The following is a 70,426-nucleotide window of genomic DNA, read 5'->3' as shown; positions in this document are numbered from 1 at the left end:
CGGCCGGCGGTTGCGGTGACGAGCAGAGGCGTCGGGTGTGCTACGAAGGAGATACACACACGCGCAGTCATGAAGATTTTTTCTTTTTTTGTTGCATTGACTGTGCTTTGCGGGAAGCCAAGAAAGATACCAGCTGGCAAATCAAAGGGACGTTACCGGTTGAATCGGGTGGCCCGGGTGTGACCGGCAAATTTCGGCCGGCGCATCGGCGCCTAGCGTTGCCGAAGGCCAACGCTAGGCGCAGACTTTCAACCGGTCGGGCCCATCGTCCCTACAGCGGCGGAGACAAGCAAGCCCCTGGCAGGCGTGAGGGCCGCTTCCTTCTCGTACTGTCTCGAAAACTGTAGCCTGGGGCGGCCTGGGTCCTCGCCTATTCCTGGCACCGCCACTGTGTCCCTGTAACTTCAGTCGAACCTCATCCTTCATCCTCGTGTACAAACAGGGCTGGCCCTGGGTCATGGCGAAGAGTGCGACCGCATGTAAGCCTCAACCTCGATGGACATCGGCGAGGACCGGCGCGGGGAACCAGCCACACCACCCCGATGCTTGAGGCTTTGAAGGCAGTGCCGAGGACAAGCACCGCTGCAGGCTGCAGCATATTCCAGCGACCGGTGAGAAGGCGGTCATGGCCGTCAGGGCCGTGGCGAGGCGAGGGTCCAGATCATGGAGTTTCTGATTCTGAGTTTTTATTCTGCAACGTAAGGCATTCTTGTGATTTTTCCAGCAAATACTTTGATGCTTGTCTATGTATTTCTGTTATGTGAAGTGATGATTAACTTTCTCTCTTTCTATACGACTCTTGCCGGCTGCGAGGCAGGAGATATGTTGATTGCTTGAACAAGGACTCAAAGAAATCAGGTGTTTTCCTTTTTTTTCATGTATTTTGCAGAAACCCCTTACACTTTCTGTGAATAAACCTGCAGTACACACTTAAGTCACAGCTGAGCCGTTATTTTACCTTTTTTGAAAACCCTCTGACATTTTAGGCAATTCAACCGCGGGCCATATTAAATCAAACAAATGATTTTCTAAATAATCCATGTTTTTAAACCGTAACTCCAATTTTAACATGTTATACATAAAATTTGATTAAAAATATGTAGAATCTAAATATTATGTTATTTTTACCTGTTAAATATTTTTCAAATATTATTTTGAAAGCAAACTTATAATCTATAGCGCACGGTCCTTTTTTTCCGTACCGGCGGCTATCCGGATTGCAAATAAACACTCACTAAAACCACATGGAGACAAAAGAAAACATCGAGAATCACACATGCACACCTCTGAAAACCCTCACAGGGGAAAAACAACGGATTTTTCATCGCGCGCGTGAGAGAGAGAGAGAGGGCGAGAGACGCCTTAGGATTAACCACATTCAAACACATTTTGATTGTGTGAACACTGAGGCCACCGTCGGCGAGGGTGAGCAGGAGGATAAGCGGCAACATAAATGTGATGCCTCGCTAAAATAAAGGATGTGGACCTATTATGGTCTTGAGTGATGGTTATTAAGTTAAGAACATGTATTTTTTTTTCTTCCGTTGCAACGCACGGGCTCTTTTGTTAGTGTTGCCTAAAAGGCATTTATCTGGTTGTGAGGAAGAAAATAATAATTGTATATCGGTTGTTTGAACCTGAAAAAGTATCACTGCTGAGAGAACAAAAACCTATCATATAGGGAAACGTTTAGAGTCGGGCCCATTTTACCGGGCTTGCACAAGGGTCTCTAGAATATTAGGGCCGGCCCTGCGTACAACTTACATAGCAGAAATCTAACGGAAACATGGCCGTCGCGCTTGCCCTCCGCCATCACACCCTCGCCCTAGGCTGCTTGCACTTGCCAGCCATCCGGCGGCACCCCGTGCTCGCCCCCAGCCGCCCACGCTCATCGTCTCTCGTCGTCATTGTGGGAGACGCCTCGCTGGTCACAAACGCCTTGCCATCATCGTCGCAGCAATTTCCATCGTCGGTCATAGCAAATGCCGATGACACAGTTGCAACAAAAAATGTCGTCGATTGTAGCTCGCAGTGCCTGCTGGGTTGCAGCATTTGGCGAAAATCGATCTCACTGGTTCACAGGAACCCACCACCAACATCTCTTTTCGCACTCATGCCGTGCTTGAAGCACCGTGGTAGTTCATGAATGGATGCAGCTCCCCTAAATGCCCTTCTTCTACCAGAAAACAGTGCACGTACCGAGCCATTGTTCCCGACCGCCCGATGCCATCCACGCCATCATTTCCTACCTGAGCTAGCTCCACCTCCGCTGGATCCAGCCAGCAGCTGTACTGGCGTGCTGAGGTCGCGATCAGGACCTCGTTTCAGCGCCATCGCCACCTCACACACAAACGTATGGGACATCTAGTGATTGGGGTCCGACGCCTCCTTGTGCACGCCACCATTATCCTTGAGCTCTTCGGCCAGCCGAGTGCTGCGGGAGGGTGAGGACCTCCGCCTGCATCACCATGCTCATCATGTTGTCCATTGGCGTAGCGAGATGGATGAAAATAGCCATGGAGAAGCTGGCTGAACGCGTGTCCCAGCACCAAGGCAATTAACAGTGATACGCAGTTTCGGTTCTTGGGTCACAACTCGAAGCCTCATCATTTTTTTCCTTCATAGTGGATCTTGGTTCCGTCTTTCTTTGATACACATAGAGTTCCTCTTTCTTGAGTCCATCGTGGATCTTTTATTGCTTTTTTCCTTCAATGCTTGGAAATGAAAAAGTGGATATTTCATGCTCTCTTTTTTTGTTCATGAGACGGTCAAGATCTGGTTCGTGAAATTTGCAAGGTTATTTTTCTTATTTGTTCATGAAACTCCGAAGAAATAATTTCATGATTCTTTGTTCATGCATGATCTGGTTTATTTATTAGATCAGCTTTGTTTGCTCACAATAGTAACTACGATGAAATGGCTCCAAATAAAAAATCAGAGTGGAAAATTCTGATAATAATTCGTTGCCTAGCCGAGTGAAACTATTTTGAAGAATATGTAGAAAGAACACAAACATATGAAACTTGTTAAAAATGATTATAACTAATGGAACATATCTAGGAAACTGACAAAACATCCCTTAAATTTATCTCAACTAGAACTGAAACTACTGCCAAAATTCTTAATTTCCTGCTCATCTTGTATTCATAGAGTTTCGTCATAGATGTTATTAGAAAACAAATCCAAAAGGGCCTGGCTTTCTGAGAAAACCACAAGTACAAGCCAACTGGGGTTGCCAGGCCGTTGTAGATGTTTCACATGAATTTTTATACATGCATGTGTCTGGAAGGTTTGCAAACAAGTTTCAATCATTTTACTGGACATGGTTCAAAGATCATATACCTGCGCATGAACATTAAGACATCAAATATTAAAATTCATTCAACAATTTCTTTCTATTATCTTTATGAAAAAATTAAAAAATCCGATCCTTTTTTTCTCTGAAAATATTGAACTTGGTGGATAAAACTACAACCGCGAGCAAAAATAAAACCAGTGGTTCATGTCTAATGAACTAGGGATTGTTGTTCGTAACAATAGACAATAATTAGATAAAGAAATTTGGGTAATGTTCTGCAATAAGGGGAATGATCGGAGACCGAATAGGTTAGGGCTCAAATATGTTTTTGCAAAACACCACCTGATTCACAATGTGGAGTGAATGGTTTGTTGTTCTCCCCATCTCCCTCTCTCTGGTCTCCGGTCTCTATCAGTTGCATTTGGTGGCATTAATTCTCGCGATAACCTCTAGAACTGCACTGCCTGACCGCCCAATAGCCACTTTCAGACCACAAAATCATGGAATCAGAACACAACTTTCAATCATAGTTATGTTCACATGGAAGAAATTAAGCAACATACGTGTGGAATAAGAGTACCGGTCAGAAGCAGGATGGGAAACACGCGTAGAAGAGCATCAAGCAGAGTTGATCACGCGTGAGGAACAAGAGCTAGTAGTCATGTCTTGGAAGCAACCTTGACTTTTTGTACCTATTACTACTAGGACCCCAGGTTGCGTGGCCGGCCTGAGAAGAGCGGCGAGTTCAGTCATCGATCAGATGTCGTGGATGGGAAATCACTGGCCGTGACTTATCGCTCAACCACATTATTATTCCAAGAAAAGGAAAGCAATGAAGACTACAGACTTATCGCTCAACTACATTACTGTACAAATTATTCCAATACAATTAAATCGAGGAAGGCAATGGATTACTAATCAACCACATTACTGTATTAATTATTCCCTGAAAACCAAATCGATGAGGCCTACAGATCAACGCTCGACCACTGTACTGTATTAATTATACTCAGAAAATTAAATTGAGGAAGCCTGTGCTGCTATTCTGTAATATAAGTGATTTGGACACAGTATTAATTTCCTGATCTGTTGTTTGGAGCTGGTGACGCCAGCCTCCTAAATGTTGTAAGATCTTTTTGGTGGTGTTCGAGCGATGCGAAAACCAGGTGGCAGCTCCTATTTTTCTAAAAAAAATTGTTGAGGAAGATAGCTAAAATTCAATTGGGTGCCTGGCTCATCTACACCCGGTGAACTGTAAAATAAAATGAAAAGCATAAAGTTTTTAAAAAATCCAATATCTTTTTGTGATGCAGGATGCTCAAAGGAGTGATGTTCCTGCAAAGTTTCAGGGTTTTTGGAATTTCGAGGAGCTCGTGGCAAAAACGACAAAATCAAATGTGAACAATGTTGTTTTCAGAAGTTTCTCCGACACCCGAAGTTTATCTTTCTTGCCACGAGCTCCACGACTGTCAAACTTCACCAAATTTTGCACGAACATCACACACTTGGGCATAATGCTACCTGCAAGAGATAACACGTCCTGAAAACTAACCGGCACATAGGTGTTAGTTAGATTTCATGAACTATTACCCAATAGTAAAATTATATATGAAAATAAACTAGTTATGGTATAGCATTTTGTCTAACTAGCAAAACCCCGTGCTGTGCCATGCGTCTGATGGGGAATAAACTGTACCCACCAGAGGTGCTGGCACATCCCCACTTGGCGTGCGGGTCCAGTAAATAATTCTCCACGGGTTGTCCCGTTGTTAACACAACAGCAGCAGGAAAGCGAGGCAAAACACGCGTGTCCAAGATGGACTGTCGTTGCTTAGTACTCACTCCGTCCCAAAATAAGTGTTTCTAATTTAGAACAATTTTACTACAGGGGGAGTATAATACAATACTGCACATGACGTCAATGAAATATTCTCCTGGAACCACTGAATAGTGTGTTGCTCCAATAGGACGTGTACTGAAAAATCTGAGCGAACAGAATGCAAAAAACCAGCTGGGTAATTAAGCCATCTAGCCTAGTCAGCACTGAAATGTGGGGCCGACTTGTCAGATTGGGGACAAATAAACATGGGTGAAAAGTGGCAGCAGTTTGCTTAACTGCGTAAAATTGTGAAAATTGTGCTAAATGAGATATTTTCTATCACAAATATGAAATACTGGGGTAAAATGGAATTTAGTCTAATTTATGCTCTCTCTATTTCAAAATACTTTACCTATCAGGTTTCGTTAGGACAAGCCTGAAGGCTTGTCTTAACGGAAGGCTTGACCAACATGCACTAATAGATGGCAGTAAATTTTTCTTTCGATAAAGGACATTTTCATTCAGTCGATGTATTAAGGTGATACAACCATAGTGAGTGAATGGCTGGCCTCTGCATAACACGATGCACATAGCCAACATGTCGAAAAAAATATAAAATATTGTTGAACACCACCATCCATGATGGGAGAAAATCTCAATGTATATATGCTCCAGCTGGATAGACACCGTCATAAGAAGGTCCATGTCATCCGGTCTCTGTAGGATAGACCGAGTAACCTGTATAGGATATGAAACACATTATTTTAAACCACATGTTTGCTGAAAAGCGACAGATCATGTGGATAGGCAACGTTGTATAGTTTGAAGAAAATCATCGCAAGTATGCCATGAGATATTATCTAGCAGAGGGGATATATCCAACATGGGCCGTATATGTGAAGCCAATGTCTAACTACCAAGATAACAAGAGTCACTTGTGAAGGCTCAAGGAGTTGCTAAGAAGGATGTGGAGTGGACATTTGGGGCGTTGAAGCCCGATTTTCTAATGTTTGTGACCCGGCTAGATCATGGAAAGAGAAGACACTCTGGAGGATCATGACAACATGTGTGATCATGCACAATGTGATCATTGAGCACGAGCGTGGTCAAGTGGTGGGCTATGAGTACAAGGGTTTCGGAAGATGGAGGATGGTTCGTAGGAATGAATACCAAACCAGAAGATTTATTAAAGTTCACCAAGATATTGAAGACTGAGCTTCCCATGAGCAACTCAGAGATGATCTTGTGGGGGAGTTGTGGGTGTTCCATGGCCGACACGTGCAATAGTTTTTTCATGTTTGTTTGATGACACCATGTATGCTTTGTGCTGACATTGCATTTTGATTTATGTTTGAATTTGGATTTGAGTTAAACTTTGAAAATCAAAAATCATGTTTGTAAATGTGTGGTGGATGATAAAAAAATGTTTGATTCATTAGGCGGTGAATTGGTGAGATTTTTAGTGTGTATTTGCACAATTAAAATAGATATAGAAGCTAGGTGATAAAATATTGGTAAGCAATTTTAGGTAATCTCTTGGAGAAGAGCGAAAAAAATATTCCCTGAATCTTCTCTCTCCTGTACCTAAAAGCCATTTTAGGTGGCCAAATTTAGGCTAGCTATTGGATATTCTCTTAAGCCAGTGCGTCAGTGTGTCTAATCAGAATATTTTGTTAAGGCAAGTGAGTAAAAGAAGGGAAATTACGCTGCTCTATGCACTCTTAATTGTACGCCTACCTAAAAGAAGGACCAAATTACCTAAAGATGTACAACATCTGTTATATAACATAAGTATACAATTAAAATGCATCGTAGGTACTTAAACTATAGTAGAGTGCCAAATAGCTCCTAAACTATGAAAATAATCAATCTAGATCCAGAAAGTACATTAAACGAGTCACAACAAGACCTACCAAAACTTTTACATTGTGGTAAGGATCCAGGGGTAGCTGTACAGGGATCCTTGCTAAGGAAGTTGCCTCCACCTTGTAACTTAGCTATGTAATTGTTTTTCTCCCTCCCTCCCCCCCCCCCCCCCCCCCCCCCCCACCACCACTCTGTGCATATGTAACAAAAACTTGTACATTGTGGTAATATATAAGCAGTAGGAGCCTTTCCTACTGTCCTAACCTTCAAAGAAAACAAGACCTACCAAGGCCAATTAGGACCTGATTATTACACATGACCGTTGACTCCATATCACCTCGTATAATTGCCATTTCATATATCTATAGACCACAAATATTTTGTAAATAGTACCCACGAGAAACTAAAGCCCAACCAATTTCACCCATCTTCGTTGCATGGTAGGAGCGTTTTTCCATAATTTTTTATGTCTTTGGCGGGAGTTGTTGGCACCAAATTACATGGCATGCCATGTGTTATGGTTTGGGCCTCATTGGCCTTGTTAAGACTTGTGTTGATTCACTTAATGTACTTCTAGAATCTGGATTGATCATTTTCATAGTTTCAGGACATACTTGGCACTTGGTCAATAGTTCAAGACCTATTATACACTTCTCTCAACATATATACTTGTGCAGGTGCAAAAGGTTGTGCAAAGATAGCCTACTTATGCAGTACTATAATCACAACTACTTTACAGATATGATCATTTCCCACTTGCTTTACCAGCCATTACTACGAATAGAACTGTAGCGATTACAATGCATAAATGAGCGCAGAAGGAAGCAAGCTTGGCAGCGGAAGAAACATGTGCAGATGAAACACAACCGGCGAGACCACTCCTTATGTTAATCTGAGTCAGGAGCCTCCATGAGAGACCAAACCCAATAGCCATGGAAGATAATAGTAGAAAAAATCTGGTCAACTTGCTGGGTGAAGCATTGCTTATGGCTGTTACTGACACGGCCAAGAATCCAGTGAAGGTGGCCTTTGTCAGTTCCAGCGACGCCGGCCTTGATTCTTGTTCATCTTGTGTGTTTCCCTTCAATGCAACCAGGACCGGAAGTTGACCGAAGCTTACAGCCGGAGGTAGCAAGACCCACAAGGCAAACTCAAGCGGTGTGAGCTTAAGCATGACGACCAACAATAGTACAAAGATACCAACCGCCATGATGCAGTCTAGGACGAGAGTCAGACACACAATTTGTTGCTCTCCCTCACTTCTTTCTTCTTGGCTACCATGCCTATGTACCGCAAAACATGGAGGTGGGGTCATCTCGAGGAACATTAAGCACACTCCAAAAGTGCAGACGATGAAACTGATGTAGCCCACTAATTCCTCGCCCTTGCGACCCGTCTGACCGTGACCATTGAGGGCCAGACCTTCGAACCCCAGAAAAAGAATTCCAGTGACACTGGTCAAGAACTCATGTGATTCATCCAGTACGCTGTGCATGTCCGTTGTGTATTCCCGACCAACGTCATTCCGTGTGTCGTGCACGTAGTAGCAGACGGTCCGAACCAAGACCAAGATTCCACAGATGACTCCAACAGTGACAAAAATGGATTTGGAGACAATGAACTGTGCAATCAAGCAGGCGAGGACGACGAGGCAACAAGACGAAAGGGTTGCCAGACTCGTGGTTACGGGGATAGGACTTACGCCCAGGCCGAGGAATCGCTCAAAGAAGCAGCACGCGAGCAAGGGGCAGATGCCAGTTATCAAAGTAAAGCCTGCCATGGTGATCAACGGTATAGGGACACCATGTCCGTACACGTCGCCATTGAGGTCAACTAAGTTGAGTGCCAGTGCGAGAAGCACCGGGCATATCATAACCACCACTCCTTCTGCCAAGCCACGGGAACGGTTTAGCAGTTCAGCCTAAATCAAAATTAAAATCATAACATGATGTCATGGCCGAGTAATAAGAAAAAGTAAAAATGTGCTTAGAGTGACAAAATCTATTGAAAATCAGAAAAATGGCAAAAAAAAAACTTTGATTATCAATCAAATAATGAAATACATTAAAAAGCATAAAAATATTGTGTAAGAAAAATGAAAAGTTAAAGAATATATTTATACTTCCACAAATTTTGAAAAAAAGAGAGGCAAAATCTAAATTCCAATATCATTTTTGTCTAAATGAGGAGGTTGCACCCTGCCTGTTCAAGGTAGACGTACTAAGACATGGATATATGGGGGATCTACTTATTTAGTTTTGGTATTGGCATCTTATTATATAGTAAGAGATGGTATAATAAGTGTACAAAGTGCCTTGGCTGCTGGGTTGCATGTTTCTGTATTAGTGTTCCTGATTTTGGTCGCTACTACTTTCAGTTCTCAGTGAAACAGATTAAACAGAAAATTCTACTATTTGTGTTCAAGGGATAGAGAGGCATGCGTACGTACCATCTCGAAACCGTGTCCGAACGGAAGGTGTCCGATGAGCTTGGTGAGAAGTTCCTACAAACAGATCACGTTCGTTTCATTAATTTCCTCGAACTAGGAAATTAAGGAATTGGTAGAAAAGAGAGAAACCAGAAGAGGTTGCAAATACCTGAGCTTACCCCTGCTCTTCTCTAAGGGTGGAACCGTGGAACTGCTGAGCTAGCATGCGCTTGCCAGTTGCAGGTTTGGAACCCTTAAACTAGCTAGATGGATAGCAAATCACGCGGAAAGGATACTGCAACGAGGGACCAGCGACGGAGCCGACGACTTGACCGAGTCAATAATTGGCACCAGTAGCAGTATTGTAGGTCCAGAACAGTCTCAAATCACGCGGAATCTTTATTTGACAATTAATGTTCATAAAATAGTACAGAAACATCTGTGATAACTAAAACTTTATTTCACTATCGGTACCCAAGTAGGAATAATGTACAGGTTCTAATTGCACTAAGTGGAGAAGACCAGGTTCCTCATTTTGTTTTGAATTCAGAGATTTGGACGTGTGGAGATTGATTGTTCTGCCTTAGATAAAAAGCGGCCAAGGCGTGTGGAAGGAAAAGGAACTTTTGGCCAGCAGTGCGAACTAAGCATAGCTCAGATGGTTAGTTCCTTGTGGTGGAACCAGCCCACCCGGACTCATGTCCTAAACTTGGCAGGGTGCTCGCATTGGGAGGGGAATTTGGAGTTGTAAGATTAGGGTTTGCAACTCTATTTGTAGTCATCTTCGCAATATTATTGGTATGGTTTCCTTTGGTTTTATCTCTCTGATGCTTGTTTATAACCCTCTCATGCATGAGTAATTCCCCATAGGCGTGGGAAATGTAGGGATTGATGACATTAATATGCGCCTATTCTATATGTTGTCATTCATGATTATCAAGTTATGATTGTTCAGTAAGTTGTTTATCTATGGTGCATGTAATGCGCGCTGTTCAATTTTAGGGCCCAGACAACATGATCCAAAGACCTACAGATGTAACACATATTGTTTAGTGAATCTGTGACCTCCAGGTGACAGGTGATGATATCTATGAGGAGCGAAGACAATATGAGATAACAGTGATCCACCGAACCTAATGCATTGTTCCGGTCTTATGACCGTAATTGCCGAAACTACCATGTAATGGCAATTTTGAAGCTCTAGGCAAAATGAATCTAAAGGTGATCCACTCAGGGGCGGAGCCAGCCCAGCGGACAACCCCATGCCGCCTTTGTACACATTTCAAAACGGTTTTGTTGCAAGGAATGGGGATTTGTTGCAATGCACGCCTTTATTATTATTATTATTATCATCATCATCATCATTATTATTATTATTATTATTATTATTATTATTATTATTATTATTATTATTATTATTATTTCGCTATATGGGGGTTTAAAATGTGCCCATCTTTTATGCACCATGAAGAAAAATGTTGTGATAATGTTGAATATGTACAGAACAATGTTGTGTCAGGGATTATACATTGCAAGGATTAGACGGTCGAGATCACACACTTAAATGAGATTGGGCGGGTGGGGAGGCAACTGGTTGGTTGAAAGACGCCTAGCTTTGGGCATTGAATAAAAGACGAGCAACCATGAATCATAAAGCACAAAATATCAAATATACATTCTATATATATTTCCTTGGGGAATAGTGCGGACATCGTGTAACCGTGCAAACTGTATTGAGCATGTCCGCGTGCGACCTGGACTCCCTTGCATGCACAAGCTAAAGAAAAGTTTCATAGACTATACTTACCGCTCGCCTCGGTCCTTCTTCCTCAACCACTGGCATCTAGCTCTCCTCTGGCTGTAGCGCCGCTCATTGCGGCGTCCCACCTCTAGTAAGGAAGCTAACTATCTACGCTCCCCGAAACTTTCAGGGCACGAATCTTCCGGAGCATGCAGAAATATGTGGTAACGGTTCGATTGGGGGCTAGCTAAAAATAGTCCCTTCTTCCTGTGAAGGAGACGACTCCATCGTCCCTTCATTGATTGTAACTCAACTTTTTTGGAGATCTTCCTCCCCTTTCACTCAAACTTGTTGATTTTGGGGGACTGAAACACAAGTGCCCGATCTATACTCCCACCAAAGCAGAAGTTGATTCCCCCTTGTTTCTTTGATGGATCTTGTTACTCTTGGAGGATGGAGACTCCTAGGTGGTAGGAGTCCTCAGTGAGAAACCGATTTGTGATTTTTTTTTCTGTCGTTTGTGAAGGTTTGGAGGCCGCCTCAAGGTATACCACCAGTGGTTGGGAATCAACTTCTTGGTGATATCTCAATGCGAAGAGGATGAGCTTTCATGGTGTTGGTGTGCCTTCATGGTAACACCACCCCTCCAACAGTGACTAGTTTCCCTCCAAAGAAGTGAACACCGGGATACATCATCGTCTCGGGTGCTTTTTGGTTATCTCTAGCCCTAACTCATTACTTGTGGTTTACTTTGGTCACTTAACTTTGCTAGCACCATACAGATTATTTATCTCATTACAATTGTTTAAACACACCTTTATATTGCCCAAACTTGCTAATAATCAACAAATTAAAATTTGTAGTTCTCCATTTTCAACCCCCCTCCCAATCTCGACCCTTTCAACCAGCACTTGTCGCGGTGCCGGACCACTAGACCTTGCAGCAGGCTACCGCGACCATCAACAAACTAGCCTCGTGCATGAATGTAGATGCGCGTGCGCAATGGCTGCTACTAAGCTCGCTTATATTCTTTCCACATATACAATACTCGTAAATGATCAATGATCCATGCATGGTGGCATCTATGTATGGTGTTGTGTGTAATTTTTACTCGTGTTTTTCCCCTAAAGCAAACATAATTATAGTAATAACTCGAGCTATCGGAAATGCATGGTGATGATTTTTTTATGGAATCCATGGTAGTGAGTTGAGTAAACGATGGGCACCTTTTTAGGAAAGACAACTGAGCAAATGAATCTGATTTCCTTCTGCGATACACAAACAAATTGCCACCACCTCAAGAAAATTACTGATCAAACCAACATTTTCCATTTATGCCATACACACGTGCATTGCAATAATTATAATAAGCGGTTGCTCTTTTGATAAACGATGATATATTTATATCAAGATTATTTTTATAGCAAGTACACAGCCTCTGCAAAAACACAATATGTACAACCAAAATTATTGAAAATAAAAAAAAATACATGACATCAAAATGCCATGCTACTTGTTGCCATAAACGTGAGGTCTGAGAAAAAAATTAACCCTATAATATTTACAAAGAATATTGGTTTGCAGCCCAGTGGCAGGGTCAGTTGACTTGAGATGTGGTAAGTAACGGGTTAGTAGAAAATCTATTATAGACTAGCATTACTAAAAAATCACGTGGAGAATACTTTTAATGAGCGTGGTCCTAATCGAATCGATTGAGTTAAACCTAAGATATATTGTTGTGATTTGTATCAATCAGGATCCCTAGATAAGACATTATTTGTAGAGATTGATTGGTTGTACCTTAGCGATCAAGTTTTATAAATACAAGGCAAATCCCTATGGGGTATCGCACAGCAAACATTGTATTTGAGTTAGTAACAGAGGCAAGATACCGCGGTCGCGGCAATGACAGAACCAACCTCAAGCCCAATGTTTGATCCCGATTCATTCAGACATAGTGCCGCAACCACTTTAATCATGTGTACCAGTTCATGTCCATAGTGTACAAACCAGTGGTGCGGCGTCGACGGAACGCTCAAGTATGATGATCCTCGGGCTGGAGCACATGATTAAAGCGGTTGCGGCATTGTAGCGCGTCATGCCTGAATTTGGAGCAAACTTGGCACTTGAGGTTGTTTCTGCCATTGCCACGTATGCGCCCACCATTGCCACGACCAGCAGTGTCGACGGTCAGGATTTGAGCTACATAAAAATAAAATGCGCCTTATATGATGTTAGACCAGATCACAGCTAAATTCAGAAAAGAAAGGCAGATAGGTTCGTAACTAGTTTGTGGTGCCATGTGTACAGGATTCGGTAGAGGTTCACTTGACACTTCAGAGTTCAAGGATGGAGGTGACATGCTTTGTTTCTGCTTCAATAACCATGATGGAGTAGCCCATTTCAAAACTTGGAGTAGCAAGCTCAAGCCCGGTTTCTGAACTTCCGTGGAACATCATTTTCTGGACTTGCTTACCATGTTATGTAGCTAGCACTGTGCGAGAGTAGCTGTGTGTTCTTCTTCCTGAATGTTTCGATGATGATCTCAACTTTGCAGGTCAGAAGTCGATGGGAGGTCGACACGGCGTCCATTCCCCTGCCGTATCTGCACCCAGCAGGGACCCTCACCAGGCCTCCACTTTGCCGGGCCACCGTATCCTGCCGGGCAAAGGGTAGCCCGGCCATGGCGTACTGCACGCGACCAGTTCTGTGACACTTGAGACGGACGAAAGCGAAACAGCAGCAGCAGCGGCAGCAAAGATACTGCTGCTCCTTCCTCACTCGTACCCTGCTCCCTTCTCGTGATGCTCGTCTTGCTGCTCACCAGAGCGAACCGCCACCGACGATGACAAACAGGGCAGTTTATGATCTTTTCTGAACCAGCAACAAACAGCACAGCACAACTTTTGTTTGAAACAGAGTTCCTGAACTTCCTAATTAACATGTTGTAATCCTTCTGTGTAAATGTTTGAGAGGAAAATCAACCTTGCGTCGCAGGAGAGAAGAGAGAAGCCTATGGGCGACGCTACAGGTTGTGTGGGTGTGTAACTTAATATAACAAAAAGAGATTTGGGTTTGTGACCTCCAAATTGCAGCAGATTTGGGTTATAAGAAGAATTTCCACCTCTCCTTTGGTTCTTCTTCTTGATGATACAGCTCCTTCTACCTGTGTACAATCCATGGAGTGTCAGTTAACTTCTGTTGTGAAATGATGAAAGTTTTGCACTTACATGTGTTGCAGGAATGATGATTGCTCCTGCAGCAAAACGTTTCATATCCGTTCGCAGGATATGAAACCCACAAATCCATGCAAATTTTGTGCAATTACACCCATAAAAGAATACACTTTGGTAAACAAATACTACAGCACCGCACAATGCACTGCCATTCAAATATTCAACTGAATGGGATCAATGTTGTACAGTAACAGTAACAACAGCGCCAATGGGATTATTTTACAGAAAGCAGTTCTCTCCAGGTTCACATTTACAATTTGCATCATCATTTTCGATGTCTCCTCTTCGTATTAAGAAAAAGAGTATCTTCTTCACATTGCACACAAATATTGACTCGCTGAGCGCACCTGAGCTGCCTAGAGGATAAAATTTGGTCCAAAACTACGATGTATAGGTATTTCACTCCGATAATGTACTTAACTCTGATAATACTGAAGAATCTGCAGCAGGAGCATACTCGTCCCCGCAGAAGAAGGGCTCAGGAGGCATCTCCAGGCCATCGATGCCAGCTTCGAGCATGTCTAGCACCTCGCTCATGGCCGGTCGATCGTCTGGCTTCATCTGGATGCACCAAAGCTATAGACGTCAGACTTGGACGATATGTGGGTCCACGTTCCTCCGTCCTCCGGCCATCTCTAGCAACAACATCCCGAAGCTATAGACGTCAGACTTGGACGATATGGCACCAAAGCTACGGGACACCATCTCAGGAGCTATGTAACCAACTGTTCCCCGGGCAGCACTCACTGGCAAAAAGCTGTTGTCCCTGGGGTACAGTTTCGCCAGCCCAAAGTCAGCAATTTTTGGGGTGAAATCACTGTCTAACAGGATGTTGTGCGGCTTGATGTCGAAGTGTAATATCTGCATATCGCACCCTCGGTGCAGGTAGTCGATCCCTCTGGCAATGCCCAGAGCAATCTGATTGAGCTTGTCCCAGGAGAAACTCTTCTCAGGCGAGAAGATGTACTTCTCAAGAGATCCATGGGGCATGTACTCATAGACAAGAGCCCTCCTCATTTCCTCCGAGCAGAAACCCACCAGACGCACTACGTTGACATGGTGAATGCTTCCGATGCTGGACACCTCACTGATGAATTCTTCTCCATTGGACATGGAACTGACCAACATTTTGATGCAACATGGACGTCACCGGGAAGCAAACCTTTGTACACGGACCCATAGCCTCCTTGGCCCAGCTTGTCTTTGAAGTGGCTAGTGATCGCAGTGATGTCTGTGTAAGCGAACCTTGTTGGGCCAAGGGCTAGTTGCATCTGGAGGAACTTCTCAACTGCGTCAATTACTACCTTTGTTTTCCAGTACTTGTAGCCAAGGAAGATCAATACAGACAACGGTGCAAAGACTAACCTGGATAGTACTGCAAACACTGCATAAACAAGATTACAGACATGAGTTACATGTATAAAGTTATGGAGCTGTAATAATAAGGATTGGATGATTCTGTCATACCGATAATGAGCTTCATGATACTTATAGCAGATACTATGACTAACACAGCCCAATATAATTTAGTGTATTTAGACAAGGAGTTGTTTTCTACACATCCCAAGAAACGCACGTCGATGGCAAAAATCACAGAAATCTTATTTTGGATGCTTGAACTAGACATCTGTTCGTGGAAGTCGCTGCATAAACAGTTTTTTGGTAAGACAAACCCATTTGAGGTGAAAAATGCAACCAGAGAGGATAGAGACTCACCTCCTTGAATTTTCCAGGCATGTCTTGAGGATCCAAGAATATGTCCATTCTGGAGCTGGGAAAGGAAATCTAAGAGCAAACCCATCCCTCATAAATTTTACAATATCTTCATAATCATAACTTGCATAATAATCATTTGGCCCCGGACGCCAGCTTCCCAAAGGAGTCATGGCCAAGTATCCACATGAAGGCTCAACATTCTGAACCTGATAAGATTGCATGGTACTCAACACATAAACAAAAGAATTGTTCGTACTCCGGGCAAGCGACAGGCTTATAAATAAGATTATCTTTCATCATCCGCGAACAACTGACAAAGGCAGCCCATTTAACCGTACGCATATATAACAGGAACATGTAATCTGATCTCAATCCATAGATATAAGGATGTTGATTCCTCTCAGGAATAGGGCAGCTGCTATTATCCAAACTGGCATCAACAACCCAGAAAACAGAGTCGGGGTAGGAGATGTTGGTGATGAAGTACCTTCCTGTATTGACTTGAATTATAGCCTGGTCATCGCTACAAACAAGCTCGTATTCTTGAACACCACAACCAGGTGGATCCCCTCGTAATCGAAAAGGATGGTGGATGTCTTGGAGATGCCCACAGGAGAAAGAGGGGCAAACTGCTTGCCCCAGAGTATCTTCCGCTCCAGTCTTTGTTAGAAAAACTGAAACTGTGGAGGAGATTGCTAATGCTTGGAGTATAACAGAACGTGGAAATGCAACGGAGTTCGTCATGAGAGCTTTACAGATGCAGGATCAGGCATAGAAGCTGGTACTAGAGTTAAGAAGAAGGCTAATATGGTCTCAGAATGATGATATACGGATTTTCTGGTGCATATGGATTGATGGAGACACAAGAGGAAGAATAGTCAAGCCTTGACCAGTGTACAGGAAGATAGTCTTTGACTTGTCAAAGGCAACATCCAGGAAGATATTTCTTTTCTTTATGATTTCAACATTACAAAAGAAGCACAGTTTTTGTAGGCATAGCTTCATCTCATTTCCTCCTCATCTTCATTTTTCACACAAATGTTTGAAGCTTTGGTTGTAGCTCTGTTGTTCTCTGTTCTTAACTATGGAATCAACAGAGCCACAGCAAGTGGTGATGAAGATTTCTTCCATAACTGCGCACCATCCAGGTGCAGCGAAGAAGGCACAATAGAGATCCGATTTCCATTCCGCCCAGCAACCAGGGCAAATTTGACAAATCTGACCTATAGACGAAATCAAATCACGGAATGAACTGCCCGTGAAACTATTTCACACACCTGACCCTTTTGTGTAGCGCCCGCCACGACGGCGCCACACTACACTGTGCAACGCCTCACAGATAGGCGCTACACGGCCAGCGTCATACCCGAAAATTACTAAAACAGTGTGCAGCGCCTGAGAGCTAGGCGCCACGGGTCAGCTGCGTGAAATAGTTTGACGGACAGTTCATTCTGTGATTTGATTTCGTCTATAGGTCAGATTTGTCAAATTTGCCAGCAACCAGCTCCCCATCCTGTGGAGCACCTGGCTTGGAGCTAGCATGCTCAATGGAAGCAGATACCATCCTACTTCACCCAATCCTTGGACTATGCAAGGTCACTGCAATTGACTACAGATTTGGTGGCCTGAATGTCATCCCGCTTGAAGAATCATGGACTAGGTGCCCGCTTCAGAAGATCTCTGCCACCAATCTATCAACTAGTGTCTACATACCTGACAGTTACGGGGGTGAAACTGCAATCCTGGTACGCTATTCAAGAGAGTTGATACCAACAGAGAAGGCCGGTACGACACCAGGTATGGGGGACAGTATTGTTGGCCCAATCTCTTGCCTGAGCAACACAAGCCAGTTCATATATTTGATGGACGGTAGTGAACCAATGTATATTCTTCCCTTAGACTGCAAAGTGGTTTCAAATGGTATTTCAACGCCGTGGGATTATGATGTCAATGATGTGTTATTCACTGAAAGAGCCAGAAGGGTCATTGCATTTGGTGAGACAACCTTGACTTGGTCAGTTCCTAACATAACTGACATTTGTCTAGACTGCGAGCGAAACGGGCATTCCTGCGGATTCAGCTCACAACGCAGGCAAGCATTCTGCAAGCGCCAAGGTATTGTTTCTAGTAATTCTTAAGCATCGAAGGATTTGTTCTGAATAAATTGCATGCCTTAAATATTTTTGACAAGAGTACCTAAATGATCGAAATAAAGACCACTTCTTTTTATCCAACCTTTGCTATATATGCAAATATGTCTCTGTTTACCAGCATATCTGAGTCCAGTAAATATTTCACACTCGCATGGTTCTGATACTCCCCCATACAGATAGCATATACAACATTAAAAGTAACCCAATTTTATAGTTAAATTCTTACTAGAAAAGTATCACTTTGTTCAGGCATGAGTATTATTTTGCACAAAAAATCTAAATCGCTTATTTCCTACATGCAGGTTCACGTGTGCAAGTCATTGCAGGTATTATGCATACATTTTGTTGTATATTACTCTTATTCTTGCATCTTACCCATATATAAGAGGAAAGACATGAAAGCAAGATTGTTTTAGTCCAAGTATAACTCACTGTTTGCCTGCATTCTTGTTTTTCAGCAACATCATCGGTAGCCACATTTGTGGTTCTCTTGTTGACGGCAGCCACAGCACTCTATCGGTCCCTAAAATCAAAGGTCGATGAAGAGGTGCGTTTGAAAATCGAAATGTTTCTCCAGGCATATGGCACATCAAAACCAACAAGGTACACATTCTCTGAAGTTAAAAAAGTAACAAGGCGATTCAAAGATAGACTGGGTCAGGGTGGATTTGGAAGCGTATACAAAGGTCAGCTGGCAAATGGAGTACCTGTGGCAGTAAAGATGCTGGAGAACTCAAAGAGTGACGGGGAAGAGTTCATGAATGAAGTTGCAACCATTGGTAGAATCCACCATACTAATGTGGTCCGTCTCTTGGGATTCTGCTCAGATGGAACAAGGCGTGCTCTTATCTATGAATTCATGCCTAACGGATCACTCGAGAAGTATATATTTGCACATGAATCAGATATTTGTCAAGAGCTATTAGCACCTAACAAGATGCTGGAGATAGCATCAGGCATTGCACGGGGAATAGAATACCTGCATCAAGGGTGCAATCAGCGGATCCTCCATTTTGACATCAAGCCTCACAACATCTTGCTAGATTACAGATTTAGTCCAGAGATTTCTGATTTTGGGCTTGCGAAGCTGTGTACAAGGGACCATAGCATCGTCACACTGACTGCAGCTAGAGGAACAATGGGTTACATTGCACCAGAACCGTATTCTCGAAACTTTGGGAGAATATCCAGCAAGTCCGATGTCTATAGCTTTGGCATGCTGGTGCTGGAAATGGTTAGCGGAAGAAGGAACTCAGATCCATGGATTGAGAACCAAAACGAGGTTTACATCCCAGAATGGATATATGAGAAAATAAGCACGGAGCAAGAACTGGAATCATCAAGGGACATGACGCAAGAAGAGAAGGATACAGCAAGAAAGCTGGCCATTGTGGCACTCTGGTGCATTCAGTGGAACCCAAAAAATCGCCCGTCCATGCCGAAAGTGCTGAACATGCTGACAGGAACCTTGCAGAGTCTAACGATGCCCCCCAAGCCATTTGTTTCGTCTCCAGGCCACCCCATGCCGCAAATCTAGAGATTTGTTTCACTGCGACTCTGAATGTATTTCTTTTGGACACTGAGACTTAATTTGCTGCAGTAATAAATGCCTATTGTATTGTGTATGACACTTGGTTTTCAGCTCGATAAGCAGTCTAATGGTAAACTGTACGGCATCCCGTCATGTGAAACATCACAATTGTCTGCAATGTGGTGGTCGGCACACCTGACGGAAAGCCGTCATCAGTCACCTTGTGGTGGCATTTGTGTGTTTCAGAAATTGCCGCTCGACTTACAGTTAGCTAATTTGCTACTGTCACCATGTAGTGTATTGCCAGGGCATGGCATCAGATTCCACAACAGACTGCAAACTGGTGTACAAGCCATGGTAAAAAGTTGCCTCACTGAATTAGTCCTCGCCTCCTCGTTGCCGGATCTGTACCAGCGAGCAATCCATATCCATGTGCTCGGAAGGAATCCCACTCAGGCCAAGGTAATTAAGTAGGCAATACACCTTTGATTGTGTTACGGAATGGTAATGCACTCAAGAGACAGGGGAAGGAAGAGGTTCACCTTTCTCGGTGCGGCGGCGAGCTACCGGAGACGGGGACGGCAGCGGTGGCGTCTGCGGGAAAAGAAAATGCTCAGGCACGGCAGAGCGGTTGGCGCCATGGGAGCGCGAGGGTGTCCGGGGCGGGGGGCGGGGGGCGGTCTAGAGCGCCGACTCCCCCGCCGGAGCTCCGTCGGGGAGTGTGGTGGGGCAGCCGGCCGGCGGCGGCAGGGGACGGGAGTAAAGCAGCTCTTTTTTTATTCTTCTGTGAAATGTGGGGCGGAAGGGGACGGGTGTAGATCCAAGTAGGCCTCAAGTTTTTTTCTCTGTCTTTCTTTATTGTTTTTTTTATCTTTTTTTTAAGTTTTTCAGCATTTCTTCAGTTTTTTTCTTTGTTTATTTTTATTTTTAACACATGTCTAATGTTTTAGTACACGTCGTACATATAGTACACAGTGGAACATTTTCTTGGTACGCATGGAACATTTTCAAATATATCCTATACGTTTTCTCAAATATCAGTACTACATGTCAAACATTTTTCAAATACACATTGGACATTGTTTTAATGACATGAAACATTACTTTAACTATGTGAACTTTTTTATAGAGATTTTATCATTTAGGCCACTAGTTGTGTCTCACTATCCAGTTTGCCATTAGAAGTTACAACCGCATAAAAATTGTATTGTTTCATGAGATGCTTGCTAAAAAGTGCACCTTGAAATTTCATCATTCGTTAGATGTTTGCTAAAACACCATCAGACATCACTAATGCCAGGTCAAATCCATTGATCATGTTATATGACCGAAATACCCATATGTCAGCTCTCTCTATCTCATAATGATAAGGTTGGCCCCACTTGTCAGCAAGCAAGCAAGCGAATAATTTAGAGGAAACTAAGAAAATTGTGGGGATCGAGTGGGACTCACACTTTACGGTAGTAAGATGAGTTGTCATGTTGGTCCATGAGGATGTTGGCCATGTACCATAGTAAACGGGCTTTGAGTTGGCAGTAATGGTGTCTAGTGGCATTTTTTAGCATGCGCCTACTGAGCGATGGCATTTTAAGCAGTTGAAACTACTATTCATAAATGATAAAAAAAGCCTTTTCATATTGTATTAAAATTTTGAAATGTTAGAACCATTCTTTTGAAATGATTGAATATTTCTTTAAAATGTCACATACATTTTTTGAATGGTATTCAACATTTGTTTATACTACATGAAAATTTTTTTAGATTTTATAAACATTTTTATAAATGTTGAGTACATATTTTTGAGACACGTGAACATTTTTTTGAAATGCCATGTACATTTTTTTGAATGGCACGGATGATATTTTTGAAATTATGAAAACATACTTTTTACATCGTACAAACTTTTTTTAACATCACAAACACTTTTGTCGAAGTCCGTGAGCATTCTTTTCGAATGCTAAGAACATATTTTTAGCAGTGTGAACATATTTTACACTGCGTGAATATTTTTAAATGATAAATGAACGTTTTTAAGATTAAAGTAAAATATATTTCCATTCAAAAAATATAAATAATAGTAATAAAACAAAAAAAAATCGAAAAGTGTGCTAGGAGCCAACCCTCTCCCGTGATGGGAAGGCTTGTTTAGGTGGCGTCAGAGGCGAGGGGTTCTTTCGTCTCGTGATGAGCAAGACAAATCCCCTCTCCCCTACACAGCAGGTGTTCTGGGAGCACTTAACGGGGGTGATCCCTATTTAGGGCTTCATGCGCCCGTTTTAGTTTTTCAGGGGTTATTAATCAAGTTTTATTGATCAAATTCCATATGGTGTGGGATAAAAAGGGTCATGGGGTTTGATGAAGATCCACAAGTATAAAGGATCAATCATAGTATTTTTGGTAAGTAAAAGTGTCGGACCCATTAGGAGCAGAAGGAAATGATAAGCGGTTTCCAGCAAGGTATTCTCTGCAAGGTAATTCGTAAAGTCGTTACGAGTAACAAGTAGCAATAGTAACAAAGTGCAGCAAGGTGGCTCAATCCTTTTTACAACAAATGACAAGCCGGAAAGTTCTTTTATATAAAGCAAAGCGTTCTCAAGGACACGTGGGAATTCTCGTCTAGTCACGTTCATCATGTTTCTAGGGTTTCGACACCGGTGAAGGAGGCGACGACGACGACGACGACGAGCTCCCCCTCGGCTCCAGACGCGACAAGGTGAGCTCATGCCGTGGCTATTTCATGCGCAGGGTTAAAGCCGTGGCCGTGGTGATCTGGTGCTTAGCTAGGGTTAAAGCCATGGCCGTGGCGATTTCGTGTTTAGGGTTAAGGGCTATGGTCGTTGATTAGTGTTAAAGATGTCATGGTAAAGCTCATGCCCTGGCGATTTTGTGTGCGCTCAGACAAAAAAATCACTACTTTTTATTAAGGGGGGAACAAGAAAATCACTAGAGTGCTTTTTTTTTCGAGGGGAACAAGAAAATCACTACTTACATTGGGCCATGGATATCCGGCGGCCCGGCCCGGCCCCTCCCAGGAAAGGAAAAGCAGCTCTGTCTCGCTCGCTCTCCCTCCCCCCTCCTCTGTCCTGGCGGCGCCCTCCCCACCCCTCTTCGACGCCGGCGCAACCTCCACCTCCGACGCCGGCCGGCTCCCCGCGTCCCCCGCAGCGTCGCGGCTCCACCGCCGGCTGCTGACCCGTACGTGCTCTCTCTCTCTCTCTCTCTCTCTCTCTCTCTCTCTCTCTCTCTCTCTCTCTCTCTCTCTCTCTCTGACCTGCTCAAGCTCTCCAATCCGCTCCCAAATTTATCTTTCTCCTTGGCTGTGTTGCTATCAATGGAGCTCATATTACATGCCAATCTTTCTGCTTTGCTTATGCTACGCCCCCGTCATTAGTCGTGAGCTGCAGCCCGTTAGCTGTTTGTCTTTGGGGCGTGGAGCTGCCCTCTACCACGCCCCCGTGCCGGCAGTGTTCTAAACACTAGAGTGCTTGTTCTCGCTTGCCACTGGCTGTACCTGACCAGGGACACCCTCTCCGCACTCTGCGAATCACCCACCATTTTCGTTCTTGTTATGGTGCTTGGTGGGTGCTTCGATTCGTTGCCCCAAATGAGGCTTGAGATTCAGGATGACAGCTGCAGCAATGACTGTTTTCTTTATCGTTTCTTGCAGGAAATTCTGATGCTAATTCGCAAGCTCGCGCTGTTCATTCTTGGGCTGTCCTCTCAATAAGCTGATTAAGGAAGCCTGGTCCATGAGGTGTGATTCCTGCGTGGATTCACCCTTACTCGAATGGCGTGGTCAGTGTAAGGAGGAGGAGGGGGTTTGCGTCCCTCGTCTATGCGCCGTGCAGTGCCGGGGTGTCTGCGTCGAGCCCTTTTGAACAGACATCGACCCCTGGATCCACGCCTCTCTTCTCTGGCCTGTTGCGCCAAGAGCTTGGATGATGATGAGGAGGAACCCAGTCAGCGCTCTGTTGGCAATGAGGATAGACGCCAGTATTTTCATCCTGTGATCACACGAGCAATCCGGACATCGAGCTGGGATGATGCCAGGAAGATCAGCTTCAGGGAGTGTGTCAGGGTGTATGGGCTACCCCGGTCGATCGGTCTGTTTGCGTTGCTTATGCAGTCCTTCTTGCCACGGAGGATTAGGGAGGTCCGGTGCCTGATTCAGAGCGTCGTCGACCACTTTGGGAATGCCGGGCCGGAGTTGTTTGAGTTGGCGTCCTTGTTGGCTAGCAATTTGGGTGGGTCGATGACGTTGGTACAGGTTTATGCCACAATCATCCGGGTTTTTGTAGAGCTGTCGATGTTTGAGGATGCTCTCCTCACTTATGTCGAGGCCAAGAAGGTTGGAGTTGACTTGCAGGTATGCAACTTCTTGCTGAAGCGCTTAGTTGAGGGGAACCAGATCATGTATGCAAGGAGTTTGTTTGATGATATGAAGAGTTCTGGTCCTTCACCAAATATCTACTCTTATTCAGTTCTGATGAGTATGTATACACATGGAGCCAAGTTATGCCTGGAGGAAGCTCTAGAGCTTCTTTCTGAAATGGAAACGGAAGGTGTGAGGCCAAATGCTGCAACCTATGGCACTTACCTCTATGGGCTTTGCCGTGCCAAACAGGTGAAATCTGCATGGAACTTCCTTCAAATGCTGTGTCAGAGAGGCTACCCTTGCAACAGCTATTGTTTTAATGCAGTTATTCATGGTTTCTGCCATGATAATCAGGTTCACAAGGCCATAGAAGTGTTTGATGGGATGAAGAAGTGTGGGTTTGTCCCAGATGTTCACAGCTACAGCATATTAGTTGATGGCTTATGCAAACAAGGGGATGTTTTGACAGGCTATTACATGCTCGTTGAGATGGCAAGGAATGGGATCAGTCCTAATCTGGTGAGTTATAGTTCGCTTTTGCATGGTCTTTGCAGAGCTGGAAGGGTTGAATTGGCGTTTGAGCTTTCTAAGAGGCTGAAAGATCAAGGATTCAAGCATGACCACATAGTTTACAGCATCGTTCTTCATGGTTGTTGTCAACATCTAGATCTAGAGATTTGTTACGACCTTTGGAATGACATGGTTCGTCATAATTTTGTTCCAGATGCTTACAATTACAGTAGTCTGATATATGCGTACTGTAGGCATAGGCAACTGAAAGAAGCATTGGAGGTGTTTGAGCTCATGGTCAGTGATGGGATATGCCCCAACATCGTGACCTGCACAATTCTTGTTCATGGCTTCAGCAACGAAGGGCTGATTGGTGAGGCCTTCCTGTTCCTGGATAAAGTACGCCAGTTTGGGGTTGTCCCCAACCTCTGTACATACAGAGTTATCATCAATGGCCTGTGCAAGGTCAATAAACCTAATGACGTGTGGGGTATTTTCGCAGACATGATAAAAAGGGGCTATGTTCCTGATACTGTGCTTTACAGTATTATTATCGATGGTTTTGTGAAGGCTTTGGATCTGCAGGAGGCTTTCAGGTTGTATTATAAAATGGTCGATGAGGGGACAAAGCCTAATATCTTTACATATACCAGCCTCATAAATGGTCTGTGCCATGATGATAAACTTCCTGAAGCTATGACATTGCTTAAGCATATGATTGGGGAGGGGCTGACACCAGACAGAATTCTGTATACGTCTCTGATTGCATGCTATTGTAAGCGCTCAAACATGAAGGCCGCTCTGGAAATCTTTAGAGAGATGGAAACAGAGGGTTTGTCAGCAGATTCTTTTGTCTACACTTGTTTAATTGGTGGCTTCAGTAAAGTGCTTGCGATGGATGGCGCACAGTTGTTTATGGAAGAAATGATAAACAAGGGGCTTACACCTACTGTAGTAACTTATACAGACCTCATAATTGGATACTTCAAAATTGGAGATGAGAAAAAAGCTATGGCGATGTACAACAGTATGCTGCAGGCAGGCATTACGCCGGATGCCAAGCTGAGCTGTATATTGGGCCTTGGTAATGATGGGGATGATTTTGGTGATTCTCAGGAAGATAAGGATGTATCATAGTCATAGGTTATCACAGAGCTACGGTAACTTGGTCAACAGAATGATTCCATAAGGTGATGAGCTCATGGTATTGTTGCATCAAGTATTAGTTCCATCTGTTCCCTTTGCTTCCGCCACTGCCATCATCTGAACAAGTGAGGGAAAGAAACTGGTCAAAGTTTTCACTTTGATGATGTCATCCTATTCAATACCTGTATGGTGTGATAGATAATTACAGGTTAGATATTGGCTCATGCAAATAATCAAGTAAGATATTAGGACTGCCAACTGCATATAAAAATGCACATTTTGAGTTGGATTTATCTTATTAGGGCCTCTTTTTCTGCTAGGCAACAAGTTTATGATTGATTTTGACAATTTTCTGTTCAAGGCTAGGTGTTCAGCTGGAAAAACCAAAGCTATTTTTTGTACTGTTGGAAGATACTCCTCAAGTTAGATGAAGAGGTAGGGCATCAATTTATCGCATGCTAGATATTGTAAAAATACGACAACCTAAATCTGATTTGTATCGTTAGATGTTATTCTTAGTTTTGCTCTGCTTTTGTTTTAAAAATATGCAGGATGTAAGCTGCCCTGGACTTTATTGTGCTGATCATTCTGTTATGAACTTCACATAAATTCTAATGATTGTTTAGAAGTACATTCTGCTGCCGAAAAGTCCCAACATTTTTCTTATAGGGGAATAGCTTTCTGCTTTACCTTTTTGTGGTGCCTTTATTACTAGATTAGTCTGATGTTATAAATAATCAATTTCCTTCTCTCATGTTTCAGGTGAAATGATATCAGGGTAGCAAACAAAAGCTTCTGTCGCGTGAAACAAGCTTTTTGGGTCAGCAGACTTTCAGTCATGTAGCTTTTTGACTGCGGATGCTGAAAGTTCAGTTAGTGTGCATGTTTCAGAATGTGAAGATGCCGAGACAGGTCTTGCTGTTTATCTGTCTCCATTTAGCATCATCTGCACTGTTTAGGTGTACACTAACTTGTACATAATCAACAATGGAACTTCTTTCAGTGCATCTAAAGAAACATTTGGTGGTGCAAATAACTGTTGATCAAGCTTCAGATACCACCCTTCTGATGAAATGCTTCAGCCCGTGGATGGATTGAATAATGCAAGTGACCAGGAGAGAAGGTGCGTTAGCTGGGGCTATCCATGTCGGATCGCTCACGAGGAGAAGAGGAAGAGCAGAGCAGCAAGGAAGCTTCATCCTGCTGCCATACCAAGGAAGCCATGCCCACACCAACACATACAAACATTTTTCCTCCCCACCCATGCAACCTGCTTGTCTCTCGCCCAGCGAGGACCGTGGTTGCCACTTGTCACGCCACTGTTTCCTAGCACCCTCAACGACCAGGGAAGCAGCCGGGTGGAGACAGGGGCATTCTCCTTTTTATCCGCAGCTTCCGCCTCCTGCATTATAGGTGCTGCTGTCGACGCTGCTCCTTCTCTTCCCCTCAGGAGGTGAGTCCTAACTTCTCTCCATTTCCCTTCTTTGCTTAATCCTCCTTGTAACATGGATGTAGTCAGTACTTGTTTTGTCTATGTATGTAAATATGATTACTGTGATTAGAGTCAATTGAGTAATTTCTGGAACGACTGGAATATATAATCATATCTGTTTTGTGCTCATGAGGTGCTTACACAAAGGTGTGGAAGATTTATTGATGGCAACCGAATATATTTGTGTGCTTCTGCCCCTTCTCAAATTTCCAGAGTGCCAACCTTTCCTGGCTTGTTCATAACATTTATGTGCATTGCTACCATTTGACATGCTCCTCCTCCTTGCAGGTATGGAGAAATGGTGATACTGTTCGCATATCAAATTGGTACTCAACTAGACAAACCCGAGGTCCAACCAAGCTAGCAATAATCAGTGGCCATTTCTTTGAATAAGCAAATTATCTGAATCTCTTTATCGTTTCTTTATTGATATACTCGGATTTTCGTAATCTTCATTTTGACAACTACAGTATGGGTGGAGTGGAGATAGTACAGTTCGTAGAGACTACGGGTAGACCTAGTGTTCTTCAAATGTCCAGTGTCTTTCCCTGGCGGGCATCGCTCTTTCATTCAATTGGCATTTTGTACAAAAATAAAACATGGCCTGTTAACTGCTCATGCAACTTTTTGCTTGCGGTTTCGGTAGCAATGTTTGCTTGCCTATTTCACTTTGCTTTATTACGAAATGTGTTTTGAGGCGTTCATTACAACATCAGCAATTGCCCGATGGCACGAATATGATTCCACTGAGATATTGCGAGTGCCGTTGGCGGCTAATTATCAGCGGGGTAAAAAAGTGAACGCCATAAATCAAAAGCCATCCAATGGACAAGCAGCTCATGAAAGGCTATGAAGCCAATCAATCATCGTCCCTCATGGACTCACATGCAGCTAGCTTACCAGGGATTCTGATTCTGATTGTTCTTTTTAATGGTTTTGGGAACCTTCTAGAATGTTCTTTCGTTTTTCCCTTTATTTATTAATATACATTTTTTAAGTTCACAATTTTATTTTTGGTCCAAAATTTCAAAAAAAAAAATCATGTTTTCGAGAAATGTTTATAAATTTCTAAACAATGTTCACAAATTTTATAAAAATTGTTCACAGAAGTTCTAGCATGTTCATGTCTTTCCATAATTTTTCTCAAAAATTTTAAGTTTCCAACTTTTTTATGAAATGGTAATTTTTCTTAAATAAAGAAGACTTGTGTTTTTTGAAAACCAACAAAAAAAGACTGAAATTAGAAAAACCAAAAGAAAAAAAGACGCACGCAGAAATTTGGGAATGCTCCAGAGAAACCTGAAGCTGAGATTGGCTGGCCCACCACACGCCCCCTGTGTGCTATTGGGCGGCCTTTTCACACGTGATGCTATGTATCGCTTAAAGCGAGCAAAAACGGCTAGCCTCGCCTACAGCTCCTCCTTGATGGACCTGGCCATCACAGTGAAAACGGGCAAGCGATCTGCCACCGCAAGTTATCTTCGCCGGAGCGCTGGTTATATAGTAACAAATAACAGAAAACATATTCATAATTTTTTATTCGAGTTGACTTATATACGAATATTAAAATCTTTGTGAATTCACAAATATTTGCGTTTCAAAATGATCATGAATTTAAAAATTGTCTACGAATTACAAAAGACAATTAAAAGAAGTTCACAATTTAGAAAATCTTTGGGAATACATGAAATATTTACCGTTCTAAAAATATTTACACAATGCAAAATGTTCACGAGTTTAAAAAAATGTTCATGAAATTGAAAAATGTTCGTGAATTATTGAGTTTCATGAGTAATTGAAAACTTGTTTGCGAGCTCAAAAAAGTTAAGCAATAAAGATGAATTTAAAAATGTTCAAAAAATACCTATACTGTTTGCATATTTGAAAAATGTTTTCCAATTTGATTTTTTTTAAAAAATCAAAAATGTTAATGGAAGTAAAAAATGTTCACCAATTTGATATGTTTTCACAGATTTGAAAATGTTCAGAAATTTAAACATGCACATGAATTTTTAGAAATTCTGATTTGATTTTGAAGAGTTTTTGAGTAAAAAAGGAAATAAAAGAAAAAAGTAATCAAACTAGAAAACTATAATAAAACATAAAAGAGAATAAAAACAGAAAAAAAGGGAAAGAAAAAAGCTTCTTACACCTTCCTAAAACCAAACGGAAGGTTCCAGAAGCTTCTTAAAACATTTCTCTGTAATGGGATGGCCCAGAAAACATTTCTCTGTAATGGGACGACCCAAACGGAAGGCTGCCCTTCCCACCTACAGGGCCATCATGCGCGTGCAGCTCCGTGATGGGTGCTCCACCTCTTTCTGGCAGGATCGCTGGCTTCCGGGCGGCGCACTCTGCTTCACCTTCGAGGCGTTGTTCTCTCACTCATCGCGGCCGAACGCCTCAGTGGCTGCTGTCGTGGCGGATGGCCTTGCGCTCAGGCAGCCACCCAACTTCACGCTGTCCGCGACCTGCTCTCCGGGGTTCATCTCCTCGAGGGCTCCACCTCGCCTCTGCCGCGAGGGCTGTCACGGCCTCCCACGCCCTCTGCCTCGCACGGTGGGCACGCCACACCATAGCGTTCCCACCGATCGGGGCATAACTACGGACATTTACATCCGAGTCGGCACGCCAACAAATGGTTTGCGCCTCCGCCACGGCGTTGTGGAGCCAGACAGACCACACGACCTCCGATGAGGTACAAGCGACACGCCTAGCCCTGGATCGTCCAAGCTCCCTTTGGGCGTATGCAATGGATTCTTGCCGGATCAAGTCCGCCCGTTGTCAGGCGATCTCCTCATAGGAGCGGCGAAGTGCAATGCGAATGACCATCTCCTCCTCAGGCCCACATGGGACGAGGACCCAGTCCATAGATCGGGTGATCGAGGACTCAGATCCGCTGCCCAGCATGGTGGAGAAGGCCGTATATCGTTAGAAGGGAGCTTGGGCCGCAGTGGGCTGGATTAGAGTTGTGCAAAGTGGCCAGGGTTTCGTCCAGGGAACGGATGGGGATGAATATATGTGGGGTCGAGGTGGGCCAGCATGGGCCGTATCTGACGTGGTGGACGCGCCATATCTGCAACAGATTCGGGCTGGATATGAGGGGTGCCTGTCAGCCCGGGCGTATTGGGGCGGGTATGAGGTGTCCGTCTGGGTCGGGCTTTTTGGCCGGTCGATGATCGGGGCATCCACCTGGGCATATAGAGGGGGTTTGAGGCGCCCGACTATAGATGTTGTAAGTGAAGTCTGGGTTCTATCTCGTCCCACCATACAATTTGGACAGGTATGCAACACGCTAGTAGCCATCTTCCCCCCTCTTGACCTTGGACCACGAACATAGAGAGTTTCGAAATTCAGACATTGACATTGTGACCCCAGAATTTAGCCCTCCAAGAGAAAAAAAAAGTATGCTAGAGTACGTCCTCGTTGCTGCCGCCGCCTCTCCTAACAAAGCCTAGTGTTCCTCTGCCTCCCGCCGGTCTAACTCGTCTCCGGTAGCCTTAGGGCCGTGGCGGCGCGGTGGATCCCGACCCTTTCTGGTGGGAGCGGTATGTTTTTAGATGTTTCTTCGAATTTTGTAAGGTTTTATGTCCTGCTCAGGAAGGCGAGACGACGGCGGATCCTTGAAGATGGAATAATGTTTTCTCCGCCTAGCCTCCATCCCGGTGGTGCGCCTAGCATCGTTGGTGGGTGTGCAGAGGTGTGTCTCTGGCGGATATGTTCTTGGAGGATTTTCTCAGATCTAGTCGTAGTTCATCTACATTCGTGTGTCTTCAGGTTGGATCATTTCGATCTACGGTACTCTTCAACGGTGATGGTTGATGTTCTGTTGCGCTGGTCCTATACGACCTTAGCACGGCGATTTTTCTGACTATCTACTAGAACAAGTTTTGCCCGGTTCCATGAGGGAGGCGTGATGACGGCGGCACGACTTCGGCTTGCTTCAGTGCTTGTAGTCGTGTCTCTATGGTCTACGGATTTTGATGTAATTTTCATTATTTGTAGTGTTCGTTGTATTGTCGTGATTAAAGATGAATGGATCATAAGTTCTCCAAAAAAAAGAAATTAAGACATTGGTGAACAAGAGTGAGGTCGTTTATAGCTTACCTAGGGATTGTTTTTAGCCACACTGCATTTTGTTGACCATTGTTTTTTTTTCGTTCGGCCCAGACTCTCACCTTGGATTCTTTGTTAGTCTTGGCCTTGATACTGGAGCCCTTGAGTTTTTTAAGTTGTCCAAAATGAAGACTTGTCAGTTGTGGACCCACCATTTTTTATGGTCAACCGGGGGAGGGGAATCGAATCTCCATATGCAGATCTGTTCATCTCGTAGCTTTGGGTTCCGATTGACTCACCAACCCAATTTGAAACACCTTGCAAGCCGCTGCAAGCCCTCCCCTGCAGGTTAGTGCTCTCGATCCCTGTTCCATCTTCATATGGGTTTAGCACTGAGTAGTATTTTTCGATCTGCTTTGTGTAAGGCTCGATTGGTTACTGGCGGAGAACCAAGAAAGAGTCGAGCAGCTGTTAAACTGCTCATAAATCTGAACTGACGCTTATTATCTTTCTGTGTAAACATGCAGCTGGTTCTTCTAGTTTTACATCCAGGGGAAGCAATAACATGGCCGATGGACCAAGCCGTGTGTCACTGGAAAATATGCAGCTGCTTTGTGTAAGGCTCGATTCACTGGAAAGTATGACAGATAATTTCTCTGAAGAGCGGGTGCTTGGTAGCGGTTCATATGGAAAAGTTTATCGGGTATGATTAATCATTCACAATTTCATATATACATGGTTAGAAATATTTGATTAACTACCGTGCCCAAGTTAATTCCCGGGCTACAATATTTTGTTTTCTACCAGTCTTGTTGAGGAACTCTTGTTTAATAAAAATCTACGCCTATTCAAGGCTGGGTATTTGGGTAATATTCTCTGCTTTATAGATGTCACATATATCCCTACGAACAGAAAACTAAACCATATACTATATGCAATAGGGGGAGCAGGAAGATGACCAGGTATGATCAACAATACCACAATCTATTTTTCTAGCATGATTTTAGTTGATTTTCTTGTTTTTCCATCCTACAAAAATAGTATTACTGTGGCTTCCTTCTTGCATGCAGATGATGGTTAAGGACACTGAATTGATAAATGTCCATCCCCTCCAGCTCCTCTTCTCTTTCCGATCCAACAAGTCTATCTCCTGCCCATTTCATGTAACTAACAACATGGACGATCAGCATGTGTCCGTGAGGTGTGTCCCAAAACACGAGGAGGCAACACCTCACTACTACGATCTGAATCTGCTGGGCGGTACTGTGCCACCAAGGTCCACACACACCTTCGTTGTAACGATGAAACAAGTGGAGCAGCCGCCGGCCAACATGGACGTGCTTGACATAGTCGTTGTACTACAGACTTTCCCAGGTGAAGTGCAGTTGAGTACAGTGCGTTTTATAGTGGTTCCTCGAAATATAGTTATTTTTTTGATAGTGCTTCCTCGAAATTTGTGCATGCTAAAATAGATAACAGCCGTGGATTTCCTGAGGTGACCCTGAAGGCCGCCTGTGCAACAACGTGTGAGAAGACGAGATCTGAGGTATCAAATACGGAGTAGACGCTACCTAGGATATTCTCTGATACTTTTTCCCCATATATTTCACCTTCTGTTTTCGGCCTGATACAGCCCATGTTTTGATCAACCATGCTTACTTCAGGTCTTACTTCATTATGATTGTTATGGTCTACTAAAGTCAATGGATGTGCACCCTACAGAGCCTTGGTGAGTTCAAGCTTCTAGCTGTATTTTTCTTTTGGTGTGGGTACAAGTGACGTGCATTTAATCACTTCAGAGATCAACCAAAGATCCATACAAAAAGTACAAAGATAAAGGAAGACTGTTGGGGACATATATAACCAAACAAGCCACAAAATAATAATTGAAAACGGGTACATAGAGGCGGCCCGTGCTAGCTCGCCGGAACCAGACGACTCACCGTCTCGCTCCCGAAGTCCCACAAGATGCCCTCACTGCTGCATAAAAGAAATAAATGCAGATAAGATCAGTCACATGTCGCAGAGGTTCATGAGCAATCACAAGCTTATTTCGGGAGGTCCAAAGGGCCCAAGCCATGGCCGCAAAGGGGACAAAAGGAGGCGTCTCCTCCTGCTGGTGAGAGACTCAATAATTACCACAAGGTCACGCAAGTCCGCCGGGCACCGATTGCACCCAAGGCCTCGCGAAGTCAACCCCCAAGGAATTGAGCCGCCATGCACAATAAGAAAATATAAGTAAAACCCTCACAAACCCCGCACAGTGGGCAAAGGCCATCTTCAGGTCCATTCCTCTTCAGCACTTCAGAACCCGACAGGAGACGGCCACGGGTGAGCTGCCACAGGAAGATCCGAATCTCGAGTCGGATGCGCAAGGCCCAAAGCTCGACGACCCAACCGGGACAAGGCCCGCCCACTAGCAAGCAGTAAATAGACCTAGAGGTGAACACTCCTGATGGCGAGAGCCCCCAGGACACTGAGTTCGGCGAGCCCAGGGAAAGCCAGTGCACACCCATCACGACTAGGCCTACCACTCAATCGCCTCTTCATCTCTGAATGGCTGGTGGAATGAGAGATTCCAGTGGCATTACAATAGACCATGACAATGGCAGTGTCAGGCTCATTACAAATGGCGAAGAGCGACTTGAAAGAATCCTGCAGCGTGTCATGGCCAGACCAGGGCCCCCTCAAGAATGAGGTGCTTAATACTTTGTATCGACCGCTAGAATAGAGACCCCTCCTTTCGAGAGCACTCGAGAGGAGGGTGGTCATGAAGGTAATTTGCTTTGATCAGATAAAGCCAAAGGCCCCCTCACCCAAAGGATCCTCCAAACCCGTTTCAGGTGTAGGGCCACATTGATGGTCCGGGGTGCAAAAACCCCTACACCACTTTGGTATATGGGGTGGAAAAAACCTATGCCCATTTGACCATGTGGTGCTTCTTCTTATCACCCCTTGCTAGAAGAAGTGATAAACCTCCTTGTCCATCTCTGTGTGGATCCCATCGAGAAGAAGGTACAAACCAATAGGAACATGGGTAGGCTAGAGGGTTAATTAGGATCTTCTTAGCGCCTTTGGACATGAAGTTGCCGCGTGAAGGCTCCATACGGGACCTATACCGCTCTAATAGCAGGCCTAAGACCTAGATTAGGATCCGCGGGTCACTAATTGGAAAACCCAGGTAGGTAACAGGAAAGGAGGGGATCTAACAGTCTGGGTTGTTTGCAATGCATTGTTGCACGTCTGGCAAGTACCGCATAACCACCACCTCGCTCTTGGGAAATTTAATCTTCAAACCACACATCACCTCAAAACAAAGCAAGAGAAACTTCAGGTTGATGATGTCAAGGTTGGATCCCTCCACCATGAACGTCATGTCGTCCACATACTAGAGGTGACCGCCTCCATCGATCAAGTGGACCACCACCGCATGGATGTGGCCAGCCACTCTGGGCTTATCCAGGATATATGCAATGGCATCAGCGACGAGGTTAAAATAGGAGCAAAGAGGGCGGGCCCCCACTGGCGCACACCACGGGAAGGGCCTGGCACACCATTGGTATTGATGGCCATACTACATAAGTTGCACCACCCAGGTGATCCAGCGGTCATCAAAGCCCGTCCGCTCTAGGACCTGGCGCAGGAACAGGCGCTCTAGCTGGTCATATGCTTTCTAGAAGTCAAGTTTAAGGAAGACCCCCCCCCCCTCTGGTGCTTGAACTTAACCTTGTGGAGAACCTCATGAAGCATGAGCACCCCATCGAAGATATCCCGACCTTAGAAGAAGACTCACTGGCTAGGGCTGGATCAACCTATTAGCAATTGGAGTCAGGTGCATTGCACACTCCTTTGAAAATATGCACTGAAGGACGTTGATCACAGTAATATGACTAACTTGCCTAATGTCAGTGGCCCCAACAACTTTGATGATAAGGGATCCAAATTAATTAATTCGGGACAAGGGTCCTGACAAAGAAGTCTCGAAACATCTGAGCCACCACTCCCTTGATGGTGCTCCAGAACTTGGTGAGAAATGTCTGAGGAAGGATATCAGGGCCCTAGGCTGAGCTCGTTCACATGTCCAAACAAGTTCACGTTGGGAGCATAGATTAGTGTGGTTAGGAGCGCACATGTTAATACTAGTTGGGAGCACATGTTGGGATGCACAAGTTAGTCCTAGCTGGGAGCATAAATTTTGCCCGAAAAGAAGTTTGTCAAGATTACTAACATGGGATCTAAATTTCAAGATACCTACACGAGAAATACAATGATGAAAATGGTTTGTAATTTGGACTCATGGTTCTGTACTGCAGGAATGCCTAGCAGTGGCGTGTGCAAAAAGCCCAGCAGTGGCGGGCAAGGCTCTCAGGGCCACCTGCCAATGATGTAACGCCACTGCTATACGACATCAGTGGCGGGTACGCGCCTGCCACTGGTACATTACTTCCAGTGGCGGGCATTCTTCACTACCCGCCACCGAGCGGCTAGGCTCAAAAGAGGACACCAATTATTGGCATTGCGCGTTGACGAAATATTATTTCCAGAAAGTTAATTCACTTAGTGATATGATTCTCAATATAACTGAACCAGACTTAATTCATTTTGGAAACAAATGACAAACTAATTATGTAAAACTTCAAATTTGTTCGACTTAAGAAACAAACATCAATATATCACATCCATCTTAACTTACTAACAGTTCATCGGCTAATATATGCATGACTTAGACCTCATTTCCAAACATGGTCAACGACAACATCATCTATAAGTCATTGTGGTTGCTCTTCCTTATGGTGATTATCACAAGTGTGTCGACCCTTAGTTACTGTCATGAAATCCCGCTAGCCAGACTCATAGAAGGATATGCGTCCATCTGATTCCGTCTTGTACTGAACGTTGATGACACGCCATGTTGGTCCATGGCTTACTCCAGCGGTGCCAACGGTGGGGATGTCCACTCCGAAAAAACATCTTCATAGGTAACTTCTAAACTCTCCATCATTAATAGCAAATAGAGAGCACACAATGTTAGACATCTCACCATACTTGGTCATGAAAAAAAAAGATGAAAGAATACAAAACATCTCACCATGACTTTTTTGATGACATTGATTTTAATTAAACGGTGCACAAGGGGCTTCCCCAAGAAGGCCACACTGGATGGTAACATCGCGGTAACATTCATGGTCTCATCTCAAGATGGCAATGGGCCCCTGAAACCCACGTCCCCGCGGGTTTTTACCCTATTAGGGGACGGGGATGGGCGACTTTCTATCACCGCGGGGCTGCTCGTGGGTACATTATAAAATCTGATATGTTTCGCGGGTTTAAACCCGTTTGAGTACTACCCGAACCCGAAACCCGACAAAACCCGCCAAAATACGTTATTTAGCATGCACCGATCCATCTTGACTCAACTGGCCCAAAGCCACAGTGCCTGAGCAGCTGAGCCCCACAGCGTCGAGGCCCTGGAGTATAAACCAACCCCACGCTCGGTCGCTACAGTGTCGCTCGCTCTTCAAGTCTCTCTCTCCCGCACAACACAACACCTAAACCTAAACCTAGGTCCCCCAGTCGTCGCCTGCTGCTGTAATATGCTCATGTTTTTCTTTCAAATATTGTTGTTTTCATTGACTGCTCGTGGGGACGGGTTCCCCGTGGGTTTTGAAAACCCGACGGGTCTAGGGGACGGGCAAAAACTTAACCCCGCGCACGTTGATGGGGACGGGGACGGGTTTGCGATTTTCTCATGGGGATGGGTTTGGGCAAGCAAAACCCGGTGGGTTTCGTCCCCGTTGCTATCTTGAGTCTCATCCCGTCTAAGCTTCTTCATTCTTTGAGAGAAAAATTGCATAATTGAATAGACCATTGTCATCCTCATCATCTTGCTCATCCTCGTCATTCTCGCTGTCCTCATCATCCTGGCTATCCTCATCTTCATGGTTGTCCTCATAATCTTGGTTGTTTCCATCATCCTGGTCATCGTCATCGTCATCGTAGGAGAAATACAGTGCCCTTAACCTGTTGACCGCTCCTTTCAAGGAAAAGGATATGTACTCTCCTCCGATGAAACTATTCTGTGCAATGTATTGCTCCCATCCATCGTCATATATGATGGTTCTATCCTTTCGTTTTCGCACAGCCAGTTCGAATGTGCGCCCCTTATCATCCTCAAAGTACATAACGTTACCACATAAATTGTTGAAGTCAACCCTTACGTTGCATGGGATACACTATGCAGCAGTTAATAATTAACATTAAAGTCAGTACAAGAATTATACACATGGTTAGAATTGAATACTAATTGAAGTTAAAGACCGTCACCACTCATCTTTTAAAACCGTTCTTCAAGAAGAGCCTGAATTGTACTGCAGTTTTCATACTATCCATACATGGACATTTGCAGATATGGTGGATCTTACGCCTCATGATCACTAATAATCATTATGAAGCACTTATCAATTGTAAATGGTTGACATGAATACTAGCCTATGAAAGTAATATTGAGAAGAGGAACTGGCTAAGGATGGGAGAAAATGTGGCATGACCTTTGTTGAATATTGAACATACTGAGTACCAGAACTTTAACGAAATGAAAGTTAATCAACATTTCATCAAAACGCTGACACCCATTTTTAAATCCCTATGAATAACACGCTGATCCCATGCACTTGTCATATGTAAGCAAATTAAACAATATTGTCATAGCAAATGAAATTCAGCCTGAACTTTGCTTAAAAACTTAACATATTGAGTGACAAAAATTTGGCGAAACGGAAATGAATCGACATTTCACCAAAACTTTGTCACTCTTTTTCAAATCCCCGTGAATAACATGCTAAGCCCCTGCACTTGTCATATGAAAGAAAACTCCACACAATTCCACTCATATGTAAACAAATGAAACAATATTGTCATAACTAAGCATACGAATGTAATATTGAACAATGTGAGATATTACAATTCCACGTATATAGAGTGACAGAAATGAAATTCGGCATGAACTTTGCTTAAAAAGTTAACATATTGAGTGACAGAAATTTGGTGAAACGGAAATGGATTAACGTTTCAGCCAAACTTTGTCACTCTTTTTCAAATTCCTGTGAATAACATGAAGCCACATCATTGCCGCTTGTCATATTTAGCAATGTTCCAAATATTCGGACACCTCCTGATACGAGAAAGAGCTATTTGAATTATCTAGTACCAGTGCTGGTGTGCTGCTCTCTTATATGATGTACAACTAGTACTATTGCTGAAGTTGAAACCCAAAGCATAAGTTAATCTAGAAATTAACCCGAGGCAAATCCTAAACCCTAGAGCGTAATTTAGCCACGGAGATAGTATACCGTTGGCGGTTTTCCCGGCCGCAGGTGTGATGGCGGAGGAAAGTACGACCGGAAGGCGGCGGCGGTCGAGGCGTAGGACGGCGACGGCGGTTGAGGCGGACAACGGGGGCCGCAGTCGAGGCGGAGAACTGGGCGGCGACGGTTGAGGCGGACGACACGACGGTGAGCAGATCTGGCGGCGGTCGAGGCGGACGACACGACGGTGAGCAGATCTGGTGGCGCTCGAGGCGGACGACGCGACGGGGAGCTGATCTGGCGGCGGACACTTGGAAGGAGCCGCAGGCGGGTCGCAGGGACGACAACAGTTGTCGAGGCGCAGGACGGCGCGTAATGGGAGATGAGAGGAACTGACATAGAGAAAATGAAATGGTGGAAATGAAAAGGCCGTGGACGGTTGGGCAGGCGCGGAAGTAGAACTGTCCGTGCAGAGCAGTGGAGGGCGACAAAGGACACCCGCCACTGCAAACTTTTTCAGAATTTGGATTTATTTGCCGTGGTTTGCCAAAATGTAGTAGTGGCTGGCGTTGGGCGATGCCCGCCACTGCTTTCTCATATACCAGTGGCGGGCGCTAGCTTTCTGCCCGTCACTACACTTTCCATCCCGTGGGTTAATTGGAAGAGCCTACCTGTGACGGGTGCTAGATCGAGCGCGCCATTGGATTGTCTCTAGCAGTAGCGGGTCCTTCCAGTTACCCGCCAATGCTATTTTAGAAATGTTGCAGTGGTGGGTGACCTGCCCTGCCCGCCACTAATTATAGTTCACCTATAGGGCTTTTCCCAATAGTGGTTCACCAGATATTTCATTTTCTTAAAACGGATCTATGAAAAACCACAACCAACCTCACATTCCTCATGCATGGGTGTGAAAAACCCACCAAAACTCTCTGGTGGCGACAAGTGGTCCACATGCGTCGCGTCACTTGTCACCACCACAGGAGTTTGGGATAGCCTTTGCAAGGGTTACCTCTTAATTAGTGATTTCGCTGAATGGAGTACCCAGACATCCTAGTTGGGGCCCATGTGCCAGGAGAGAGTTGGGCCAATCTAGGCCTTGGTACTGGCCCATCCCGAGGGGGAGTGAGGGCGGTTCATAGGTGGAACCCTTTCCCCATCCGCGAGAGGGTCGGCGGTGGCGGTCTTGTGCCCACCGGGGAAGCACCGACGATGGTCACACTCGAGAGCAGCGCAACGAAGCGACCGCGTGCCTCGCGCTGCCCTGCTTCCACAGCCAGGAGGTCCCCCCGTGACGCCGTGTTGCGCCTCTCTAATGAACAACCTCGGCGGGGAATGCCCGGTGCACCCAGATGGAGACGACTCCACAGCGGGAGACGAGGCCCCACGCTGCCACCATCGAGCCCGCGCACCCGGCCACTGCGATGATGCCCGACCTTGGGCACCACCGCCGATGAAGTCACCGAGGGTGCTGATGCAGTCCTCGTTCGCAAAATCTGTCAAAAGTGGGCCACAAGGCCTCGAAGGTACCGACAACGAGGCAGGGCTACCGGTGAGGGTCATTCCGTCCGTTGCGCCTAATGAACGCCATGTATCATGTAGACTTTCTGAAAACCGGTGGAAGCACAAGTTTTACCTAACTATATAGCTAAATGCAGCAGCCCATAACCTCTACGCTCGACCTTTATCTTGGTCACAACTCACGGGATTATAACTTTCTTTTAGCTCCTTCGGTGCATAGTATGTGGTTCTTGCTCCTTGTGACAACTAGGGCTGCAAGAAAAGCTCAAGTCTCGATCAACTTATTTTTTGCCTGGATGTGAGATCGATTCTCAAAGAAATGAGTTGTGTATGAGCATTTTATGTAGTTTGATAAAATAAAATAAAAACTGTTGATCTTGAGCTAACATGAGCTCATTAGATTTTAGCTTGACAGCTTAAAATGGTATAATTTAGTATATAATTAATGGATATATAGATAGATTCAAAACCATACAATCGGTTATAGTGCAGTTCAAAGAAAAACAAATCATATACATTTTGCCTGTAAACTATTTAATCTGCCCTGAGTGAATATGGTTTTCTCTTACTTCAAGATTCATGGATATAATTTGTCATGTATTTGTAAATCAAAAAATGAAGTACATCACGTGTTTTCCAGGTATTTTATCACCTTGTTCCTTGATAGTATTATGCTATCTTGTGCATGTGCACAGGTTGATGACTAGTTTTAATAATTATTTTCTATATATGCCTACTATGTTTCTTCGTGTCACGCAGGATTTTGACTGCCTATCAGGCACGGCTTGTCATTTGGAACTACAAGACCCAGGTACGCATATATATACACGTAGGATGCAGCCGTATTCTTGTTGGGATGCATCATGCATGCATTGATGGGCTAGGCCCTCACATAGTATATTGCACACTGATTTCCAATTGTATCCATATCTTTTGTGCGATGCAGACAAGAATGATGGAGCGTGAATTCCACCCTGGGTTTGCTCATTCCCTCAGAAACTTCTCCTCTAGGGTGTTTGTTAGCAGCGTTAGTTTCTCCTCTAGGGTGTTCGTTAGCAGCGTTAGGTTTATCGTGAAGTCGACGGAGCAATTGTTCGTGGTGGGTGATGAGGACGGGTACATCCACGTGCATGACTGTATGACAATGAAGAGAGTCAAGGAATTCAAAGCTCATGGCTGTGCGGTCACATCATTCGCCGTTCACCCGACTCAACCATTTGTGCTGTCGGCATCTCGCGACCAACTAATCATGCTTTGGAACTGGGAGAAGGGCTGGGTGTGCATCAGGACATTCACTGGGCACTCAGCCAGGGTGAACCAAGTCAAGTTCAATCCGCATGACAACAACACTTTTGCCAGTGCTTCCGGGGACGGCACAGTGAAGGTTAATTAATATTCCTTTTCTTATACTCATATAATAAACTTGTTCCTAAAAATAAATATCGTTTGTCCACCATCTGGTATAATTTATTTATTTCTCGTTCACAGATCTGGAGAATTTTTTCTCCCACTCATTTCACCAGCCTCAACTGCGAAGAGGGGCAGCGCTCTGTTGATTACTATCCCACGGGTGGTGATCAGCAGCAGCAGCAGCACTACATGGTTTCAGGATCGGGATGGCAGTTGAGACCGGACAATGCGACGGCACGCGTATGATCATCTTCTTAATTCATTCAACAAACAAACAAATGATATCACATGTTGTACTGCGTGGTTGCATGCATGCGGCACATCTCAAACTAACGTCTCTCATTCAGATCTGGGATTTGCGAACACAGACATGTATCCGTGAAATCAAGGGGCTCAACTCATACTGTGAAGTTGGTGTGATCGATTGCCACCCAGATCGTCCAGCAGTGTTGGTTACCGCATCAGGCAGCTGTGGTGTTTCTCTCCATGACTCCACAACCTACAGGTATAACGCTCCGGCAGCCGCTACTATACATTGTGGCTTCCTACTACTCTCCTCGGGCATAGTTCCTTGATATATATGTTAGATCTCCTTTGATCATCAATCACATAGTAACACGTGAAAGTTTAAATTTGGGTCAGAATCCATCCGGGAGAAAGCAGGCAGTCCAAAAGTAACACTCTAACTGTACAAGCTTGCTTTTCAATTCAAAAACTTAATTATATACAAACCAGAGGACCAGAGCATGGCTACACCATGACCATTCCCTTTCTCTTCCTCTGCTTTCCTTTGTTTTATGATGTAGAGTATACGTGGCTAAATTCTGTAACAAGTTTGGAAATTAATAGTAGGATTCGTAATTTCGCAGGTGTGAGAGAACGGTTCATTTCGGTCTCGGCAAGGTTGTATGTGTTGCATACGTCAAGGGCATAAGAAGGTAACAGAAGAAATTCCTATAACTCCTGTACTTGACCCCCACACACCTTCTTTTCAACCTTTTGTTGGGAACAAAGCGGGCTAACAAACTAAAGCCATCTCATCCAGTGCCAACATCCAATCTCAATCAGCCCTTTGAGGAGAAAAAAGTACTAACATAGTCAACGAAAGAGCAGTGCTTCCGTACACCTACACCCGTAATTTCGCGTTAGGGAAAATGATTAATATACATTTTTATAAAATCTTGTTCGGTGAGCCAACTCCATCGTCGTTTTCCCAAAGCCAGTCCTGGATATGCGAGGCTCTTGGGGTGGCGGTGGCGCGTCCGCCCCGGCCTGTAGCACCGGCCATGAAAGATTCTGCCACTGTTGGCCCCACCGCCAATGGCGGCTCTAGGAATTTGCAACCGGGTATTCATGTATATTCATTTTGCCAAAATCATTGTTGTTTTTCGAAAGTTGTCACTGTTTTGCCAAAATCAACACTGTTTTGTAAAAATCATAGGTATTCAAATGAAGACCCAAGAATACCCCTAGCGCCGCCCCTACCCACCGCCGCTTCCACCCTCGAAGCAGTCTGCCACTGCCGGCCCTTGCCCATCGTCGATGCCACTTGCTAAAGAGGATGACCAAACAGGAGGAAGATGTTGACATAGTCGGCGGCGTCTTTCCTTTGGTGATCACGTCGGCACCAGAGCTCGTGGAAGAGGAGGACGAGTACATGGACATATGCAATTCAAACTCCGCATGTGATTGCAGCAGCGGTTGTTCTGATTCAAATTCCAGCAGTGATTGATGCAACTCGTATTCAGATGAGAGCGTCGACAATACAGCTCCAGCAAAGCGCACACGAACTGATCGCCTGTGGTAAGGAATCTTCGGAAAGGCAGCAGAAGGAGGCGAGGTCCAGAGCAAGGGAGAAGGCCCGTCGGCACGTGCTGGAGACAAAGAGGACGGTGATGCGTAGTGAGAAGATACACTGGCTGGTTCTGAAAGGCGAGCCCGGACAACATCTTGTGGCAGCTTGGGTTCTTCCTCGAGGTTGACGATCACCCGAATTAGTGGCAACATCAAAACTTGGTTGTGATCTTGCGTCCGATATGAAACTTTATCTAATACACATGTCTCCTATTTGAAGTTATTAACTCCAAACAAAGTATTCCATAAACCAATTTTAACAAAACAACAACTTAAAACTGGTTTTCTAAAAATCCTCTTTAAATCGATTTTGCTAAAAATTGCTCCATGTAGCAGTTATCCAAACAACCACTAAAGTGTGGGATAGCAGAGTAGGACGGTTTTGTAATTCAGCATGGGGATTTTTCTTCACAATGTTATTCCACAGTTCAAACTTCTGACCAGGGTATCATATGTATGTAGCCTCGCTATTGGACATGAGCGAGGAGTTGCAATCATGGAAATCGATTGATATTTTACGAAGGTCCTCCCTCCTGCAAGGTAATTGAGGAATGGAGGAAAATAAAGCTTGAGCAATGGAGCATGAATTGCGTGTTTGAGTTATGCCAATGCAAGTTTGCTGCAGAGATTGTTCTCAGTGGGGTTATTCAGTTATGTGATCAGCGTTATGTATTTGTACTGTAGAAGTACATATTTTTGCTGTGTGCATTGGAATATGTTCCGATCTGTGAAACATGGGTTCCCTTAAAATTTACATTTCTTCATGAGTTTCTGATTTTAAATTTGTTATGAACTTTGCGCATTTCTTCATGAGTTTCTGATTTTAAATTTGTTATGAACTTGGTGCTTTCCCGCGGATCCTATTCCCCGCATAGCGCATGTAATATGTACCAAATGCGGACCCCCTGTCGCCTCTCTGTCGCTGCTTTGGGCTAGCCCATTTAGGAGTGAACGGGGTGAAAGCAGAGCATTATTTAAGGTCGACGGGACGTGGCGGCGCTCCTCCAGGAGTGAATGGGCTTGGTGTAGGATTAGTTGAGGAGGAACACGGTTTTCATTCAGTTTTGTATTCTCACTGCCCCCCAAACAATTCCCTTGGTTTGAAGCCAAAGTTGCTTGGGTCGGCATCGCTAAGCTAGCACCGATATCATTCCATGGCAATGCACGGACATTCAGTTTGTATCTCTAAAAACTGAGGAGCCATTGGGAGCTCTATCCCAGTGTCAAAAGCGCTCAATCACAGTGTCATACAAACTTCCAAGCACAACTGCAAGAGCATACGGATTGAGGATCCAATTATCAAGAGGCGGAATTAGACGGGAGAGATTTGAGCGGCATAGCGCTTGTCTGACCTCGCCCTCGCCGTCACTCCAATCACCATATATTTCAGAGCCACCTTAATTTAGCTACTAAAATGCACATATGCAACCACCCATCTTCTTTCACTCATCCTGTCAGAGTACAATGCATTTCTGACTTAGTTGAAGACAAACAGGAGCATAGTACATTTGCATAGCTCCACAGTAAACATGCTTTCTCTCGCTCTATCAGTAGATTATCAACACAAAAGGATCCACTACATTCATCCAGTTCAACAATGAATGATTCAATCCCGCAAAATAAAAATGAATGACCCAAGGTGATGTTTTAAAGCACCAGCATGTACACATATAAGGGAGGTATGCCTGGCATTCCTGGGCGTCGGGGGTGCTGGCAGAGAAGTGACCGGCGCTTCGGCGGCTTGGTGGCGGTGGTGGTGGTGCGTGCTGGCCGGATCTCGCATTTTCCGGCGGGTTTGTCCTGGATCTGGCGCTACGATCCGGGTGGGCGGCACGGGTGGGGCAGCGGCCTTGCATGGTTGTTGCTCCGGCCGTGGGAAGTGGCGCGCGGAGGTCCGACACGGTGGCCTCCCGGGGGCGCGTCGGCTACACGGTGGCTCGGCGGCTCTGCCCGCGGTGACGGTCGGCTTAACTCCGACGTCGGCTCGTTTGCGGTCGGACCGTGTCGACCTTCGCTCCATCTCCTCATCGTCCGGACAATTCTTCAGTCCAAGGGATGGCCCTCTCCCAGCTGCAGTCCATCGCTTGTCTCGTGCCCGGAGCTGCAGGACCGAGCTCGTCTCGCGCCCGGCGGCAGGACCGAGCTCGTCTCGCGCCCGACGGGAGGATCAAGCTCGTCTCGTGCTCAGGGCTGCAAGACGGGGCGATGGAGGCCAATTTTGGCCAGCCTATTGGGTGTCGGCCCTGGGGGCCGTCCAGGGGTGTGAAAGGCGGTGTCTTTCCGCTCGTCCCTTGGATTGGGGTAGCGGCGGGTCTCGGTTTAGGTGGTGCCTATAGGAGATATGCCCTAGAGGTAATAATACATGATATTATTTATCTCCAAGTTCATAATTATGTTTATGTTCCATGCTATAACTGCTATGGTTCTCGAGTCTGCCATAACACGAGGCTCGAAGGAAGACTCATATGCACGTGTGGAATAATAAACGGTAAGAAGTATTCTTAGTCTGGCCTTTAAGACTAGCTCAAGTGTTGCATGATGATTCTGTTTTCTTGATCATGGGCATGTCAATGCCAACAACTTTGAGGGCACAATGTTAAGAGAACATTTGTGTTGAATCGACCCTGATTGATGTTATGCTATGAGATTCATTCGTCACAAGTTTATGGTTGATAACACAGAGATGGTTAATGTTTGCATAATTCCTTAGTCCATGAGAGTATCGAGTTTCTTCATACTTGCTTCATGAACTTTGGGGTTTGTTAAACGTCATCCGTAAATGGGTGGCTATTACAGCGGCTTACGGGTTCATGGAAAAGTGTGTCAAGTAACTTGATAGCTCAAGATTGGGATTTGCTCCTCCGACGATGGAGAGATATTCTCGGGCCCTCTCGGTGTTACGGTATCCATCAACGTCTGGCCAGACACAGTGTGATTTGATCACAGGGATGCCGAAACACGAAAACGAGAAAAGAGAACAAAACAGGTAACGAGGTAACTTGCATGGTGGACAAATTGTTCATCCACGAGGATGCAATAAATCGTACCTCGGGTGTTTGTGACATATCGCAAAGCAACAGGAATAGCTCACTACAACTGGAGGTTCACTCGAATATTCATTCGTGTGGTTATAGGGGTCAATATGGGTGTCCATGGCTCCGATGTTGATCATTGACCGGAAAGTGTTCCGGTCATGTCTATGCTTCACCGAACCTATATGGTCGCACGCTTAAGGGTCATCTATTTGCTGAATACTAGACAGGGAGTCTGAGAGAAATTTGCCGAAAAAGTTTCGGAGACAATGGAAGAGTTCCGGAGAGAGATACCATTAAGTCAAATTGATTTTGGGACACGCCTGATAATTCTTGAAGGGTGCCAGAATTATTCTGGAAACTTCTGGGAATTTTTGGGGATAAAAACCAAAAATGTTTCGGAGCTGCCGGTACCGCTTTGGTTGTTTTTCGCAGATGAAATTCACTAATCTAAAATTGTTTCAGAACGAATCCAAAATCATTTTAGTGGGTACTGAAATTATTCTAAGACCCACAGAAATATTTTCAGATTTAATGGACGCGAAAAATTGTCTTCATGAATAGTGAAAACACATTCTTGTTTGCTTTTCGCAGATGAAAATCACTAAACCGGAATTGTTTCAGAACGCACTGAAAATTATTTTAGTGGGTACTGGAAATGTTCCGAGCCCACATAAATATTTTCAGTTCAAATCGACGTTGAAAAATGTCATCATAAATAGTGAAAGTGTTTTTTGCTTGGCTTCTTTGGAGAAGCCACCTTGAGGGCCTTTTGGTATTATCCCCTTGGCTTCTTGGAGAAGCCACCCTTGGGCTTGGCCTATAAATAGGGGTGGAGGGGGCTGCCTAAAGACACACTCTTGCTCTCATACAAATGCCATGCATGATCTAGCTCTCTCTCTCCCTCCCAGCGAAATAGTTTCATAGAGCCGAAAGGTTGTCTGGGTTCCGGCAGGAACTAGTTCTGGACGGCAAAGCCCTGCCGGATCGATGACACCGTATGTGTGCAACTCTGTAGAGAGATTGTAGTTTTGGTCTTAGTTCGAGAGTGCCTCCCGAAGGGCTGTCCGTGTGACCGTCCGAGTTTCAAAGGTCCTTCCGAAGGGCTGTCCAAGTGACTGTCCGACTTTCGAAGGTCCTCACGAAGGGCTGTTCGTGACACCGTCCGGGGGACTGTCCGACCACCTCCCGGAGGGCTGTCCGAGGGGCAGATGAGGGTATACAACATCGCAGTTGGGAGGTTGTAAATCTTAGCTGCGGGGATCTGCACCGCCGATCGTCATCGACTCTACTTCCCGCTGCGCTATGAGTCGGTAACGAAAAAGATCAAACCATGTATGTAGTCTCTATAGTGGTCCTGGGCTGATGCGTAGGTCCGAAATTTTTTGTTTTCTGCTGCGTTACCCTACAGTACCTAGGTCTTGGATGCCGGGGCGGCGGCCCTGGTGGTGGTAGCGCGGTGCGTTTGGGCAAAGCCCGCGGCATGGTGCTGCCTGGTGTCCATGGCTGTGTGGGCGACGTGGCAGCTGGGGTGCGGCGTTCGGTGGCGGTGAGTATTGGCCGGGGTGAAAACCTATTCTTTTTTCAGATGGACCGGCGGCGGCGAAGCTCGTTCCCTTCTTGAAGGCGTTGTCGCGGCTTTCATCCCCATCGTGTTGCTCCATGGGAAACTCTGATCCTCGGATCGGGCGGTGGCGGCGCTCCAGTGTCGTATCCTTCCTGAAGGCACTGCCTTGAAGTCCATGGATCATCGTATGCGGCTTCATCTCTTCGTATAGGGGTGGTGTTGTTGCGTTCAGCGCCTGTGTATCATGCCTTGGATGTGTGTGTGTTTGTTGTGGTGGTGTGCGTTTGTATCGGGTTGTTTCATGATCATTGTTTTATATATAAAGTGGGACGGAAGCCGTTTTAGGTAATATACTATGGTTATAAAAAACATATGAACCGTAGAGGCATGATTTATTTACTTAATATGATTCCGTTCCTTACAGTTGACCTCAGTATTCCTGCTAGCATGCCCCACTCCAAACACCAATGGCAGAGCATTAAATGGTGTAAATTTTTACATGCTGAGATTCTGGTGCTAACACCAAAACATGGTAATAAAACAGCAAAACATGGTAATAAAACAGCAGAAACTATGATTTAAAAGTGTGCAAGGGACACATAACTCTACATTTGGGATGTGTTCTAAACGTTCTTATATTTCTTTACAGAGGGGGTAGAGATTATTATCCGCATTCATAACATTTATGGGCATTGCTACCATTTGACATGCTCCTCCTTGCAGGTATGGACAAATGGTGATTTTGTTCGGTTAACAAATTGGTGCTCAACTAGACAAGCCCGAGGTCCAACCAAGCTAGCTATAATCAGTGGCCATTTCTTCGAATAAACAAATTATCTGAATCTCTTTAGCGTTTCTGTATTGATATACTTGGATTTTCGTAGTCTCCATTTTGATAACTGTGGTATGGATTGAGTGGAGATAGTACAGTTCGTAGAGACTATGCGTAGATCTAGATCAGTTCTTCAAATGTCCAGTGTCTTTCCCTGGCAGGCATTACTCTTTCATTGAATTGGCATTGTACAAAAATAGCACATTGCCTATTAACTGTTTCATGCAATTTTGCTTGTGGTTTCGGTACCAATGTTTGCATGCCCATTTCACTTTGCTTTATTACGAAATGGGTTGAGTTGGGTCGTCCATGAGAAGCACTGATTTGCTTTTCATGAAGGCATAGATTTGCTTCCTCAAAAGGCAGAGATGTTTTAATGGACGACTCAACATTCTTTTTGTGATTTTTTTTTGCTTCAATGAGAAGCACTTGTTTGCTTTTCGTGGAGGTATAGATTTGCCTCCACAAGATGCAAATTTGCACTTATCATGGATAAAAGAAAAACGTAAGCAATTGCTGATGCAAAAGAATAGAAAAATAAAAAACATAAAAAGATAAAAAGGAAAAAACAAACATGAAGAAACAAAATAAAAAATCAATTAAGAAAAAACCTTCTGAAACCTTCACAAAACAAGACTGAAGGTTCCAGAAGCTTCCTGAAACATTTCGCTGCATGGGCTAATAATTGCTCTAATGGGCCTGCCCAGGAAACTTTGCTACGTTAGCAAGGAATATACTCGTATTTGCTCTGTTCAACTAAAAAAAGAAGTATTTTTTCTCATGGCGCAGTACATAACATTCTTTCCTTTTCACGTACTAAACGTTATATAGGAGCTCCCAAATATCATCCCCGTAAGACGAGAACTCCTATATGACACAAAGCGCGACCCACAAAACGATCACTTGATGGGCCGACTCAATTGCGTGAGATGTTGCACTACTACTCTTTAGATTGAATTTGGCTGTTTTCCAAAAGTAACCCAGCTGAAGTTTTTTTATAGATGTAAAAGATATGTAACAGCATGATTGTAATTATTTTTTACGCAACTCAACTGTTTTTGTGCATTTTGAAATATTAGCAAATTGAAAATGTTCTGGCGTTTCTTAAAAGTTCATGACTTTTAAAAATGTTCACTAATTCAAAAAATTCTAATAAATTTATTTTATTTTTTACCGGTGTTAAAAATGTGCACTAAAATAAAATATGTTCACGAATTACAAAAATGTTCATAGCGTATTTAAAATATTCCACTTAAAAGTAGTATTTAAAAAAATCACACTTTAGGAAAAGATGTTCATGTATTTTCAGAAAGTATTTTAAACAGAAAAATGTATCTTGTATAGACAGAAACGGAAAAACTAAAAACCAAAAACATGAGAAATAAAAGAAAATTTAAAAACAAAAATAATTTAGTAAATATTTTTTAAAAATGGATAAAATATATATAAAAGATATGAAATAAATATAAAAATAGAAATAGAAAAAACCGGAACTCAGTACCCCAAATGGTACCGAAAATCAGAAGAGCGTTATAAGAACAATAATAAATATGTAGCCAGTTGACTAGCACAAAAAAAAACATCGCCTATTTCGTCAAATAAAGTCTCTATAAATTGGAAATAAATATGTAGCCAGTTGACTAGCACAAAACCCTAGTCTCTCTATAGCTAATGCTATACGACCCCACCCCTTCCTCCTTATTTAGACAATCAGTCCGACACACACTAGAAGGAATAAGAAACAACAACACCCGACAGTCAGAAGATGAAAATAAGGAGCAACAGACGGAGAAACGGAAGCGAGGTACAACACGCAACCAGCACCAAGAACTTAGCACCCATTACTACCAGCGGACCGAGAAGAGCGGGAGCTAGCATTGTTGCATCAGTAGAGAAGACGTGGAGAAGAAGCCGCCTGCTACCCTGCGATCACTCTGCCCCTTGAAGAGCTAGGAAGTCATAACCACCGTCGTAGGGCATCTCACTGCCTAGGAACGTCACGACAAAGAGAACCACCAACTGTGCCGAAGGGCAATGTTCCGCCGAGACAGCCCTGCACTATGGCCATCATCACAATTAGAGAGAACCGGAGCACTATGTGAGGCGACCAAACCTCACACGCCGTCGAAGGGCACCGAACATCGAGACCTCACTGTTTCCATGACCTCGCAAAGGAGAGGTCAAACATCACCCATACACACCCCCATACACACCCTATAATAATAATGAGATAATAAAAAACACTTTCTTATTCTCAGTCAGGCAATAAAAATGTGTTTTAACCATTTAGATGACCGGGCTAATCACAACGAATATAAACTTCATATAATGCATAGCATTCCCTCTATTGTCCTTTCATTGTAACCAGTCCAACATTACACTATAGCACAAATGTACATGATGAATGCATAGAATGATCATAAAATTAAGACACCACAAATAGAGAGAAGAATTTTATTTGTAATCAGAGTATAATCATTGAGCATAATCACACACGATAGCTCACAAGATGTAAAACGCGGATCCGCAACAAGGTATGACTACACTTTTCACGGCAAGCTATACAAAAGAGAACCATTAGCCCCGTCTAAAGCTTAATTCAGCTAAGCACGATAAATAAGTTTCTTTATCAAGGATCCTTCCAAGCTAGTATCTGCCTATACTAAGCAAGGGTCGCGAGACATTCGACACTTACCAATCCAAACAAATTAGAGATTGCAAGCTATCATTCACTACAATAATGAGCACTTGTTGTGTACAGCATGGGAAATAAGAGTAATACTTTATTCACGTGGGAATCAAAGAAAACATAACATATATTAAAAAGGTGATTAGATACAATAAATAATTACAATCACAAGGAATACAATTTTGTCATCAAACCCTAGCGACCGTTGCAACACAAAATTAATTGTGGTTGTCGGCCCAGAACTGAGCTTGGAGCCAGTCCACGGTCTTCTTCTCCACCTGAAAGGCCTTGGCGAGAACATCATCTGAGATCATAGGCTTTGATCCAAATACGGCGTTGGCAATGGTAATTGCCCCTGGGTTCTGGCTGCTAAGTGCGGCAATCGCGACTGCGGGCTTGTAGGGGTTGGGGTTAAACTGGAAGTGGATGAGTCCTTGCGGGAAAACAAAGACATCACCCTTCCTGAGCTCCTGGGAGAAGAGCTTGTTTTCTGGGTTGGACGTGACGAAGCCGACGTAGAGTGTACCCTCAAGCACGGTGAGGATCTCGGTGGCACGGGGGTGTGTGTGTGGAGGGTTCTCGCCTAGGGGTGCGTAGTCGATGCGTGCGAGGGAGATGCCAAGCGTGTTGAGGCCAGCAATCTTCATGACGTTAATCAAGGTCACGTTGGACCCGACCTTGCTCATCTTTGTGTCTCTCGGCATGTCGAGTTTGGCCGCCAGGAAGAAGTCCTCCGCTGTCACGGCCTTTGGGTCCTTACATACGAATCCGTTAACAAGTACTGCATCAAGAGAAATAATATAAATACACACACAAGGGAAAATTGATTACAAACTATTTTGATATAGTTCAAATATGATGTGATGAAAGAGTTAACTTGGTACATACCACGCGAGCTATTGTCCGCCACACAAAAGTCTTGTAGAGGACCAGGATCGGAAGCTAGAGCCTGCGATGAGACCAATGCGAGAATAGCAGTGAAGAGAAGGAAGCAGGAGGAAGAGAAGGAGGCCATTTTTCTGCCGGTGAAATGGATGCTGTCTAACTCTTAGCTAGCTTTGTGTGTTGAGGGGTCGTAGCTGATTCTGTGGCCATGTTGGGAGTATGTATGGATATATATAGCTTGGCTGCAGCTGTCCGAGTTGCGAATTAGTAAAATCCAAGGCGTAGCATAGCAACACTAGATTGACATGGTCTCTAATTGCAGAGCAACCCACGTGTCTAATTAACAGGTCTTGACGACGCGGTTAAACTGGCTGGCCGGTTCTCCCGTCACGCATGCTAGCTAGCTTGTGTATAGCTAATTAATTAACTCCCGGTAGCAACAAACCTAGCATGCATGAGGCGACTAGGTAAGGCTACGTCAACTAGCTCTCAAGATTACGCCATATATTCAACGGGAAGAAATATTCATCAATTTTAGCTATAGCTTCATCCTACTACGTCATGCATGACAGTGACACGGTTCAAAGGCGTGTAATCCATACACATCATAATTTATCACGTCAGACGAAGACCACGTCAGGTTTGTTTTCTTAGCTAGTAGTACACCATACAAAGAAACTTCATTAAGTTGATGGATTCAGGCTCCCCTATGTTTTGGTCCGGGCACTCTACACCTGCTCGATTAAATAAATTAATGACCATTTCTACATGGCCATGCATAGACATATACGAGTTTTAGTTGACTGTTTCACAAAATCCCTACTCTTTTTGCTGCTATAAATATATAGCCTTTCCAAAGCCAAACCACACAACACAACGAAGCAACAAAACACACTTGCTTGCAGAAAATTGTAAGTGCATCGAGTGCCACCCCTAATTGGTTTTGGAGTATTGACGACAAACCTAGTTGAGGGACTAATGTGTTTGTGAGAATTGCAGGATAACACAGGTAGAAGTCCCTCATTGATTCGGTTTTACTACCAGAGATGACCCCTAAAAATGTATGAAGACATTGAAGCCAAAGGTGGTATATGAAGATATTCACATTGAAGACTATGACAAAAGAAGACACGTTATGAAGCCTATGGAGCTCGAAGACTTAGATCTTTCGTAGTTCTCTTTCTTTTGTGTTGAGTCATAGGAACCACCGTACTGTTAAGTGGGGTCCAGGAGAACCAGTCAGAATGACTGAAGTGCTGCCTAAACCAAAAACCTATGTCTTCGAGTGAAGACAATGAGAGCGAATCTTGTCCAGAGCCGGACAAGTCAGCTTTGCTTGTAGCCCAAGTAAAGTTGCCATGAGAGTTTGAAATCTGACCGTTGAGACACGTGTCAGTTCCTTGGTGACCCAGGGTCATTTCGGACAAATCAGGTCGGGTTGCCAAGTGGCTATAAATAGCCCACCCCCTACAACCATAAACGGTTGGCTGCTCAGATTTCAGTGCACGGCTTTTGTCGTTTGAGAGCAACCCACCTCGAAGCCTTTGAGAAAAAATTCCTAGCGAGGAGAAAAGCCCTAACCACCCAGAGCCAGAGAACATTGCGCATCACTTAAGTCTTCTTGTCTGTGTGATCTGAAGACTTATTACACTTGAGGACTGTGAATCCTCCAGACGGTTAGGCGTCGCGTTCAGAGCAACCAAGAGACATTGTGGATTGCCAGTGAACGAAGTCTGTGAAGGTTTGGGAGTCTACCTTGAAGACTTACCAGAGTGATTGGGCGAGGACTATGTGACCTTAGCTCAAGGAGAATACGGTGAGGACTTGGTGTCCTGAGCTGCGTGTTCAGGACTGGGTGTTCGGGACTGTGTGTCCTAAGGTTTAAATACCTAGCCGCTCCAACCAGACGTACAGTTGTCACAGCAACTGGAACTGGTCCAACACATCATTGTCTTCAACGAGTCATCGGTTTCATCTTCACTTCCTTTTTCTTACTGTTACTCATTGTGAAGCCATTGCATGCTTGCTCTATCTTTTGTCTTCACAACGTGAATGTATGATCTGTTTGGCTTCATAACTTCTTCCTACCTGATCCTTATTACACTGCAGCTGTTTGTCTTTGTGCTTTCACTCTATTGAATACTTGACCATGGCTTGCCTAGTGTAATCTAACTTCCGCTGCATAGTAATAGGCAAAATCTTCACTGTTTGTCTTCATAACTCCCACGTTTTGAAGACTTTCATAAAAATCGCCTATTCACCCACCCTCTAGTCGATATAACGCACTTTCAATTGGTATCAGAGCAAGGTGCTCCCTTATTCTGTGTGATTCGGTTTAACCACCTGGAGTTTTAGCTATGTCGACTGCAGGGATAATCAAAGTCTCCGCTGCGTGCCCCGTCTTCGATGGAACTGAATATCCCTACTGGAAGAATAAGATGCGCATGCATCTTGAAGCCATTGACGTCGACCTATGGTATGTTGTCGAGAACGGCGTTCCCAAGGCTGGAGAAGGTGTCACTGCTGCTGATGTCAAGAAGTTCACTCAACTGGACTCTACTGCCAAAAATATCATCTGTGGTCATCTGACAAAAGGACAGTATGGCCGTGTGAGTGCCTTGAAGACATCCAAGCTGGTCTGGGACTGGCTCTCCAAGGTCAATGAAGGCATCTCAACCCAGAGAGATCAGAGAATCAGCGTTCTTCGCAAGCTCTTCAACCGCTTCAAGCGAAATGACAATGAAAATGTCCAGCACACATTTGACCGGCTCACTGACATCACAAATGAGCTTCAAGCCCTCGGCGCCACTGAGATCACCAAACATGAAATTGTCAAGACGCTGCTGAGATCACTTGATAGTTCATTTGACATCCTAGCCCTGATGATTCAAGAACGTCCTGATTTCAAGACACTCGATCCGTCTGACATACTTGAGAGGCTCAACACACATGAGTTTCAGCTTTCTGAGAAAAGAGATATCTACGGTCCAAACTATGGGCGAACTCGTGCCTTGAAGGCAAAAGCTGTTTCCTCATCTGAAGAAGAATCTGACAGCAGTTCTGATGATCCTGAAGACATTGGAAGGGAACTTGCAATGCTAGTGAAGAAGGTTCAAAAATTCACCAAGAAGAAAGGCTTCAGAAAATCTTCACGATCAAGCTCAAGGAATGATGAAGTTTCTGCTCATGACTACAAGAAGAAAACATGTCACAAGTGCAAGAAAACTGGACACTTCATCTCTGAGTGTCCACAGTGGGACAATGAGAACAGAAGGAAGAAGAAGAGCAAGGAATATGATTCTGACGACAAGAAGAAGAAGAAATACTCAAAGTCTTCTTCCAAGTCTTCCTCAAAGTCTTCATCACATAAGAAGAGCTCATTTGGCAAGGCACGTGCGTTTGTTGGCAAGGAAATGGATTCAGAAGAGGAGTCCGCTTCTGAGGAGGCAGAGGTGGAGTCTGAGGAGGAGTCTGATTCTGGCATTGCGAGTCTGGCTACAGCATACGTCGCCAAGTCCATCTTCAACACTGAAGACAATGACTTCATCACCGACACTGATGCAAATGACAAGAACGACTCCACTCCTACCTACTGCTTCATGGCACGCGGTGCCAAGGTAAACACACGCACTACTCGCTATCAAACATCTAGTGACGATGACTCTGACTGTGATTCAAAACCCAGCTACAAAACACTTGCTAAAATTGCAACTGAACAACAGAAAGCTATGGAACATATTCAAAAACTGTTAGACAGAAGCGATGATCTGTTGGGTGCTGAAATGACTCGATCTGAATCCTTAATTGAAGACATAAAAAATCTTCACGTTAAGTATCAGGAACTTGAAGATCGTCTTGATACTCTCTCAACAACTCATGAAAAGCTTTCCTATGATTATCTTCAAAGGAAGCAAGAACTTGAGAAATTGAGAGTGGCTCATGAAGATCTTCAAAAGGAAAACGAGTCACTTCGCGCCGAACAGATCAGTTCCGCTCAGGAAGGATTTGAACCACCATGTCTTAAATGCATTGAGCGTGATAATGCTACTTCTGTTGCTGAATGTTCCACTGCTACTGCTGTTGCAATATCTTCAACTGTTGATGTGGTAACTAACCCCTCTGCTGAGGATACCACTGCTATTGCTGATGAGAATGCTAGGTTGAAGACATTGCTTGAAAGAGGGATGTACAAAAGTCTTAAAGGACATCAGACATTATGTGATGTCCTCAAGAAGCAGATTCTGAACCGAAACCCTAGGAAAGAGGGTGTTGGGTTCGTAAGGAAAATAAATGCAGATGACTCTTACTGGAAACCTGAGCAGTACCCCAGAACCGCATGGGTTGCTGCAAAGAATTTTTCAGCAAATCCATCCAATTTATCTGGCTTCACTTGTGCTAACCCCATTATCATTGATAAATCCTTTGATGCAAACTATAAACTGTTTAAGAATCAGAATGGTGAAGTGTTTGCCAGGCACATTGGTACTAACTGCAGGAATGGACCACCTATGAAGAAGATCTGGGTTCCAAAAACGTGTCTGGAAAATCTTCCTGTGAATGTCTTCATGACACCTCACATGAAGAAGACAAACCTCAGACCAAAGGCATCATACGGTCCAAAGGCTTCATACAGACAAAGGACTCACCTGAGTCGCACTAACGCAAATGTTTTGCAGGGGAACCATACTCAGGCATATGAATATGAGAGCGGTTCATCAAACCGTCATGTTCATATGACCAAAAATTATTCTGCTTATTCTTATGAGTACTATTGTCCACCTGCAAGACTGTTTGCTAAGGCTTCAAAGCCAAAATTCTCAGATGTTGCACTTAGACTTATTGCTTCTAAGACACCCTTGAAGATGTGGGTGGTTAAGAAGGCTTAACTCTCTTTTGCAGGGAAAGGTCTCCAGCAGAAAACCAAAATCTTCTGACGCTATTGCCGGGGACCTTAAAAATCTTGTAGGGCGCAAGATAAAATGCCCAAATGGCATCATTATGTACTTCGTTCCTGAATCGCATGCTACTCTCCCTATTAGTCCTAATCTGGATCTAAGTTTTCATAACCCACTGGTTCGTCAAATGTTTTTGCTTCACAATTCTCTTCGTGAAGCCTATCCCCCTAACTGCACTGTAGGGTACGCCACCAGCATCTTCAAAGTCTTCAGAATGGATTATTGACAGTGGGTGTACAAATCACATGACTGGCAAAAGAAGCCTTCTTATGGACTCAACCTTACGTCCATCCGACAAGAGCCACATCACATTTGCTGACACTGGTAAAAGTAAGGTATTGGGTCTAGGTAGAGTTGCAATCTCAAAGGATCAACACATGGATAAAGTCATGCTTGTTGAATCCCTTGGCTTCAACTTAATGTCTATCTCAATGCTTTGCGATTTGAACATGATCGTAATGTTTGGAAAATATCGTTGCCTAGTACTAATGGAATCTGACAAGTCTCTAGTGTTTGAAGGGTATCGAAAAGATGATCTGTACGTGGTAGATTTCTCAGCAGGACCACAACTTGCAGTATTTCTTCTTGCAAAAGCTTCAGAATGCTGGCTTTGGCATCGGAGGCTTGGGCATGCTGGCATGAGGAACCTCCACACCCTTGTGAAGAAGAAGCATGTCATAGGCATCGAGGGAGTCAAGTTCAAGAAAGATCACTTATGCGGTGCCTGTGAAGCAGGGAAGATGACGAGGGCAAAACATCCTTCGAAGACAATCGTGACTACTACTCAACCCTTCGAACTGCTCCACATGGATCTTTTCGGTCCCACTCACTACTCAACTTTTACTACTACTGCTTGCCTCTATGGCTTCATCATTGTTGATGATTACTCTAGATATACTTGGGTGCACATAATCCTTTACAAGACTGAAGTGCAGGATGTCTTCAGACGCTTCGCCAATCATGCTATGAACAATTTTGGCGCCAAGATAAAGCACATCAGAAGTGACAATGGCACTGAATTCAAGAACACTGGCCTTGATACATATCTTGATACCTTGGGCATCACACATGAATTCTCATCTCCGTACACGCCACAGCAGAATGGCGTCGTCGAACGCAAGAACAGAACACTCATTGAGATGGCCAGAACGATGCTAGATGAATACAAGACTCCAAGAAAATTCTGGACTGAAGCCATTGACACTGCATGCCATACAATCAATCGTGTTTATCTTCACAAGCTTCTGAACAAGACATCTTATGAACTCCTAACTGCAAGAAGCCAAATGTCAGTTACTTCAGAGTATTTGGCGCAAGGTGCTGGATCAAGGACCCACACCATACCTCAAAATTTGCACCAAAAGCACATGAAGGTTTTATGCTTGGATATGGAAAGGATTCGCACTCCTACAGAGTCTTCAATCTCTTTCATTACAAAGTGGTTGAAACAGTGGATGTGCGGTTCGATGAGACAAATGGTTCACAAAGAGAGCAACTGCCAAATGTGCTAGATGAGATTCCAGCTAGTGAATCAATTAAGCTAATGGAAACTGGAGAGATTATACCTTCTGAAGCTCATCCTGAAGAAGAACTTATCATCTCAGCACCTGATCAACTTGAAGACAATGCTCAGCCTGAAGACATTCCTCCCAACAACAACACAGATCAGCAAGAGCAAAGTCTTCGCCTTGTACATCCTTGTGTTGCCAATGAAGTGCAGATTGACAGAATAATTGACAACATCAATGCACCTGGTCCACTCACTCGTTCAAGGGCAACTCAGCTAGCAAATTTCTTTGGGCACTTCGCATTCGTCTCAATATCAGAACCCAAGAAAGTTGAAGAAGCCTTTATGGAACCTGAATGGATTCAAGCTATGCAAGAAGAGCTTCAACAGTTTGAGCTGAATAATGTATGGGAACTGGTTAAGCGTCCTGATCCACGGAAGCACAACATAATAGGCACCAAATGTATATACCGCAACAAACAAGATGAGCATGGTCAAGTTGTCAGAAACAAAGCTCGTCTCGTTGCTCAAGGATATACTCAAGTGGAAGGCATTGACTTCGATGAAACATTTGCTCCTGTGGCTAGGCTTGAAGCCATACGCATTCTGCTGGCCTATGCAAATCATCATAACATACTTCTATATCAAATGGATGTGAAAAGTGCCTTTCTCAATGGCAAGATTGAAGAAGAAGTGTATGTTGCACAACCGCCTGGCTTTGAAAATCCAAAACATCCTGACATGGTATACAAGCTCAACAAGGCACTGTATGGCCTCAAACAAGCCCCTAGGGCCTGGTATGACACACTCAAATACTTCCTGAAGAGCAAAGGCTTCATACCTGGTTCCCTGGATCCCACTCTTTTCACGAAGACATATGATGGTGAACTGTTTGTGTGCCAAATGTATGTGGATGACATTATCTTCGGCTGCACCAATCAGAAGTACGGTGAAGAGTTTGGATATATGATGCAAGAGCAATATCAGATGTCCATGATGGGGGAGCTGAAGTTCTTCCTTGGTCTTCAAATACGACAACAACGCAATGGCATCTTCATATCTCAAGAGAAGTATCTCAAAGATTGCCTGAAGAAGTTCGGTATGCAAGACTGCAAAGGCTTCACAACACCAATGCCAGCCAAACATCATCTAGGTCCTGACAACAATGGTAAAGAGTTCGATCAAAAGGTATACCGCTTCATGATTGGTTCTTTGCTTTATTTATGTGCATCTAGGCCAGATATTATGCTTAGTGTTTGCATGTGTGCTCGATTTCAAGCGGCACCAAAGGAGTCGCATCACTTAGCTGTGAAGCGAATTCTTCGATATTTGGCTCGCACCCCAACTCTAGGATTATGGTATCCAAAGGGCTCAGAGTTTGATTTGGTTGGATTTTTGGATGCTGATTATGCTGGTGACAAAGTTGATCACAAGTCTACATCAGGCACATGTCACTTTCTGGGACGATCACTTGTATGTTGGTCTTCAAAGAAGCAGAACTGTGTATCTCTCTCCACTGCTGAATCTGAATACATTACTGCTGGATCTTGCTGCGCTCAGCTTCTGTGGATGAAGCAAACACTCAAGGACTACGGCATTCATCTGAAGCAAGTGCCACTTTACTGCGACAACGAAAGCGCCATCAAGATTGCCAACAACCCAGTTCAGCACTCGAAGACAAAGCACATTGAAATTCGTCATCACTTTCTCAGAGATCATGTTGTGAAGGAAGACATTGATATCATACACGTCAACACTGAAGAGCAATTGGCAGATATCTTCACCAAGCCCTTGGATGAGAAGAGGTTTTGCAAGTTACGGTGTGAGCTAAATATCCTAGAATCCTCAAATGTCCTGTGATCAGGCACACATCCTAACACTTATGCATATGATGACTTAGATGTGCAACGCACAAAGTAAAGTATATCTTCAATCAATGAAGACATACATTCTAAGTGTGAATACATTAATATGGAATTTGACTTCAGAGCGCCACGATAATTGTACGCCGTGTCTGGGTCTAATACTTCCTATACGGTGGGTAACGCCACCACCAAACGTTCCATTTTGAAGTGTTTCACTCATGGCGTTACCTTGCAATGTCTTCACTTTTGATTTGGCTTCGAACTCAACATATTTTCATGATTATCTTCACTGTGTTGAGTACATATATATATATATATATATATATATATATATATATATATATATATATATATATATATGCTAAGTGTTCTATCCTCTACAGCATTCACTTATAGCTATATCTTCGTGTTGAATCTTTTGAACTAAGTGAATATGATCGGACCCCAAACTTCTCTATGCTTTCTATCTCAAACTCTGTCTCTCCAAGTCATATGCATTCTATTGAAACTGTCGAATGTCTTCACTGTGTCCTTGTCAGCAGAAGATATAGAGACAACTATAAAGTCCGTTTTCAATGCTCATTCCTCCACATAAAATCCGGAGAAGCAGGAACGACCGCCCGACAATCCAAGCGTGCGTGGGACGTGGAACAAACCCCAAACTTCCGCAAACTGGCCACGCGTTCCTCAGATGCGAATCGCCAGGGGCACCTGTGTAATAGCACAGTGCCGCCCCTGTGCCTATAAATTCACACTTACCGCGGTCATTATCTCCTTCTTCCACCCTCGCACGAACCCTAGCGCCACCCCTAGCTCTCGACGACGCCGGCGACGAAGCGCTTCGCTGCCGCAACCTCTCCGACGCCGTCCTCACGCCGACCGCGGACATCGTTCTCTCCGCCGTCGTCGTAGGTGTCTTCCGTCGCCAAGTATGGCACGGAGGACTGAACTGCTCGGCATCATCTCCCACTCCGTCTAGCAGTTCCAAGTGTGGTAAATAAAACTTCTTTTTACAGCCCCTTTTTATCTCATGGTTCTGTCACTTTCTACCATAAGAATTTTCTCTTCACACAAGTTAGATCTCTCAATCCGCATCTCATAACATGCCTAGTATATTCACTTGTGCTTCATGAAGTAGTTAGATTCCTCACTTGTACTGATCTGTGGGTTCGTACAAATATGGAACCAACTTCTTAACTATGAGTGAATGTCTTCGCACGATGAGGTCAATGTCTTCTAAATTGATTAATCTTCAAAACCTTCTGAGAATGCATATGACCTCTTCCCCTTCCCTCGCACCTTAATGCTGTCACAGGTACATGTCCGTGGGAGAATCCTTCGGTTCTCATAGTCTGCATTCATTTGCAGAATTCCTACAGCATCACATAAATTCTCCTGAAGCCAGTTCCTGTTGGTCCAGCAAAATAAAGCCTTTGAAGCCTTTGAAAGTTTTGAAGCCTTTCAAGTTGAAGTTTATGGCTTCAGAAGCAGCAGCAAGGAAGGGGGGCAGACAGCGACGTGGAGGAACTTCCAAAGATCTGCCTGAAGACCTGGCAGAAATGTATAAAACAGATCCTGAAGAGAATTATGGGCAGCCAAGACCCGAATCCAATGGATTCGACGCTATTGGGCTGAACAATGGTTCAAATACCGCTTCACCACCCAAGAGTATGCTGAGAAAAGTGCCATCAAAAGACCGTGGGGAGACATCTTATACAAGAACCTTGTACCCAGGTCCAGAGATGAAGCTATTGCCCAAAGCTTCTATCCATGCATGGTTCGTGGGCCACAGCCTGATGATGCACATCCGTCGTCACTACTCTGGTGTCGTGACGACAATCTATTTAAGCGCAACTTCCAGTTTGCCCAACAATCAGCGAAGCAGAACAAGAAAGAAGTTGGGGTTAGACTTCAACCCTGGCCCCTCCGCACCAAGGGCAGATGGCACACGCTACGCAGAACCCAATATCATCGGTCCGTATGCCAACCTTGAGGGCCTCATCACCCGCATCTTAGTCCAAGGGACTGCCGTGAATGACCCTCCAGCTGACTCTGAGTCTGATGAAGCTCCTGCTGTACCGAAGCCAAAGCAGTCGAAGAAGTCAAAAGCTTCAAAGCCGGTCCCTTCATCAAAAATCTCAAGGGCGAAGCCAGTGGCAACTGCACCTCCTGAAGACAGTGTGCAGTCTGAAGACGTATCCCGCGTCTCCAAGCCCCAGAAGGCCAAGGTGCCTCAGCCACACACCGGCAAAGAGCTCACAGCTGCTGCCATTCTGCGCAGCGAAGCCATTGATCTGTCAAGTGATGAAGATCTTGGAGATGACGCTCTAGAGCAGCTCATCAAGAGCAAAGAAGAAGCTGAAATCTTCAACAATTTGCCTCTCTTTGATGTCGCCATCATCCACAACTTCATCGACGAATGGTTTGCCACACCAAACATAAGCTTCGAAGATCTGCAGCTGCCCGTTGGCCTCAGCGTCGCCTTCCAAGGTGCAATTGCTTCAGAACTTGCCATTGCCCAGCGCATTGTTGAACTGTCGCAGAAAATTGATCATGAAAAGGCTCAGTTCAAGAAGAATATGGCCAAGCTCAGCGTGCAAGAAGTGAAGAGCTTCAAGACCATGTTGCATGAGCTCAAGGAAAATTTTCTGAAGAAGCGTGCAGAACCTCAGGGCTCACGTGAGCGGATGAAGTCTCTGGCTGAAAGATGTGTACAAGCCTACAATGAGGCTGAGAAGCGCAAGGCACTTGGGCGTCCTGGCATTGACCCCAAGATGGCCGCGAAGAAGAAGAAGCCTGCTATGGCTGAACCAGAGGCACCTAGGCAAGAAGCAGTTCCAATTGTCTTCCCAACTGCAACGACTGGCTCGAAGCCAAAGAGCCGGTCAACAGCTTCAGAGCTCAAGAAGACAAGAACTGCTGAGGCTGAAGCCAGGAAGAGGAAAAGCTCTGAAGCCTCTCCTACTGCCCCTAGCAAGAAGAAGCGAAAGATCAAGAAATCTCGGGCTGCTCCCACAGAGCCCTTGATAGTTGAACCTATCTCTATGGTTCACCCCAACGCAGAACGACAACTGACAGTTCATGAGCCTGCTTCCACAGAGGCTCCTGAAGCTGAAGACATACCAGCAGCCGACCCCATTGCTGCTGAAGACATTGGTCATCAGGACTATGTACAAGATGATGCAGCCCTTCCTCAGTATGAACAAAGCGAACTCATCAGCATTGGTCGTCCTCTGATGCCAATTGCACAAGATGCGTCATGGGCGGATCGCCCTCAAGCGGAAGAAGACAATGAGGCCCAGCCCACTCCAATCCCACAGGCGTCGTCTGCATTCCGCAGGCTTCGCAAAGGTCCAAGGCCTCAAGTCTATGCTGAAGACATTCCGGCTGCATCAGCCGCAGAAGACGCACCACAAGAGCCCACTCCTATGCTCCACCAAGAAGCAGTTCTCCAGGAGAACGTGCTTGTGATTGACCCTCCAGCTAGTCAAGCGGAGGCTGAAAATGTTGAGGCTGCCACAACCAACACTGAAGCCAATGTGGAGCCCTCCCCACCAAAAGCTTCAGCAGACAGCGAAGCTACTGATCCAGACACTTCTGTTCCTGAGTCTGCTGCTGGTCCTCAATTTGATTACCATGTTGAGCACAGGCCTCATGTCCAGAAGCCAGTCCCAAGGCTGCCAAGGTTCCCAGGTCCTGCATCAGCACCTGGCTCCTTTGACATCAATAGCTTCAAGGCAGACAATACGTTCTTCAACAGCTCCAAGAACCCCTATTCAAGGGAAAGGATTTCATCCGATAGGTTCTGGAGCTATCCTCAGCGCAGCTACTATTCATGCATCCTATACAACCAAGGTCGCATCTTCCCGCACAAGCGCCTTGATGTTGAAGCCATTGCTGGTCTGCCCTGCTTAGAGGAAGCGCTGGATTGCTTCAAGCAAATGGGTCTGCTGCAGTTTATAACCGATGAAGAGCACTGGAATGAAGAGTTTCTGTTGCAATTCTATGCCACCCTACACATCAAAGGATACAACAGAGATCCAAAGACTTGGGCCCTGGAGTGGATGACCGGCAATGTCCATCACGAAGCCAATGCATTCGATATCATTGAGCTCACCGGCCTGCCCACTCCTGGCGAACTCTTCGAGGAAGGCTGTCCACTACACACTGAAGCTCTTGAGAGCATATTCCAGAGGCCTGAACCAAATATGAGTCAGATGCTCTCCATGATGAAGCCATTGCCCCACGATGCTCCTTATCCAACAGAGTTCTTCGTTGAAGACTTTGAGTACCTGCCCAGAACCATCTATCACATTATCCGGCGGACTCTCTGGCCTATTAAAGGGCACTCTCCAAATGCCAAGATCGAGGGTGCAATGAAGACTCTGATATTCTGTATCCTTCATGGCAAATGCTTCAACGCACAGGATTTCTTCTGAAGGAAATATGCCCTAGAGGCAATAATAAAGTTATTATTTATTTCTTTATAATCATGATAAATGTTTATTATTCATGCTAGAATTGTATTAACCGGAAACATAATACATGTGTGAATACATAGACAAACAAAGTGTCACTAGTATGCCTCTACTTGACTAGCTCGTTAATCAAAGATGGTTATGTTTCCTAACCATAAACAATGAGTTGTTATTTGATTAACGAGGTCACATCATTAGTTGAATGATCTGATTGACATGACCCATTCCATTAGCTTAGCACCCAATCGTTTAGTATGTTGCTATTGCTTTTCTTCATGACTTATACATGTTCCTATGACTATGAGATCATGCAACTCCCGTTTGCCGGAGGAACACTTTGGGTGCTACCAAACGTCACAACGTTACTGGGTGATTATAAAGGAGCATTACAGGTGTCTCCAAAGGTAGATGTTGGGTTGGCGTATTTCGAGATTAGGATTTGTCACTCCGATTGTCGGAGAGGTATCTCTGGGCCCTCTCGGTAATACACATCACATAAGCCTTGCAAGCATTACAACTAATATGTTAGTTGTGAGATGATGTATTACGGAACGAGTAAAGAGACTTGCCAGTAACGAGATTGAACTAGGTATTGGATACCGATGATCGAATCTCGGGCAAGTAACATACCGATGACAAAGGGAACAACGTATGTTGTTATGCGGTCTGACCGATAAAGATCTTCGTAGAATATGTAGGAGCCAATATGGGCATCCAGGTCCCGCTATTGGTTATTGACCGGAGACATGTGTCGGTCATGTCTACATTGTTCTCGAACCCGTAGGGTCCGCACGCTTAAGGTTACGATGACAGTTTCATTATGAGTTTATGCATTTTGATGTACCGAAGGTTGTTCGGAGTCCCAGATGTGATCACGGACATGACGAGGAGTCTCGAAATGGTCGAGACGTAAAGATTGATATATTGGAAGCCTATGTTTGGACATCGGAAGTGTTCCGGGTGAAATCGGGATTTTACCGGAGTACCGGGAGGGTTACCGGAACCCCCCGGGAGCCATATGGGCCTTCATGGGCCTTAGTGGAAAGGTGAAAGGGCTGCCCACAAGGGCTGCGCACCTCCCCCCCTTCCCCTAGTCCTATTAGGAATAGGAGAGGTGGCCGGCCACCCTTCCCCCTCTTTCCCACTTGGGGAATCCTAGTTGGAATAGGATTGGAGGGGAGTCCTACTCCCGGAAGGAGTAGGACTCCTCCTGCGCCTCTCTCTCTTGGCCGGCGCGCCCTCCCCCCTTGGCTCCTTTATATACTGAGGTAGAGACACCCCAAAGACACACAAGTTGATCCACGTGATCTATTCCTTAGCCATGTGCGGTGCCCCCTGCCACCATATACCTCGATAATATTGTAGCGGAGTTTAGGCGAAGCCCTGCTGCTGTAGTTCATCAAGATCGTCACCACGCCGTCGTGCTGACGGAACTCTTCCCCGACACTTTGCTGGATCGGAGTCCGGGGATCGTCATCGAGTTGAACGTGTGCTCGAACTCGGAGGTGCCGTAGTTTCGGTGCTTGATCGGTTGGATCGTGAAGACGTACGACTACTTCCTCTACGTCGTGTCAGCGCTTCCGCAGTCGGTCTGCGTTGGGTACGTAGACAACACTCTCCCCCTCGTTGCTATGCATCACATGATCTTGCGTGTGCGTAGGAAATTTTTTGAAATTACTACGAAACCCAACAGTGGCATCCGAGCCTAGGTTATCTATGTTGATGTTATATGCACGAGTAGAACACAAGTGAGTTGTGGGCGATATAAGTCATACTGCCTACCAGCATGTCATACTTTGGTTCGGCGGTATTGTTGGACGAGACGACCCGGACCAACCTTACGCGTACGCTTACGCGAGACCGGTTCCCTCGACGTGCTTTGCACAGAGATGGCTTGCGGGCGACTGTCTCTCCAACTTTAGTTGAACCAAGTATGGCTACGCCCGGTCCTTGCGAAGGTTAAAACGGAGTCTATTTGACAAACTATCGTTGTGGTTTTGATGCGTAGGTGAGACTGGTTCTTGCTTAAGCCCGTAGCAGCCACGTAAAACTTGCAACAACAAAGTAGAGGACGTCTAACTTGTTTTTGCAGGGCATGTTGTGATGTGATATGGTCAAGACATGATGCTGAATTTTATTGTATGAGATGATCATGTTTTGTAACCGAGTTATCGGCAACTGGCAGGAGCCATATGGTTGTCGCTTTATTGTATGCAATGCAATCGCGATGTAATGCTTTACTTTATTACTAAACGGTAGTGATAGTCGTGGAAGCATAAGATTGGCGAGACGACAACGATGCTACGATGGAGATCAAGGTGTCGTGCCGGTGACGATGGTGATCATGACGGTGCTTCGGAGATGGAGATCACAGGCACAAGATGATGATGGCCATATCATATCACTTATATTGATTGCATGTGATGTTTATCTTTTTATGCATCTTATCTTGCTTTGATTGACGGTAGCATTATAAGATGATCTCTCACTAAATTATCAAGAAGTGTTCTCCCTGAGTATGTACCGTTGCGAAAGTTCTTCGTGCTGAGACACCACGTGATGATCGGGTGTGATAGGCTCTACGTTCAAATACAACGGGTGCAAAACAGTTGCACACGCGGAATACTCAGGTTATACTTGACGAGCCAAGCATATACAGATATGGCCTCGGAACACGAAGACCGAAAGGTCGAGCGTGAATCATATAGTAGATATGATCAACATAATGATGTTCACCGATGAAACTACTCCATCTCACGTGATGATCGGTCATGGTTTAGTTGATTTGGATCACGTAATCACTTAGAAGATTAGAGGGATGTCTATCTAAGTGGGAGTTCTTAAGTAATATGATTAATTGAACTTAAATTTATCATGAACTTAGTACCTGATAGTATCTTGCTTGTTTATGTTGATTGTAGATAGATGGCTCGTGCTGTTGTTCCGTTGAATTTTAATGCGTTCCTTGAGAAAGCAAAGTTGAAAGATGATGGTAGCAATTACACGGACTGGGTCCGTAACTTGAGGATTATCCTCATTGCTGCTCAGAAGAATTATGTCCTGGAAGCACCGCTAGGTGCTAGGCCTGCTGCTGGAGCAACACCAGATGTTATGAACGTCTGGCAGAGCAAAGCTGATGACTACTCGATAGTTCAGTGTGCCATGCTTTACGGCTTAGAATCGGGACTTCAACGACGTTTTGAACGTCATGGAGCATATGAGATGTTCCAGGAGTTGAAGTTAATATTTCAAGCAAATGCTCGGATTGAGAGATATGAAGTCTCCAATAAGTTCTATAGCTGCAAGATGGAGGAGAACAGTTCTGTCAGTGAGCATATACTCAAAATGTCTGGGTATAATAATCACTTTATTCAATTGGGAGTTAATCTTCCAGATGATTGCGTCATTGACAGAATTCTCCAATCACTGCCACCAAGCTACAAGAGCTTCGTGATGAACTATAATATGCAAGGGATGAACAAGACTATTCCCGAGCTCTTCGCAATGCTGAAAGCTGCGGAGGTAGAAATCAAAAAGGAGCATCAAGTGTTGATGGTTAACAAAACCACTAGTTTCAAGAAAAAGGGCAAAGGGAAGAAGAAGGGGAACTTCAAGAAGAACGGCAAGCAAGTTGCTGTTCAAGAGAAGAAACCCAAGTCTGGACCTAAGCCTGAAACTGAGTGCTTCTACTGCAAGCAGACTGGTCACTGGAAGCGGAACTGCCCAAAGTATTTGGCGGATAAGAAGGATGGCAAGGTGAACAAAGGTATATATGATATACATGTTATTGATGTGTACCTTACTAATGCTCGCAGTAGCACCTGGGTATTTGATACTGGTTCTATTGCTAATATTTGCAACTCGAAACAGGGGCTACGGATTAAGCGAAGATTGGCTAAGGACGAGGTGACGATGCGCGTGGGAAACGGTTCCAAAGTCGATGTGATCGCGGTCGGCACGCTACCTCTACATCTACCTTCGGGATTAATATTAGACCTAAATAATTGTTATTTGGTGCCAGCGTTGAGCATGAACATTATATCTGGATCTTGTTTAATGCGAGACGGTTATTCATTTAAATCAGAGAATAATGGTTGTTCTATTTATCTGAGTAATATCTTTTATGGTCATGCACCCTTAAAGAGTGGTCTATTTTTATTGAATCTCGATAGTAGTAATACACATATTCATAATGTTGAAGCCAAAAGATGCAGAGTTGATAATGAAAGTGCAACTTATTTGTGGCACTGTCGTTTAGGTCATATCGGTGTAAAGCGCATGAAGAAACTCCATACTGATGGACTTTTGGAACCACTTGATTATGAATCACTTGGTACTTGCGAACCGTGCCTCATGGGCAAGATGACTAAAACACCGTTCTCCGGTACTATGGAGAGAGCAACAGATTTGTTGGAAATCATACATACCGATGTATGTGGTCCGATGAATATTGAGGCTCGTGGCGGATATCGTTATTTTCTCACCTTCACAGATGATTTAAGCAGATATGGATATATCTACTTAATGAAACATAAGTATGAAACATTTGAAAAGTTCAAAGAATTTCAGAGTGAAGTTGAAAATCATCGTAACAAGAAAATAAAGTTTCTACGATCTGATCGTGGAGGAGAATATTTGAGTTACGAGTTTGGTGTACATTTGAAAAATTGTGGAATAGTTTCGCAACTCACGCCAACCGGAACACCACAGCGCAATGGTGTGTCCGAACTCGTAATCATACTTTACTAGATATGGTGTGATCTATGATGTCTCTTACTGATTTACCGCTATCATTTTGGGGATACGCTCTAGAGACGGCCGCATTCACGTTAAACAGGGCACCATCAAAATCCGTTGAGACGACGCCTTATGAACTATGGTTTGGCAAGAAACCAAAGTTGTCATTTCTGAAAGTTTGGGGCTGCGATGCTTATGTGAAAAAGCTTCAACCTGATAAGCTCGAACCCAAATCGGAGAAATGTGTCTTCATAGGATATCCAAAGGAAACTATTGGATACACCTTCTATCACAGATCCGAAGGCAAGACTTTTGTTGCTAAATTCGGAAACTTTCTGGAGAAGGAGTTTCTCTCGAAAGAAGTGAGTGGGAGGAAAGTAGAACTTGACGAGGTAACTGTACCTGCTCCCTTGTTGGAAAGTAGTA

General features: G+C 44.5%; 5 protein-coding genes and 1 pseudogene across 12 annotated transcripts; 3 read left to right on the top strand and 3 right to left on the bottom strand.

Annotated features, from left to right (window-relative positions):
- Positions 1-7,725: 7,725 nt before the first annotated feature.
- Positions 7,726-9,703, bottom strand: LOC125547541 (uncharacterized). Of its 2 annotated transcripts, none has more exons than XM_048711367.2 (3): positions 9,581-9,703; positions 9,433-9,486; positions 7,726-8,904 (listed from the first exon to the last, which is right to left on the bottom strand). In XM_048711367.2, exons 2-3 carry the CDS (start codon positions 9,433-9,435, stop codon positions 7,729-7,731), a joined length of 1,179 nt encoding a protein of 392 aa, XP_048567324.1. In that variant the 5' UTR covers positions 9,436-9,486; positions 9,581-9,703; the 3' UTR covers positions 7,726-7,728. The 2 variants fall into 2 exon arrangements, with proteins under 2 accessions (XP_048567324.1, XP_048567326.1); XM_048711369.2 differs by having other exon boundaries at positions 9,591-9,668.
- A 4,005-nt stretch (positions 9,704-13,708) lies between these two features.
- Positions 13,709-17,282, bottom strand: LOC125542306 (LEAF RUST 10 DISEASE-RESISTANCE LOCUS RECEPTOR-LIKE PROTEIN KINASE-like 2.5; annotated as a pseudogene). The gene is made up of 3 exons (XR_015617896.1): positions 16,105-17,282; positions 15,856-16,031; positions 13,709-15,772 (listed from the first exon to the last, which is right to left on the bottom strand). The product of XR_015617896.1 is annotated as an LEAF RUST 10 DISEASE-RESISTANCE LOCUS RECEPTOR-LIKE PROTEIN KINASE-like 2.5 (transcript).
- Positions 17,136-19,882, top strand: LOC125542308 (rust resistance kinase Lr10-like). 2 transcript variants are annotated; one of them, XM_048705286.2, is made up of 4 exons: positions 17,136-17,293; positions 17,584-18,219; positions 18,560-18,583; positions 18,716-19,882. In XM_048705286.2, the coding sequence occupies exons 1-4, from the start codon at positions 17,143-17,145 to the stop codon at positions 19,792-19,794; spliced, it is 1,890 nt and encodes a 629-aa protein (XP_048561243.1). In that variant the 5' UTR covers positions 17,136-17,142; the 3' UTR covers positions 19,795-19,882. The 2 variants fall into 2 exon arrangements, with proteins under 2 accessions (XP_048561243.1, XP_087401974.1); XM_087545848.1 differs by lacking the exon at positions 17,136-17,293 and having other exon boundaries at positions 17,637-18,219.
- Positions 19,883-22,817: 2,935 nt separating this feature from the next.
- On the top strand, positions 22,818-27,929 carry LOC125542305 (uncharacterized). Of its 4 annotated transcripts, none has more exons than XM_087545846.1 (5): positions 22,818-22,983; positions 23,456-26,027; positions 26,582-26,731; positions 26,823-27,272; positions 27,600-27,929. In XM_087545846.1, exon 2 carries the CDS (start codon positions 23,624-23,626, stop codon positions 25,808-25,810), a length of 2,187 nt encoding a protein of 728 aa, XP_087401972.1. In that variant the 5' UTR covers positions 22,818-22,983; positions 23,456-23,623; the 3' UTR covers positions 25,811-26,027; positions 26,582-26,731; positions 26,823-27,272; positions 27,600-27,929. The 4 variants fall into 4 exon arrangements, with proteins under 4 accessions (XP_087401972.1, XP_048561238.1, XP_048561235.1 ...); XM_048705281.2 differs by adding an exon at positions 26,186-26,254 and having other exon boundaries at positions 26,582-27,272; XM_048705278.2 differs by adding an exon at positions 26,181-26,254 and having other exon boundaries at positions 26,582-27,272.
- Positions 27,930-31,555: 3,626 nt separating this feature from the next.
- LOC125542307 (coatomer subunit beta'-2) lies at positions 31,556-44,263 on the top strand. 2 transcript variants are annotated; one of them, XM_048705284.2, is made up of 12 exons: positions 31,557-31,715; positions 31,895-32,070; positions 32,309-32,329; positions 32,438-32,741; positions 32,840-32,913; positions 33,032-33,096; positions 40,949-41,000; positions 41,136-41,573; positions 41,678-41,839; positions 41,947-42,104; positions 42,469-42,537; positions 43,916-44,263. In XM_048705284.2, the coding sequence occupies exons 1-12, from the start codon at positions 31,622-31,624 to the stop codon at positions 43,962-43,964; spliced, it is 1,662 nt and encodes a 553-aa protein (XP_048561241.1). In that variant the 5' UTR covers positions 31,557-31,621; the 3' UTR covers positions 43,965-44,263. The 2 variants fall into 2 exon arrangements, with proteins under 2 accessions (XP_087401973.1, XP_048561241.1); XM_087545847.1 differs by lacking the exon at positions 42,469-42,537 and having other exon boundaries at positions 31,556-31,715.
- A 7,419-nt stretch (positions 44,264-51,682) lies between these two features.
- LOC147977627 (germin-like protein 8-7) lies at positions 51,683-52,647 on the bottom strand. The gene is made up of 2 exons (XM_087516414.1): positions 52,462-52,647; positions 51,683-52,354 (listed from the first exon to the last, which is right to left on the bottom strand). The coding sequence occupies exons 1-2, from the start codon at positions 52,586-52,588 to the stop codon at positions 51,792-51,794; spliced, it is 690 nt and encodes a 229-aa protein (XP_087372540.1). The 5' UTR covers positions 52,589-52,647; the 3' UTR covers positions 51,683-51,791.
- Between the last annotated feature and the right edge of the window lie 17,779 nt (positions 52,648-70,426).

Source organism: Triticum urartu, chromosome 3A, assembly GCF_056163025.1.
Source record: "Triticum urartu cultivar PI428250 chromosome 3A, HENAU_Tu73, whole genome shotgun sequence".
NCBI classification, from domain to species: Eukaryota; Viridiplantae; Streptophyta; class Magnoliopsida; order Poales; family Poaceae; genus Triticum; species Triticum urartu.
This window is presented reverse-complemented; position numbering and strand designations above follow the sequence as displayed.

Excerpts from the sequence above, each read along its gene's own strand:
- LOC125542308 (XM_048705286.2), top strand. The coding sequence starts at position 17,143 with ATGTTTGAAGCTTTGGTTGTAGCTCTGTTGTTCTCTGTTCTTAACTAT. Across the intron at positions 17,294-17,583 it reads AGAGATCCGATTTCCATTCC|ATTTGTCAAATTTGCCAGCA; the intron begins GCCCAGCAACCA and ends TCTATAGGTCAG. Across the intron at positions 18,584-18,715 it reads ACGTGTGCAAGTCATTGCAG|CAACATCATCGGTAGCCACA; the intron begins GTATTATGCATA and ends CTTGTTTTTCAG.
- LOC125542305 (XM_087545846.1), top strand. The coding sequence starts at position 23,624 with ATGCGCCGTGCAGTGCCGGGGTGTCTGCGTCGAGCCCTTTTGAACAGA.
- LOC125542307 (XM_048705284.2), top strand. The coding sequence starts at position 31,622 with ATGCAGATCTGTTCATCTCGTAGCTTTGGGTTCCGATTGACTCACCAA. Across the intron at positions 32,071-32,308 it reads CATATGGAAAAGTTTATCGG|GGGGAGCAGGAAGATGACCA; the intron begins GTATGATTAATC and ends TATATGCAATAG. Across the intron at positions 32,914-33,031 it reads GTGAGAAGACGAGATCTGAG|GTCTTACTTCATTATGATTG; the intron begins GTATCAAATACG and ends TGCTTACTTCAG.
- LOC147977627 (XM_087516414.1), bottom strand. The coding sequence starts at position 52,588 with ATGGCCTCCTTCTCTTCCTCCTGCTTCCTTCTCTTCACTGCTATTCTC. Across the intron at positions 52,355-52,461 it reads GGCGGACAATAGCTCGCGTG|TACTTGTTAACGGATTCGTA; the intron begins GTATGTACCAAG and ends CTCTTGATGCAG.